This window comes from Neoarius graeffei, chromosome 6, assembly GCF_027579695.1.
Source record: "Neoarius graeffei isolate fNeoGra1 chromosome 6, fNeoGra1.pri, whole genome shotgun sequence".
NCBI lineage: Eukaryota > Metazoa > Chordata > Actinopteri > Siluriformes > Ariidae > Neoarius > Neoarius graeffei.
The window spans coordinates 62315732-62387820 of NC_083574.1; the positions used below are offsets into that span (position 1 = coordinate 62315732).

Here is a 72089-nt window from a genome sequence, read left to right on the forward strand (position 1 = left end):
CACGCCTGTCATCCCCTTAATAGACCTGTCAAATAATGGCTCCGCCTCAGGAGCGAAAGTGGTGGCATATCAGCGAAAAAGACATATGTGGCGAGGTTGCGAATAGTTGCTTCAAGAGAGCGGGGAAAGGGCGTTGAAGCTGTGGTACCAGATTTTATCCGACTTTTTTTTTCTTCCATCAAAACGCCTGATTTAGTGTGCAATGAGTTGTCCCCTCAGTATTAATAGTTTTTTTTTAACTTAGGAAGGATTTTTTTTATTTTTGCATGTATTTTTCTATTTACATCAGTTTAGTATGCTTTAATATTCATGTAAAACAGTGTTTCTAAACAGGCGTCAGTATCTGCTTTTCAGATCCAAAACACACTGTCAGCCAATCGCAACCATAACATGCTGAATGACAAACTTCATTAACTTAAATTAGCCAAACTCTAATGGTTAAAAAATATTTAACATGAGACGTTTTGCTTGTTGTCTATTATTATTATTATTATTATTATTATTATTATTATTATTATTATTATTATTATTATTATTCACAAGTGATTTAAGGTTTCATTACAGGTGTGTGGACGTGATCAATACCGATATCAAAAAATAAGAGCGCATAATCCATTTACTTGGACTTGGATACCATGGACTGTTTTCCCAACTGATAACACAAATAAATGTAACGAGGCCGTTAATGGCAAAGTCAGCGCCAAAAGCAGGTCATAAATCAAACCAAGAGGTTTTAATTTGTTTCATTGGGTCTCTTAATCTCAGTACACAATTCTCGCTTGACTCTATAGGACTACAGTAGAGAGCGGCTTAATGTTCCAAGCACCTTAAATATGAGATTATCCTGTGTCTTCTCCTTTTTCGTTATTCAACCCCCAATACCACCAAATATCAGAACTTGTCCAAATAAATGGTCTTGAGTATATAAACACTATATTAACAGCGGTATATTGAAATACCCATTTTAATCCAAGGCGTGTCACAACATACGAACTACACCTAAAATAAAACGACAGTGTGAGACGGTTGTTAAGAGCAAATTCATTAGGCTGGTCCGGTGTGTGTGTGTGTGTGTGTGTGTGTGTGTGTGTGTGTGTGTGTGTGTGTGTGTGTGTGTGACCGCAGGGTGCTCGCTTTTCGTCAGGTATATCTAATTAGAGCATATTCATAGCTTCTTTTTTTCTTTTCACACCCTTCAGGCGCCCACACAGATTCAGTGAGGCAAAGCATAATTAGAGACACTGTTCCTTTAATTGTGGTCTATGTGGGCAAGTTATAAAAGGTTTTTTTTTTTTTTTTAAATCACCACTGTTTTTGCATTTTGCAAGCTCATTCTCGCTCTCCTCCTATCTCCTATCAGTCCTTTTCTTTCTCTTTTTTAGTTCACTGATCTGAGCTTGAAATGCGAAGACAGCAGTGCTAAGCCTCCAAACGTGCGATTTTTCCAGAAGATCTCTCGAAGCAATCTCAGCCCGCCTGACCCCTGACAGCTGCAGATCTCTTTATTTCTCTCTCTGCTGCCACTTCATTTTGTGGCAAAGCTCTCATATTCACACTTTGCTCGGTCCGGTGTTTGTTATGTGCATACACACGAAATACCCCACAGAGAGAATTAAAAAAAAAAACGTGGTTGCGGTGGTGGATGGGACGAAAGGGGATGGGGTTGGTTTGGTTCTCATCGGTGGCGCTCACTAAATCCGCCATACGCAGTTTCACGTTTTCACCGACCAGTCACCGGTATCAACACATCCCCTCTCTCTCTCTCTCTCTCTCTCACACACACACACACACACACACACACACACCGGGGGTGGGGGGAGTGGTAACGTGACCGAGAGAAATATAATTGGGCTATAATGTTGTTCTGCGTTTTCCGAAAGTTATGTATCTTTATGACTAGGGAATAATTTCACGAAAACGTTCATTAAAAAGCAAAAAGCAGTTAAACAATCGATCCACGATGTCTCTACCGAAAGAGTGAAAACAGAAAATATTTGTTTTAAATGGCGGGAATTTACCAATAAGTTTAAAAGCAACTCTTGCAAAGCAAAAACGGAGCTAAATATTTTGTCGGGAAAAAAATAATAAACGGTTATTTTATCATGATATGTATTATATAAAAATTTTCTGCACAAACGAAGCCTATTTTGTGACACATTTTGTTTGACTGCCACTGCTGTCAAGTTGGATATTCTGATAATTTTTTATTATATTTTTTGTTGATAAAAATTAATGAATAATCAAATATCAGCAAATAGAGATTGAGAGGATATCCACTATCACCCAGTCGCCAGTCCCACTTTCATTACCGAAATTTTTTCATGCCAGCTGTAGATGGGATTCAAAAGGTATATGCATAGAAATGAGGACTATTTTACGAGGCATACGTTGTCCCAACTTCATGTAGAAGATTTTATGTAGCTGCTTGACGCAGTGATCGATAAATTCACCAGTATCTGTTTTGTCTCTGTTAAAGGCGTAACCACAAGGAAGACATTGAATGACAGCTGCTACACTTGAAAAAATCCCTGGCAACGATCAAACGATACATTATTATTATTATTATTATTATTATTATTATTATTATTATTATTATTATTATTATAGAAATTGACCAGAAAGGATTTTTTGTACCGAAATTAGCGGCCTCTGTCTTTTTGACGTAGAACTGCATGCATCTGAATAAAGAAGTACTGAATAAGTAATATTCGTTCATTTTCGAACTCGTTTACGTACTCCGAATTAAGATTTTTTTTTTGAGGTAGGCATGTTAAATAAATACAGTATTTTTTTCACTTATAAATCTTTCGGGAAACGCACCCATATTCCGTTTCTAATGCTCTTTCTTTATCTAATTCTGTCCATCCACGTATATATACATATATATCTATATATACACCTCCTTGCCCAAAGCTTTTTGTTGTCTTCCTGTTTGTAGCCTACGACCTACTGACCTAACTTCGTAACGAACGGCAGAATCTAATCGTAACATTCAAATCTACCTGTCCTGACTGTCAATGCATCACACACTGTATCCGGTTACACACACACACACACACACACACACACACACACACACACACACACACACACACACACACACACACACACACAGAAACAATGACACAAAAGAGAGTGCGATGAAGTGTTTATTGGAAATGTAGCCGGACCCTCCCACTTTGAGGGTGTATATGTTGTCGGACCCTCCCATTCTTGAAATGAGACTAAGGGCTCTGTCACTAGTCTTTATACAAAATGTTTAGCATAATTACATACCAAAGACAGAATCGCCACCTTCAGATTTTATGGGTCACAAAGCATCCACAATTACCACTTTATTGTCCACTGAAGTCCAGTGACAAAGAAAGAAAGAAAAAAAAATCTCATCTGCCTAATCTAAACTCGGGGGAATAAATTTTCATTCTTATAATTAAAAAAAGGGAGATTACTTCCAAACTGACAACTTGTTTACATATAATTGTAAAGTTCAGAGGACTTGCCATGTTTTGAGAGAACGTGAATAGGGACTGCACTCTCAATCTGTCTTTCTAAAGAGAAACTCCAGAAAGGCAGATCCATACGTCATTTGGGTTCACGCCATTGCGACATTGTGGCAAAATATATGTGTAAACGGAGTATGTGCAAAACATAAACCCATATTCACTCTGGGGAACAAAGCTCAACAAAAGGAAATTATAAATATATATCTAGTACTCATGACAAGACAAGCAGTTATGCCGTCGATAGGTGATCATTCAAATAGTAATGCAAAAATGCCTATAAAACATTCTATTGGCACATTTTCACACATGTTTAAGGGAAATATTATTCATGGAATATAAAATATTTGTTTTTGCTTAGAGTTTCAATAACATTCATTAGCAATGTGATAAATTAATTAAAAAAACATTTCGCAAAATATAAGGGGTGTTTAGCATTTCTGTCATTTGATACTCGCCTCACCGCAACTAATGCTTAAACCCCAGATCTGGCTTTGCAGAAAAGAAACAAAGAAACAAACACAAAAATAAAGAACAAGCGGGATAACTAAATATATAAATTCCTCCGAAGAGAGAAGAATGTGGTTGCATCCACATAATAAGTATAAACTGACAGCTTGAAGTATTAGACCTCGAACTGGATCACTATCATTTTGGATTTCATGTGCAGGTGCCAATATGAAAATTCAAAATGAAAAAAAAAAGGTGAAGATGATAATAATAATAATAATAATAATAATAATAATAATTATTATTATTATTATTATTATTATTATTATTATTATGTTTTATAAAGGTGATAAAACGTTTCTTAAAATAGCCTAAATGTACTTCTCTTGATTTCTCTTTGATTTTCATATTAGATTTAGCTAACCACAAAGACTTTTTTTTTTTCAGAAAACTTTTTACCCATCATTTTTAAGGGTTGCAACAGTTCTGGAGGTGTGTGTGTGTGTGTGTGTGTGTGTGTGTGTGTGTGTGTGTGTGTGTGTGTGTGTGTGTACTACTGAGCACCAAATATCTCCACAAGCATAATAAAATCTGACAATTTTCACCTTGTATGGATATTTGGATGGCCCCTCAAGGAAATTGTTGTTGTTGTTGTTGTTGTTGTTGTTGTCGTCGTCGTTTAAAAATAAATAAATACATGAGAAAAAAAATAATTTTCATTACTAAGATTAAGGTTAGGGTTATGTTTAGGTGCAGGCACAACATTAATTAACTACATTAATAATTATGCCAGTGGAAGGTCCTCATAAGGGCTGTGAGGAAAATGAACACTATGATGATGGTGGTGGTGGTGTGTGTGTGTGTGTGTGTGTGTGTGTGTGTGTGTGTGTGTGTGTGTGTGTGTGTGTGTTCAGTCTGCCTCAATTAGATAGGACTTAGTGTAAATTTGGGTGATATAGTGATAAGGATAAGGGTCCATGTTTAAGAGTCATTGTAAAACCGCAAACAATAATCTAAAAGGATTTGGGAGGAACCTACACACATTAAAAGACGTGAAGATCGGATTCAGTAATGATACAGGTATACTTTTGACTGTGGTACAATATAGCGCCATCTCGCTTTTAAACGTAGAATGACACTGGACCTCTATGTCCAGAGAGCTAGGGGCGGGGGGTGAGGCGGGGGGGTCTTTGACAGTATACATGGTAAAATCAGGATACATGGTAAAATCCATTAGCCACTGGTCTTCTTTAATCTAAATTCTCCATCAGTTGTTTCTAAATGTGAGCAAATAAATGGACATTAAAATATTATTTATACCTGTGAAAAACTGCATATATCGAGGACACATTTTATTGGCGTATCATGCATATTTTGAGTCTACATCTCAATCGAGAGAACGGGCTTAACTTTGAGCTTGAATGACTGCATTTAATAATGATCATGAAATACAATTAGAAACAAAAAGTTGTCCTAAGAATCTGTGCCTGGTTTTTAGTGTACCTTTAGAATGCATTATTTCCAAACACAGATTTCTTTGGAAAGTGACTGTTGATGTTGTGGTTGTTGTTGCTGCTGCTGCTGAGAATAAGAATATAGTGGATGTGTTAACAATATTAATGAAATGTGTTGTGTTTTTATAGCGGTTTTAACAAGGGACATTGGTACAAAGCAACTTAGGAATCCGGATACAAAATTTAAATTCGAACTTCATATTTTCCCCAAATGAGCAAATCAGAGGCGACGTTAAATGCTTACATTCTGTTATTTTAACACACACACACACACACACACACACACACACACACACACACACACACACACACACACACACACAGAGAGAGACCCTAAGATGAAGCGTGTGAACGGATTAAATTAGGTCACAGCTGAAATCTCTTCCTCTAAAGTGGAATACACTTCGTGGATAGTGTATGCTGGTAAAATGACGAATTTTCAACTGTTCAGTGCATTAGAAAAACAATAAATAAATAAATAAATAAATAAATAACCAGTGCATTTGTAAACTGAATCATCGTGAATCACCATCGATACTTACATATCACAACCAAAATTTCAGCCAAACAAAGCCTACAGGCTCAGGTAATTCACTTTGCAACTTTCAGAGTATAATTAAATGGTTATACTTCATTGTAGGTAAGAATCGTTGCTCTGTCTGTGGACAGCAATCTTGTGTCCATCATGTAATCCCTAGCGGGCTGTCATTTTCTGTAATATTTTCTTATTTTTCTAATATGCTCACATTACTTAATTTGGGACTCCATTAGGTCCACCACATAAAGGCATGTTATCGACTAGAATAACACTTGCGCACGGGTGTTATGGATCGTCTTTACAAAAGATAACCGACGATTGGACTCCAAGTGAAAGATTCATTCGTTTCAAGAGGTTAGCAAAGTTGCCTGGTCCGTGACTAGCATGACCAAGTGGCTTTTCCTAGTCAGCACAAAGCGCTTCAAAGAAATCTCTAAAAACACTCAAATGTACATACACTGAAACACTCTCACACCCCTACCTCAACTGCAGTTGTCTTTTCTGTATAAAGCATTGTGCCCCTTTTATACGTCTGAACAGTTTTTACGGGATGAACTTTACCATCCCCCCCCCCCTCCGCACACCTCCCTCCCTTTTGCCCATTACTGCTTTTGTTAAAATAAAATAAAAATTATATGCGCATATGCATATATGCATCTGAACTTGAAATAAGTACACGGATGAATTATAGTTAAACGCACATTATTATTATTATTATTATTATTATTATTATTATTATTATTATTATCCAAAATGTACGCCTGGAGGGGAAAAAAAAAACAAAAAACTAGATTCTCCAGGCCTACAATAGATTGTATTAAGCGCGTTCCAACTTATAAGATTTACACTTCTCATAAGATAACTGGTTTCGAATTGTGCGGGAAAAGCAGACTGAGAAATGTGTGTGTGTGTGTGTGTGTGTGTGTGTGTGTGTGTGTGTGTGTGTGTGTAGCAAAGAATCAGTTCTAAAAGGCAAGAACGAACCCATCAGAACTGAAAATGAGCATCTGGTCCTCGGTGCATAATTACTTGCTGTTTGCTGTGGCTATATTAAATAAATAAGCAAGTACGTTGGACACAAACGTGTATAATTAAAAAAGAAGAAAAAAAGAAAAGAAAATTAAAAGTACCTAAATGCTAGTTCCAAGTATCATGTGACGAACTGAAGATGTTTTAGGTGAGACAGGATTAAAAAAAAAAAAGGTTAGTTAGACAAAGTTTGATTTATAGACATACCGGCAAGAAAAAAGCGAGCTGACAATCATCTCATCTCATCTCATTATCTCTAGCCGCTTTATCCTTCTACAGGGTCGCAGGCAAGCTGGAGCCTATCCCAGCTGACTACGGGCGAAAGGCGGGGTACACCCTGGACAAGTCGCCAGGTCATCACAGGAGCTGACAATCAAATAAAAATAAATTAATAAGCAAGACAGATAGATAGATAGATAGATAGATAGATAGATAGATAGATAGATAGATAGATAGATAGATAGATAGATAGATAGATAGATAGATAAACTATACTAAAACAAACACACTCTCAGTGTTATTTCGAACGCTCAAAGCCACTTTAACTCACAACCGCCAGAGTTTACAATTGGATATTGGATACATCATGACTACACATAATAATGATTGTTTTTACTAATGAAAAGTAAAATGTTGTTTGCATGTACCCGGCAATGTCGGGACATTCCTCGATTGTGAAGTGAATGTTAATGCTGTTGTGGAGAAAGTAGCTCGTTGCACGCAGTCTGTTACACTGAGAATTGTTGGTAGTTTTTGTTTAATGCCTGCTGTAGCCGACACTGGCCGACTATATACGTCCAAGCATCTCACCACCCCCCTCAGCCTTTGTGTTGAAGTCGGTTTGAGGTCTCTGGAGGTCCTGCAAGTGACAGTTCTGTGAATAGCGGGTAGATGGCACAATTTTCTAACATTTACAGAGAGGAACGCACCGCGACGAGAGCAGCGAGTATATTTTAAAGCACTTTACTCAAATGAAAAAGATGACTCTGACAGAGAAGTTGAAAGGCACAACTAATTGGAACATTAGGGTTAGTTTTTGTATTAAATTGCCAGTGGAAATCTGTTTATGATTCTTTTTACAAAAAGAAAAAAAAAAGCTGATATGCAGATGTCTATTAGACTACTTCTAATCACACAATTCAACAACTGCTGGTGATCTAAACCGTCGTCTTGTGGCTAAGCTAATAAAAAAAAAAAAAGGACGGTATTGGCCAGATGAAAACAGGACAAAAGTACAGGCTAAACTTTGGGCTAAATGTCCATATCACACCGTTTATAGGATTACGGTAAAACGTTGTAGCCTGTTACTTGGAACATTGTCTATTTTTTTTTCACGCAAGTTACTTTGAGATCGAAAAGTCCTTCACTTTCACGCTTTAAAACTAGTGGCGTCAAATGAACACGACGAAGTCGGTGTGTGTGTGTGTGCGTGCGTGTGTGTGGCTATTGCCTATTATCTCTTTGGGGTGTCACTATGGAAACCAGTTGCAGGCTCTTTCTTCACTGAGCTGAGTTCATCATAAGAATAACATGGCCTTCTGCGTGTCTACATATGACTGCTTTTAATGAAGAGCACATGCAACAAGACTATAAATCAAATGTACTCGCAATAAAACTTTTGTACTAAATGCACTTGCCAGTCGAATGAGAGAGCTTCGGTGATCACGATGGTATGAGAAGACTAAACTTACTGATTGATTACATTCACCTGCGAAGCAAAAAATAAATAGCTAGAATAGGTAAATGATCCAATTTTGAAGGAATTATGCTCTATATTAGTAGTTCCACGCAGTTCTATTGACCCGATATTATTAGTATGGTATTCATAATATTAATCAAATGTTCTACTAGTCTCTGATTCTAAGAGCTTATTTCTAAGGTGCTCAGTGATTGCTAAAAGAAGCGTTTGTAATGAAATTTGCATCAGCTTTTAAGCAAGAAGATGGATATTTAGCAATATGTCTAAAGCGTTTTGTTTGGGGCAGACTCTGCTTAATCAGTGGAGTACAATTTACAAAAGCTAAAGTGCCATTCTTTCTCCAGGAGGAAATAAATACAAGTGACACTGTATGGAGGGAGACCTCATTAGTTCGCTGTCCAGTGCTAATAAACGAGCAGGAGTGCAAATTATAGAGTTCAGTCTCAACACACGGTCTGTCAACTAAAATCAAACCTCAAGCCATGATCTAAATCTCTGCTAACTTTAAGTGCCAGGTCCAGGAAAGCACAAGAAAGAAAGAAAGAAAGAAAGAAAGAAAGAAAGAAAGAAAGAAAGAAAGAAAGAAAGAAAGAAAGAAAGAAAGAAAGAATTATTAAACAATTAAAATACAACAGTTTGTTGCAAGAATAATGTGAAATAAGAGTCATCAAAAGCCCCGAACGTCAAATTCTAAAATTACTACTTATTACTATAGTCTAATAATAATTAGCTGAATATACATGTAGTCTACATGCACTTCCGCTCCCGATCAGTCGGGGATGCTAAGCCACATAACCAACAACCATCAATGGAATCCGATCATCAGCAAATCCGGCCTGCGATCACACGCCGAGTACAAAACTGAATCCCTTAAGGATATAAAATTGCAATAATAAATGGTGTTGGATAATTGTAGTTATTACGTGTTAATTGCTTTCATAGTATTACAGTAATCGAGAACGTCTCACGACAAAACAGTATATTCTTTATATATATATATATATATATATATATATATATATATATATATATATATATATATATATATAAAGATTATTATTATTTTTATTATTATTATTGCTGTTGCTGTAAATGGGTCGATATTTACGCAAAAAATGAACGACGAAGTAAACGTTGCTGAAACTTGCGGATGGAGTGCGTTAAGAAAGTCTGACAGTAAAATCGACATAAAAGTATAAAAATAACGCAACTGTCAGTAAAAATCCAGACTTTTTTTTTTTTTGGGAGGGGGGGCTGAAGATGGTCATTAATTAAGTTTCAAAGATGTTGTTATTTTCTGTGCCAAAAGTTTTGCTGAGACTCATTTGAGATGGAGGGGGTCCTTTTTGTCTCGGCTCCGTGGTTTGGATTAGGTCGATTCGCACAATACCTTACTGATTGAACTAACAGGACGCAAAGTTCAATGGGAGCTTTAAGAGACGGATTCATACAACTTTGTCACCCTTATAGAGAATAAAACTAGGTGTAAATCTCAAACTGGGAAACGAATTCTTAGAAATAAACGGACCGTCGCCCCTTTTTGCTATTTCGCGCACAAAACAGGCGATGGCAGTATTTGACATGTAGCTTACACGCCCATACTCAATGCAGTTAACTATAGCTTACAGATAGAAAAAATATGGCGCCTATATAGTCGGGGAGAAACATAGATTTACCAAAAGTCTTATAATAATGTATGTTATCATTGGGAGATGCATCCAAAGCACAGATAAATGAAAGACTAAATATAAGAGCCTGCATTCCCAACTATTTCTTGTTATGCTTAAAGCTAGGTTTAAATGTCATTTCGATCGCTTGCGTGCCAACATTTGTTTTTCTAACATTGATTTTGTCTCTTACTTTACCACACAGCACACTCTGGAAAACTCATCAGTAATGTAACACACACTTTTGTAAAAATCGCTGATTGACCAGCAGACCAGAAAAGACAAAACATGGCAAGATTTTTGATTTCAAATTCATAAATTATAATTTAATACCAAGAACAAATTTACAGCAGAATGCTTGTTTACAATAAGCTAACACAAACAAACAAGAATTGTTTTCAACTATAAACTTCCACACACACTCACGTATATCACTTGCAATTAATAATAATAATAATAATAATAATAATAATAATAATAATAATAATAATAAAAAGTATCTATACGTTATCAATACCCTGAAGTAATATATTCTTATATATTTATATAAAAAGGTGGGTCAGTTTAAACTGTTCATAATTACAATCATGTAGCATTCTCTGGTCCATATGTGGCATGGGAACAGCCCAGGATAACTGTTCAGTCAACTACACAATATGATCCCTTTTTATCCAACCACAACATGGTGTCTTGTGTGTTGAAGAAAAGCCTCGAGACAAGGACGAAATTGCAAGCTTTCACACTTACACACACATACAAGGCATCTGTTACAGATCGAAAAGGTGCAGGAACACTGAAATCAAAATAGCCACCCCTTTCCAAACCAGCTCACCCTGTTAAGTATTATCCTATTATTGAACGTTTTGTTTTTCTTTTTTCTTCTTCTTAAATACAAGGGCTAGTGTACTGAATGCACAGATTATATCTATACAGTCAAAAACATTTACATTTATATATATCAAAGGTAAAATAGGTTAGCGACCTGTGGCCATGCATTCACAGTCTAAATACATGAAAAAGAAAAACATTTGTCGTAATATGTATGTACAATACAAAAAAATTCAGTGCTACTAGCTAACTCTGCCACTCATTTTTGAAGACATTTGTTTTCCCGAAAAAAATGGCAACCACAGTTTTTTCTTAATCACATATATTTTGTATAAGAAAAAAAGTCCATGAATTGACCTATATATTTACAAGAATACTGCCTCTAGTTATTGTTTCTCCCTCTTTTTCAAGTGAAATACTCAATCATAAGACTGAATTGTAAAATTGTTTCCCACGTTCTTTAGCCTAGGCAAAGGCTACAATAACGTATAAATAACAAATCGTTGATTTCGCTCTTTACAGGCACTTTTAATGCTTTAAGTGTGTTGGGGAGGTTTTTGAGAGCCGTTCTTTGTAATACTACTTAGCTGCTTTTAAAATACAGTGTAATGGGTTACAACAATAGTTCAGCATTTTGACATTTTCGCAAAATGGACGGACTTCGTAAAATTCACTTGAAATATTTGAACAGATGAACTTCAATAGTCAAACCAAGTAATTTGTTCTACACTTTACAGTTTAAACCAAATATTACAGATTACTGAATGTAAGACCAATGGAGTAGATCGCAGAATCAAAACAATCGCAAACAACACTCTCACTCTCTCTGACACACACGCACGCACGCACGCACGCACTCACACACACACACACACACACAAGCGCACAGCTCTATGTCTTATTAGTTTAATAGTTTTCAGGTTTCTGAGAAATACACAGAATAATGGCATTGTAAGACACCCTGGTGTCTTAAACTGGGCTTTTAAGGACTTTTTCTGTCTGTTTATTTGAGTTGAAGTTCATAAGTCCCCATTTTCGTTCATTATAGGGAAAAAGTAAGTGCGCTTTCAACATTTATAAGTTGTACTATATTGCTGTAGATTTAGTTTCATTTCTTAAAGAACGTCTTTACAACTGTTTTAAGTCGTGATGATCAGAAAAGAAACAACCAAAACCAAAAATCCCCACCAACTTCATAGTATAGAATGACACAGGCCGGTTTGGAACCAGAATTAAAAAGAAGGGAGAAGAAAAAAAACGAAAGATACATGGGCACAGGACATAAGAGCCAGCTGGTAAAAAAAGAAACAGACTTTTTAAATTTATTCTCGTTAAATTCCTCCAATTTATCACCTTAAATGCACTTCAGATTTTCCTTTCTCCAGAAGGAATATTAGAATTTTTTTCTGTTTTGTCCCTTTTTTCTTTCTTTTGTTTCAAAAAAGAAAAAAAAGTAAATAACACCCCCGTCCCAGGTAGTTTTCATTCAATGTCTCAAATTTGAAGATTCACAGTCATTTATGAAAAACGTCTCTTTTCCGTTAAAGTAAACTCGTGTAACAGCCGGTTTCTTCTACAAAAAGAAGCGCTAACTAGTGGACCCCCATTTCTGATCCTTCCTTTTGCTTATTGAATGGACATGTATGGCCAGTTAAAACTGCTCCCTGACAGCAACATATCCCGGATGAGGGTTTCAATTGGGGTTTTACCTACCAATCGGACGAAAAATAATTGCTCTATGACCGAAGAGGACACTGTGCGCAGAGAAGGCAGGCGTAGTAATAACTTCCCAAATCGCGTCGGCTGGTTAGGGTACTGGCTCCGCACGTACTCCTCCAGTGCACACTGGGACTTCTCCTGCAAACTTTCGATGTGGGCCACGTCTGACAGACCGCAAGCATCTACAAGTTAAAAAAATAAATAAATTAAAAAAAAAAAAGGACAAAGAAACTGGCATTATATGAACTGAAGCCTACACCGTCTCCACCGAACGGGCATCAATCATTGTACTGCATTACTGTACTAAAATGTCGGGCTCCATATTGTCAGTATGCCAGCGTTATCATTATTCAGCTTTGATATTGCTTTGATATCCTGTGTGTGCATAAAGGGTATCACTGCAGGGGAGAGTCATAAACATACACGCGCATTCAGGCTATCAAACGACGTCATCTGTCAAATTTAGTCTCGCGCTCATAGTTAGCATATTGCCTACCGGGCAACACTGCTTAGAAATCAGTACTAGACTTGCATCAATACAAATGCGATGTATTACATTGTGGAGAATGGAAAATAGGATTGTTGGATTCAATAAATAGACGAATGAACAAGTAAACACTATTACATATCCCCGGTATCGGTTTTCGGGAAGCGTTATAACAACCTAATGACTTAAAAAAAGTTTTACTGTAAAATGCATTATCAAAACTGTCATTCTAATGGCTGTATACGTGAAATAACTATTGTCTAGATGTAAGCTAAGGTTAACGTTTCACTTGCACTGCATGTGGGTCCGACATGACCTATACGTACAATACTTTCCAAAGTAATTTTGAAGCACCATGGTGAATGAAGCTAATTTCAAACTGAAGTCAGAATGTAGCCGAGTCCCAGTCTGTGAGTGTTCACTGTAAAAATGCTATTGGCAAATGACTTCATTAAATCATTATGTAGGCCTGGAACTTCCAGGGCATACATAGGAATAAATGTTCAATTTCATGTTAAAGGTTTACAAAGTGTTTTGATTTCAAACAACTGAAAAAATAATAAAGAGATTTGAGTAACATACTTATTACTTGTTTGACCACTAGCACACACCTTGCACAGCATTAGTAAACAATCCTTCATAAAATACTTAAGGACATATTCGTGAAGTTTTTCCAGAACTGTGAAACCACTCGTGTAACGTTTATAATGCACAAATAACTAAAGGAAGTGAGGGTCATGACCCAGCTCTGGAACGAGTCCAGCATGTGTCACGGATCTCTAGAGCCCCCCTAACAAAAATAAGGAAGAACTGTGAGCCCTTTTACGGCATAGAATGAAATGTGTCTCTTTCCCGCCCGACGCGACGCTGCACAATTGAACTAATCAAGCCGCGTGCATTTATCACAACTTAGAGCAATATATCAATTCGAGCGACCAAACTCACACAGGAAAGTTGTTTAAATGTGTGGAAATAAAGCATTAGGCCTTTTCTTCCTCTTCCTAACAGACTGCTCATCTTCCCTCCCCCACCAAGCGTGACATCATTAATAACTGTCATTCAAATAACTACAAATAATCGAATGTACCCAAAGCCTAAATCATAGGTTAAATCGTTAATATTTAAAAGAGAACTGCCACAACATTAGAGTATATTCTCACATTATACCGCGCTTTAAGCAAACAGCAGTATTTGAAATATTTGCTGGTATGATCGTATGCCACTATTAAAGCACGTACTGTTAGTGATACAATATGTGTTTATGACTGCACAACGCACTTTTTTTTAATTTTACATCCAATATATGTTCTGCAGATCAAGGCCTAACTTACAGTAATTAAACATAATTATAATTCTATTTTCTGATCAGTTAGCACGACTAATGTATATTTTTATTCATTAGCTGTTTTATGAAACGACTGCTGTACATTATTATTTATTAGCTGTTTTATGGAATTTACATAATAAATAATTAAAACCTTAACGTGCAGCTAACGGAGATCCATCTTAGTGAAGTGGTTTGGTGGCCACCTGAAGTGCTAAAATAAATTTACAACCTTTTCTCTTGTATTCACAAATTAACACAGCTCGCACTTCGTTCATTGCAATTTATAACTACTACTACTACTACTACTACTATTAAACAATAATAATAATAATAATAATAATAATAATAATAATAATAATAATATGTACTCAATGAATATAATCTTGTTAAACTTGGAACTTACCCGTGGTGAACAACACGATGGCTTTTAAGCAGCTGTATTCGGCCGAGTCGACATGTAATGCTTTGAGCTTTTCAACTTGCTCCTGGAAGATCCTAATGTGGTCCATGAAGGCGACCACTCTGTCCGCGGACATGGGGGAGGCATGGAGGCCTGCGGCGGCTAGCAGAGGAGCTACATGCAGTGGCATGGAACATTGGGCCGCGTTGAGGACGAACAATTCGCTCCAGGTGAGCCTGAGCAGAGCCACCTGGTCTGTGATCTGCAGGTCGGGGAAGAAGGGAATATTCCTGGCCCACTCCACGGCGCTGAACAGCATGCGTGCCGCCAGTTCGCAAATGTTCTCGATGCCCATGATGTTGTTGGGCTGCATACACTGGCTGCCATAACGCGACGTAGGGTAGGGCTCTGCTCGCAGCAGCAGAGAGATATATCCCGATAGGTAGGAATGGCAGTGCAGCGGGTCCCCGTTCGTCAAGGCGAACTGGCCGTGATGCGGCTGCGTGGGTGGCATCCTGCCCCTCTGGACCGCTGCAAAAAGAGAAACTACAGATATTGATGTTTGAAATTCTATACATCAGTTCCTGACATGGTATGAGCTCGCGTTTCTGTTCCTGTTGTTTGGATGGGCATGCAACTAAACAGCTCAAAACGTCCTAATGCCTAAAGGTTATACTAAAATGAAACGTGCACGTGTTTGCATTAGTAATAATGGCATTGCTCAGTGACACAATTCACATTTTAAAATGTAATTGCGTTGCTTAACTTTACAGAGACAGTATAGCCCCTATAGAATTGACAAAGTTAAACCCAAAGTCTCCAACAATAAAAACACCACTATCGTTCATAAACCACGTCATCAAATTATGCATAAATGTAGGAAATACTGCAGTTGTTATCAGCGAATGTTTGATATTTTAAAACAGAACAACATGAGACTCTGGGAAAATTAAACAAAGAAAGCCACGGATGCTAATTCATAACCTCCTCAGCTAGCGCAAGACTCAATTCAGTCAACAACTAAAACTGAACTGCACTGTTGGGGGACACACACACACACACACACACACACCGAACCAAGCACAAGCGTATCAGCCCCGATCTTAAAAGTTCATATTAATTTTCTGGCTCATGTAGGCGGCCTGCGGTCGACCTTGACACCATAGCCTAATAATAAATGTGTGTGTGTGTGTGTGTGTGTGTGTGTGTGTAATGTTGTCTGTCGGATTTTCTTAAGCGTGCAGTATGTACTGCAGAGGTGTTATTCAAATCCAGATGCATGCCAATGTTTTATTGCTAAACAAAAGCGAAAACCCCAAGTAGGAATGCATAGGCTATAGCACACGTAAGGCATAATTAACGCGTGGAATGTGATTTATTTGAGTATTACTAGCGCCATGTGGCGCATTAACGAAGGCGGTTTCCTTTGCATGGGCTGGTCGGCTTGTCCATGGAAGTCGGAGGGAAAACATGGTTGAGAGAACGTAGCACACACTGGCCCACGGCGCGCGTGCGCGCGCACACACACACACACACACACAAGACAAAAGAATAGAGAAAGAAAATCTTAATACCTTCCCGTCTCATGCCAACTTTGAGGCATTTTTTGAGGCGGCAGTACTGACACTGATTGCGGTGGTGCTGGTCGATGGGACAGTTCCGGTTGGCCCGGCACGTGTATGTGAGGTTGCGCCGCACACTGCGTTTGAAGAAGCTCTTGCAGCCCTCGCATGTGAACTGGCCGTAGTGCTTGCCGCTCGACTTGTCGCCGCACACGACGCACTCGATGTGCTGCTGCTGCTGCTTGTCCGACTGACTCTGCGACGTCTGGTTTGTTGGCGTAGACTGAGCATTGCTATTCGGCGCTCCTTGAACAGGAGTCTGCGGGGTCGGAGGCGCGACCTGCGAGGCCGTGAGGTTCAGCTGGCCCGGCTGAGGGGTCGCTAGGGTTAGTCCACCTTGGGCTTGCGATGAGAGGGCGCCCTGTGTCTCGGCCACATCGTCCTGGGAGCCTCTCCACACTACCATTGCCATATCTAATCAGTCAGCAACTTTGTGTCGTCCGTTTTGTTTTTTTGTTTTTTTGTTTGTTTGTTTGTTTATCTGTGGGTTTTTTTTTTTGGCGCGTCGTGGTGGCCCTGGTTCTAACGCAGCACGACAAGGTTTGTTGATCAGACGAAGAAATAATGCACCCTGCGCTTTTATCCCACTGAAACTCGCGCGCCGACGACAAAGCGGAGCCCGTTTTTGGGACTTGGCAGTGGTTAAAACTGACACGAAGACGAGCCGAATCGCAGTCCTGCTCTTAGAGGCCACATCCAGGGGCGCCCGCAGTCATCCATCCAGGAATACCGCGGAAGAAAAAAGTGAAAAAATAAATACGACGACCAAAGAGGAAGAGTCTGGTACAGGGAAGGGGCCAATGTAACTTCGCGACGTTCAGACGCGCGGAAAATAGAAGAGCTCGTATAGATTACAGAAGCTGGCGAGCGACAAATGAAGTTCCAGTCTTGAACTGTTGTTGAAAACCGACAACTGGACCCAAATTTTGCCGCTACTTCCCTTTTTTTTTCCAAGATGAGGTAGCACTAGCCGCCGCCACGCGCAAAACCAAGCCTGCGTGCTCGAGTCAAATATGAAGTCAACTCTCCAGGCGAGCGGCAGCGATAAGGAAACAAAAAAGAGAGCACAACCTACTGAGCTTCCTTTGCGTGTAGCAGAAATAATCAGAGAAGAGAACGGAGAATCAAAGTGATCAAATATGATAAAAAGAGGGAGGTTAGGAAGTGATTGCGATTTGGAGGCGCTGGGCTGGCAGAATGCTTTCTCTCTGATCAGCTCACCGAGCTCTCTATATAGTGAACTTTGACACGACTGCTGCAACTTAGCACACGTTACCATGGAGATGGGTTGCCATATATGGAAAGTGACTGTGTTTGACTGGTCAGAGCTCACGGACCGCCCCCCCCGAACCCGATTGGCTAGTCGGCACTTGTGCTACTTGGTGCTTTGCCAAAGCAAGGAAAAATGGGTCGAGGAACGACACGGTCCTAAAGAGAGTCCGATCGAATGTAACACAATAGAGCACGCAATTCTTTATCTTTAATGTGGAATAAATCCAAAGATTGCGATAGCGATAATGTTCCACACTTATTCTCTCAGGGGGTTTCTGAGATTTTCAGTTTTTAATGTAATATGTAAATGGTTGGCGGAAACATGAGGCCAATAGACTAAGCATCTAAACATAACACTGCACAAATATAAGATACTGGTAATAGCGCTTTTAATAAAATATGAACCACATTGAATACATGAACACATGTCCTTTTGGATTATATGCCATTGCTAAACTACTGCGAAAAGTGAAAAAAAAAATCAGTTCCATTAGGCATTATCCAGTGTTAGTCTAGCTTACTCCTATCAAGGAACAGCCAATATGTTTGCGCTTCCGCAATGGTAATATTCACTAAAAACATCTATAAAATATTTAAGACAAATTAAGTTCATAAGCATACTGTTGGGATACGTGTGCAATTTACTTATTGCTTAAAAAGGTTCCGTGATCAATACTTGTTACACGAAAAAGATGTCTAAGATAAATTACATTATATTAAACCCACTTGACATTACATGATCTGCGCAGTAGGCGACCATACTAACTGCTCATCCATAACAAAATTTTAAATCTTATTGCACCTCCGCAAGATATGGTCAATATTTATTTATGATGTGCATGATGCATGATGTGCATATTCCTCGAACGCACGCGTATAGCCGACAAATAACTTGCCTTTAGTAGCCAAGCAGCAAGTGTAAGACTGGCCCTGAGTGCTTTCTTAGACGCATACCCTTCATTTTCAACTTATATATTAGAATGATTTATTGGATGATGAAACATAAACATGATATTTTCATAAGGGCGGCATTATTATTATTATTATTATTATTATTATTATTATTATTATTATTATTATTATTATTATTAATAACGTTCTGCAGGAAAAACAAACAAACAAACAATCAACCAAAACCCACTATAGCTGGCGTGGTGTCTTTAAATGATCATCTTGGTGTCGTTCAGTTTCGTGGCCTAATGGTTATACTCAGTTTCAAATAGCCCTTATATGGATGATTTCAGTAAAAAATGCTACACCTGGACACCCCCCACACCACCACCACCACCACCCTCATCAATAACAATAAATTATATAGGCCTTGTATAAAATAAGTATGAAAATATTGTTCGCATTGGACTCAGTTTATTTATGTAGCCTACCTTGTTTATTTATTTATTTTTATATATCCCACGTTATAAAAGTACTAATAAAACAACCTTTTAAATTGAATTACTATACTGCGTTGATGAACTTCAGGAATGGTTTGTCTCCGTTAAATGGAATCGTGATACCTCAACCGCTGATTAAACGGGGAGGCTGAATGTGAGTCATGTGTCAACGGTGAAGACGAGTGTCTTCCATTTGGTTACTCAGGTTGTGTGTGTCATATCAACTTCTAAAAAGCCCCTCGTGGTTGAAGGGTACTTTGTGCATCTCCAGGGGCTGTCAACCATGGGCCCACTGCAAAATTTACAGCTCTAAATCAAAGCATATGCCGCCAATGAGAAAGAAACGCTGAAAACTGGGTGTATGACAGTATCTGGGTGCCCCCTAGCGTATGGATAATTTCTCCTTCAAAATACACTCTTTTTAACGTGCAAGAGCCATCTTAAATAGAAAACGGCGTCTACAGCTGCTCGTCTCTCGCTAATACCAAAAGCGACTTGCGCAAGTTTTTAATCTGACTAATGCTTTTGAGCATCGTTTATAATTTAAACGGACGTGGCAAAGCGACGGGTCTGCGTACACCTTTTTTATTCGGTCATGTTGCAGAAGAAGCAGAATATTCTTTGCTTATTTTGCAGTCAGATTTTTTTTAAAGTGGGCTCTGCACTCTGCGAACCAGAAGTCCTTACGCAAAGCGGACACAAAGGAAACAAATGCAGGAAAAACCCCGATACGTTTTGGAATTTACTGAAAGCCACATTTGGTGAGTGGTTATTATGTAGGCTATGATGAACAGCGAATGCATGCTCTCGTTGTTTTCTTTTCATATACAGAAGAATGCTAAAATAAGACTACTTTTTTTTCTCCAGGCGCGCCACACAACAATTTAAAGAGAAATGCTCGCAAGTGGAGAACCCATATAGCCTAATAATAAAATATTTTCTTACCACATTGTTCATTCAACATTTCGCGACATAATGCACGATGCAATGATGATACGTAATGAAGCCTATCGCTTCATTTAAAAAAAAAATGTTTTACTGTTAGACTATTCAGGATTCGACACCAAAACGGTTTCTGTATGTGACACGTGTTATAAGCAGAACCAGAGAGCGTTATAAGCATGCATAGCCTCTGAAACATACCAAAAGCATATGCTGTCGATTCGTCCTCGCCGTAGTGCATCCTCTCCTAGAGAAAATGAACTTAGTCTTCTTTCTTTCTTTCTTTCTTTCTTTCTTTCTTTCTTTCTTTCTTTCTTTCTTTAGTTTTTGTTTTAACGGTGTATTTGGTAGGGCAGACAATGTTCTCTCCCCCCCCAGACGGAGTAACGCATGAAAAAAACAGGTTCCTCGGTTTATTGAAATAATTAGTGTGTAAAAGAAGAAGGGAAAAAAAAGGCAGAACGTCAAACAAAATCAGCCCAACTTTTCTACGACGCTTTAACTTTGTAAGCCTGTTGTTTAAGACACAGCTACTAATGGGGTTGTCTTTATAGGCAGAGATGTCGAAAGTGTTTTGAAAAAAAGTGACATGATGGTCCTTTGCGTGTTTTTCTTTTGTACAGAAGGTAGAACGCCACTTGCTTTGTGTAGGCTGAGGGACTGTGAGAGGGAGGGGGAGATGCAGCCAGGAGAGACACCTGTCTGTTTATGGGGACATTCTTACTCTATCTATGGCCAAGTTCAACGATACCAGACTAAACTTTAGCACATCAATGAAAACACCTTATGCGCATGTAAAGGGATACAAGACTGAGAATCGGCTAACAAAAGTGCTCGTCCCCCCAAAAGTTTAAATATTTTAAATATGTAGACTTTTTTGAAGGCCTTCCAAATGTGATTTTCAAGGCACACTGTAATGAAGCCGCATCCCAATTCGTGCGAGTACACTTAACCGTGTAAACCTCACTTCGTAAGCAGTAATCTTCACCCGCAGGAAGCATTCCTCTGGTAAACCAATATTGATTAGGATGAGACCCAAAGATGGTGTCACACTAAATATTTACTGATCACACACACAAATGGCGGGGGTCTGTAACGATTTGTCGTAGAGCACAGGGAAATTAGTGAATCCCTTTATGAGTGGACCGGAGGAGCGGTGTGTGTGTGTGTGTGAGAGAGAGAGAGAGAGAGAGAGGGAGAGAGAGAGGTGCGTAGAAAACTCGCTCTGGTCGGAGTGAGCAGAGTTAAAGGGGATCGATAGGTATTGAAGAAGATTTTTAATCGCTTTTTCGAGGAGAATGAGCAAAAGAAAAATACGCGTAGCCTAAGTTATGTACAAACAAGTTACCTATTTTTAACTGCAAACAAACTAAATCGAATTAACATATCCAATATTTATGCAAGGATCGAATAATATATTATATATCTTATATCACGTATCCTGAAAATGGGAGTACTTATTTTAAATGCTACTGCTAATATAGCTTATTAAACGGATTTCCGGGCTCTATGGAGCTTGGTGGCTCCTGCGTCTTATTTATACCAGTTTGAACTCTCCTGTTAAGCAATGTGTAAAGTTTTACCTTCATGTACTCTTTCTGTTCCACCGAGTACTTTCGACTGGGAGATAGAGGGATTGTGACCTGCGGGTCAGCGAAAGTCCGACCAAATTAACTCTGTACGGAGCGAAGGTTAACCAGGTTAATCTACATGAAGAGGCTGATTAAGTTAGATGACGTAAAGTCACAAAAAGGAAGAATTACAGCCTCGCCGCTGAAATGGTATCTGAACTCTCTGATCCGTGTTTCTAACCACAAAAATATTTCCAGCATCCTCAGATCTGACAGTTAATAGGTAACAGGTTTTAATTAAACCACTTATTATTAGTTCGAACCCAAACGACAACGATGTGATAATTATTATGGCACTTTGATGTAGTTCAACCTAATAATAATATAGCCTATTACATAATTATTTAATCTGTTTAAATAAGCAAATATTTCAAAAACATTCCTCCAAAACGGTAGCTCGTTTTTCTTTAATGTTAACACAGATCTTTGCAACTCTATGATAACCTGTGCAACCATGTGATGTGTTATAAGGGTCAGTGTGACAGTCTAGTGGCCAAGGTACTTGTCATTATATGCAAGCAAAATATTGCAGGGAATATCCCATTTTAGTATGGCAATGGAATTAGTAATGTTATGAATTTCATTAGTAATGAAATTAGTCTGTTTAACACATCTGAAAGAATGTATCAGTCATGCTCAGTAAGCAGCCTTTACATTTCAGAGTTGATGCAAGGAGTACAATTAGCCTTTATTTTTGCTGCAAAAAGTAATATTGATGATGGTGATTAGGTTCACATTATCTACAAAATATAGTCAAATATCTCATAGTATCTCACAAATCACTAATGGATAGCTTGCGAATCACTGCCTCCTTGGGTGTATTCGCTTTACTTATGGACATGTTACTGTTTAACCGGAAGGTTATCTGCTATGAGGCTTCTATATGTAGCTATTATTGTTAAAACAAACAAACAAACAAACAAACAAACAAACAAACAAACAAACAAATAGGACACTGATAGAGGCTATGTATTAACTCCACACGTCCATCAAGAAAACAAGTTATACCATATACAGTATACCGGTAATAAGGCCCAGTATGGCGGGAGTGGATGAAACCTCTTAAACAGTAACCCACCCATAAATAAGGTGAATGCACCCAAGGAGGCAGGGACAATTGCATTGGTCAACATCATATCTTGCATGCTATTGGTTCATGAATTTTGATAGGGTCATATCATTAAAATCTGCGTAAGAGTGCACAGAAATCTGTGAGCAGAAGCTTCGCGAGCGCATAAAAGTAGTCTGAGTGCGAGCAGGGGCGATTTGAGAGAGAGAGAGAGAGAGAGAGAGAGAGCACTTTTTTGAGTAGGAGCAGTGCAAATTTGCATTCCAAATTATTAGGCTTTTTTTTTTTAAATGTGACCTTTATGGAATATAAAAATATAAAACTCTTCACAGCTCTACAGGATTTCATTGTGTGTAATTATTTATAAATCTCAGTTTACTCTTCAAGAGAAATGAGATAGGATCATTATTGTTTAGTATTATTATGTAGAGAAGTTTGGTCCAGTGCCTAACATGTAAATAAATAAAAATATGAATAAAAACCAAAACAAACAAACAAACAAACAAAAACACCTTAATTGCCTGGAGAATTCAAAGGCCTTTCTAATGGCACAAGTAGCGTCTCTATATTCTACTCTTGTAAATGATGCATAAAGCATCATCTTGCTTGCAATTTATTACATGCTTCTTCACAGTAAAAGAGCTGCTTAGCACGGTAAACCCTGCCTCTGGTTTTGTATTTTAGTACAGTCATATACTGTATTACATTATGTTACAGACACCACACAACTGTCTTCATTGGCATGGGACATTATGAAAGTTTGAAAAGTTCAGTTTTCTTTTGAATGTATTTTGATAACATTGCATGGGTGACTACTAGAAAAGATAGAGTGGCAAGTATTTGAAATTATGATCCCAGTCATGTTACATTTCAGATATTAGTTATAGATTAATTATTAGTTTGAATTCATCTTCATTATTTTTGTCATCTTTACCACTGCTATTAGTTACACTTAACAACAGATTTACTATAAACTGTGCACATTAGAAAGTTTTATGTTTTAATTGTGCAATAAATATAAATAGGTATCTCGATTAAATCTATGGTAGTCTACATTTGTAACAGTCTTAATACCATCATGATAATGTGTTAAGTCAGATGCAATTTGTCATTTTCCACTTCTTAAAAAAAGAATTAAAGAAAGATATTTGATGACAACCAAAGAATAATACATATAATTATGATTTCCAGTAATTTGACAATGACTGTGTCTGTATCAATGTGTTGTTGTATTCAGTTAATATTCTGAATTATGTTTTGGTGTATCTGTAGTTGTACAAATTATGTATAATATGGAGTAGTATTATATTGTTGTAACTCACAGTTAGTGTTGGTTGGAGCTATACATGAATTGTATATATAATGTACATATGCATAACCTATTGTGAAATATTTCATAAAACATTATGTAAAACACAGTTCCCATTATCTGCATTTGTTCAACTGATCAGCATTTTGTAAGTAATCATTTAGATTAAAAGTACTTTACTGCATGCTATTATATGTATGGCATCTTAAGCATATGTACAAGAGTGTTTTGCATTAGTCTTGTTTATGACTGAGAAAGATTGTGAATAATTGAACTTCTATTTCAATTTGCTGTGCAGTGTGTTTTAAAGCAGTATTTGCTCATCGTGAAAGGGACTGAAGTCAGTTATGAACAAGTCTGTAGTATGCTTAGCAGTGAAGGATGTGACAATATGAATGGCATTTGGTCATGTATTACCACCTGTGCTTATTCATCTACTGAATAGAATGCTTTTTACTTGAAGCAAAGTGTTCTGCATGAGTAATATGCATAACTTAGAAGCTACAAAGAGAATGCACATGCAAATGAAAACAGTAATTCTAGCTTTTTTTTCCACATCAAACCTTTAGTAAAAGACTGAAATAAGACATTTATATTTTGTATGTTTGTTTAACCTCACCTTGTGTAATGGAAGTTGCAAATAACATGAAACAACACTGATTATAGTACTTTCTGCCTCGTATTGTAATGCTCAGATTCATCTTTTTGTATAGTACCCAATGACAGTTGCACATTATAAACACGTAATTTATGTATTGGCAGTTGATGTTGTGATTATTGCATTGCCATTCATACATTGAGCCTTTGTTCCTGCATTAAAGCCTCTCAATCAAATAAAATGTATGTCAATATTATTATTTTTATTATTCCTGTGAAGTTGACTTTTGCATTTGTTTGCATTTTTAGAGATCAAAAGAAACCGATAGTATTTATTTATAAAGTATGAAGTTTCAGGAGCAGTTAAGCCCTGCACATACAGTAAGATAGATATGGATGCATTAATAAACTGTGTATAAACTTAGGAATAGAGTCTATTCATGCAAACCATTATGGGCAATTTCAGGTTCATAGATTTTTTTTTATAACCATTTCCTAACTTATGAAGGTCAACAAACTTCTCCCTCATTTGGTTTGTGTTCTCTTATCTTTCTCATGTTGATAGATGACGAAGGGAATTTGGCCTCTGTGTCACCTCATATTTGTACTCATATTTGTTAATCAGGAAGTCATGAATTATAGCTTGAAAGTTTCTACACACTCCAATCAAATAAAAAAAATATGCAATTTAAACCTGAAACATGCTTCAGTTACATTGTGTTCACTATAATTTCCATGGATGCCAATAATAGTGGCACATGTGTTTTTGTTGAAAATAATTATTTCTTGATGAGAGATTTGTTTTTCTCTGAATAAATTTAGAGAAATTTATTCTCTGAATAAATTAGATTTTTCTCATTTTTTTTCAGTGTGAGATGAAGCTATTTCACCAACAGGTGGAATTTTTCTAGTTCTTTTTGCTAATCTTTACAAGGGGTTCAATAATCATGGAGGGTACTGTATGTTCTGTGTTTATGTCAGGAATCAGTATGGAGGAGGTGGAAAGACTGCTGCAGGTGCTGATGAAGATTCAGGAAAGATACTAAACATAATAAGCAAACATATCATGAGAATGACAGTTTGTGGGAATTATATGGATTTGGTAATTTATAAACAGCGGAAGCAGTTTTTGGATCAGGTAGGTTTGATTCTAATGCACCACTGCACTGTCTTGTTCACCTCTAAATGGAAAGTGTTATTTTAGAAAAAAAAAAAAAACTATTGAAACTAATTGCTCTAATTAATCATAGGTTCCAGTACTGCATTATGACTGAATGTCAAAATAGATCTAAATCTGAAAATATATCATGTTTATGAGAAATAAATAAAATAGAGTAGTCATATTCCATCAGAAGTTGTTGCACATTTTGTTACAAGTCTTTAAATGCATATGATTGAAAGTCAACCACACAGGGATAAATTACAGACACAACAATGTGTAGTATTCATTAACAGTCGTTAATGTATAACATGCCAGGGACAAAGTGTGTGAGATTATCTGACTTAATGTTCTCACACTGCTGTTAGTAATCTGCTGTCTAATTGTATATATTTTATGATACTGTAACATACAAGGAAGCAAAACATATTCATTTAAAATCTAACACAATCGTAGTTGATCAAACAAAAGCATGCTGCTGTTCCATATTGGAGAACTGATTCTAAACAGTACTGCCTAATGAGTGTACACTCGTTTGTGCTCTTTTTCTACTTTATAAATATACAAAATATCACACATACAACAAATCTTCTCCATCTAATAAAATGTTTAGGATGTTAAGATTCTATAACTCTCCTCATTCTTCTAGAATAATAGTTGAAATAGAAAAAAAGGCAATTATTGTTACAAATTATTGTAATAATACTTTAATGATGATTTAACTGCATGAAAATTATATATATATATATATATATATATATATATATATATATATATATATATATATATATATATATATACACACACAGTGGTGCCTGAAAGTTTGTGAACCCTTTAGAATTTTCTATATTTCTGCATAAATATGACCTAAAACATCATCAGATTTTTGCACGAGTCCTAAAAGTAGATAAAGAGAACCCAGTTAAACAAATGAGACAAAAATATTATACTTGATCATTTATTTATTGAGGAAAATGATCCAATATTACATATCTGTGAGTGGCAAAAGTATGTGAACCTCTAGGATGAGCAGTTAATTTGAAGGTGAAATTAGAGTCAGGTGTTTTCAATCAATGGGATGACAATCAGGTGTGAGTGGGCACCCTGTTTTATTTAAAGAACAGGGATCTATCAAAGTCTCATCTTCACAACACATGTTTGTGGAAGTATATCATGGCACGAACAAAGGAGATTTCTTAGGACCTCAGAAAAAGCACTGTTGATGCTTATCAGGCTGGAAAAGGTTACAAAACCATCTCTAAAGAGTTTGAACTCCACCAATCCACAGTCAGACAGATTGTGTACAAATGGAGGAAATTCAAGACCATTGTTACCCTCTCCAGGAGTGGTCGACCAACAAAGATCACTCTAAGAGCAAGGCGTGTAATAGTCGGCGAGGTCATAAAGGACCCCAGGGTAACTTCTAAGCAACTGAAGGCCTCTCTCACATTGGCTAATGTTAATGTTCATGAGTCCACCATCAGGAGAACACTGAACAACAATGGTGTGCATGGCAGGGTTGCAAGGAGAAAGTCGCTGCTCTCCAAAAAGAACATTGCTGCTCGTCTGCAGTTTGCTAAAGATCATGTGGACAAGCCAGAAGGCTATTGGAAAAATGTTTTGTGGACGGATGAGACCAAAATAGAACTTTTTGGTTTAAATGATAAGCGTTATGTTTGGAGAAAGGAAAACGCTGCATTCCAGCATAAGAACCTTATCCCATCTGTGAAACATGGTGGTGGTAGTATCATGGTTTGGGCCTGTTTTGCTGCATCTGGGCCAGGACGGCTTGCCATCATTGATGGAACAATGAATTCTGAATTATACCAGCGAATTCTAAAGGAAAATGTCAGGACATCTGTCCATGAACTGAATCTCAAGAGAAGGTGGGTCATGCAGCAAGACAACGACCCTAAGCACACAAGTCGTTCTACCAAAGAATGGTGAAAGAAGAATAAAGTTAATGTTTTGGAATGGCCAAGTCAAAGTCCTGACCTTAAGCCAATGGAAATGTTGTGGAAGGACCTGAAGCAAGCAGTTCATGTGAGAAAAAACACCAATATCCCAGAGTTGAAGCTGTTCTGTATGGAGGAATGGGCTAAAATTCCTCCAAGCTGGTGTGCAGGACTGATCAACAGTTACCGGAAACGTTTAGTTGCAGTTATTGCTGCACAAGGGGGTCACACCAGATACTGAAAGCAAAGGTTCACATACTTTTGCCACTCACAGATATGTAATATTGTATCATTTTCCTCAATAAATAAATGACCAAGTACAATATTTTGGTCTCATTTGTTTAACTGGGTTCTCTTTATCTACTTTTAGGACTTGTGTGAAAATCTGATGATGTTTTAGGTCATATTAATGCAGAAATATAGAAAATTCTAAAGGGTTCACAAACTTTCAAGCGCCGCCGTATATATATATATATATATATATATATATATATATATATATATATATATATATATATATATATATATATACTGTACATATCTCCTTGACTTGCAAGTGACGTCAAAAGCTAAATAGAAACCCGGACGTCAGCCATATTGGTGAATATACAATGCGGGGTCAAGCGACATTCCATACAAAATATAGTCACACGTGCGCAACTCTCTTTGTTTTTCCACTGCTTTAAACATTCTTTTAGCTATTCCATATCTTTGTGCTGTATATAGTTGTGGTCACAACAGTACCCGTGACTGTGGCACTTTCCGATTTATTAGAATTCTGTCCATGATTCAGAAAGAGGGCGAGGAAACTCTGAGGCTTAGTAAGGAGAGGAGACGAGCATAGCCGAACAACATCGGCAGGGCTGTTCTAACAGAGGCTAAAACCAAAACAGCTAGTGTTTGCAGTAATCATTTTATTTCAGATGAGATTCAAAAGCTTTCTCAATAATATCATGGAATAATTTTATTTCGTGTTGCTAGAATTTTGCTATAAAATGAGTGTTCTCTTGTTGTGGTTCACTCGGTCATTGTTATAATATTAACATGTGTATTACCATTTTGCTGTGAGAAGTGCCAGCAAAATTATATGATAGAAACAATCCAGACTGGACACCCACTCAGAAAATGGGCTATGTTTTGTCGAAGGTCGGACTTGATTGTTTGGCAGCCAAACCAGATAGAACGCGATATCTGGGTACTCAATGGTTGGTAGAAGCATCTTATCTTCAGAAAAGTTTGACTTTTTTAAATAATATGGGTCAAAACCACACGTATATATCTAATCTTTGTATCGAATCTTCACTCGACCATTCAAATAGTGGTAATACTGAGAAAATTCAACACTGTTTACAGACGCTTTCAGCGGCTGCCATCCTAGTTGCTTTGTATACCCACCATCATGGTGGACACTCATGACATAACACATTTCGATCACGTGGTTACAAGTCATCTATCTATCTACAGTGGTACTTGAAAGTTTGTGAACCCTTTAGAATTTTCTATATTTCTGCATAAATATGACCTAAAACTTCATCAGATTTTCACACAAGTCCTAAAAGTAGATAAAGAGAACCCAATTAAACAAATGAGGCAAAAATATTATACTTGGTCATTTATTTTCATGAGGAAAATTATCCAATATTACATATCTGTGAGTGGCAAAAGTATGTGAACCTTTGCTTTCAGTATCTGGTGTGACCCCCTTGTGCAGCAATAACTGCAACTAAACGTTTGCGGTAACTGTTGATCAGTCCTGCACACTGGCTTGGAGGAATTTTAGCCCATTCCTCTGTACAGAACAGCTTCAACTCTGGGATGTTGGTGGGTTTCCTCACATGAACTGCTCGCTTCAGGTCCTTCCACAATATTTTGATTGGATTAAGGTCAGGATTTTGACTTGGCCATTCCAAAACATTAACTTTATTCTTCTTTAACCATTCTTTGGTAGAACGACTTGTGTGCTTAGGGTCATTGTCTTGCTGCATGACCCACCTTCTCTTGAGATGGACAGATGTCCTGAGATTTTCCTTTAGAATTCGCTGCTATAATTCAGAATTCATTGTTCCAGCAATGATGGCAAGCTGTCCTGGCCCAGATGCAGCAAAACAGGCCCAAACCATGATACTACCACCACCATGTTTCACAGATGGGATAAGGTTCTTATGCTGGAATGCAGTGTTTTTCCTTTCTCCAAACATAACACTTCTCATTTAAACCAAAAAGTTCTATTTTGGTCTCATCTGTCCACAAAACATTTTCAGTAGCCTTCTCGCTTGTCCACGTGATCTTTAGCAAACTACAGATGAGCAGCAATGTTATTTTTGGAGAGCAGTGACTTTCTCCTTGCAACCCTGCCATGCACACCATTGTTGTTCAGTGTTCTCCTGATGGTGGACTCATGAACATTAACATTAGCCAATGTGAGAGAGGCCTTCAGTTGCTTAGAAGTTACCCTGGGGTCCTTTGTGACCTCGCCAACTATTACACGCCTTGCTCTTGGAGTGATCTTTGTTGGTCGACCACTCCTGGGGAGGGTAACAATGGTCTTGAATTTCCTCCATTTGTTCACAATGTGTCTGACTGTGGATGGGTGGAGTCCAAACTCTTTAGAGATGGTTTTGTAACCTTTTCCAGCCTGATGAGCATCAACAACGCTTTTTCTGAGGTCCTAAGAAATCTCCTTTGTTCGTGGCATGATACACTTCCACAAACATCTGTTGTGAAGATCACACTTTGATAGATCCCTGTTCTTTAAATAAAACAGGGTGCCCACTCACACCTGATTGTCATCCCACTGATTGAAAAACACCTGACTCTAATTTCACCTTCAAATTAACTGCTAATCCTAGAGGTTCACATACTTTTGCCACTCACAGATATGTAATATTGGATCATTTTCCTCAATAAGTAAATGACCAAGTATAATATTTTTGTCTCATTTGTTTAAGTGGGTTCTCTTTATCTACTTTTAGGACTTGTGTGGAAATCTGATGATGTTTTCGGTCATATTTATGCAGAAATATAGAAAATTCTAAAGGGTTCACAAACTTTCAAGCACAACTGTGTATATATATATATATATATATATATATATATATATTTAAATATATATATATATATATATATATATATATATATATATATATATATATATATATATTAGTGTCTTGCAAAAGTATTCATCCCCCTTGGTGTTTGTCCTGTTTTGTCACATTACAAGCTGGAATTAAAGTGGATTTTTGGGGGGTTTGCACTATTTGATTTACACAACATCCCTACCACTTTAAAGGTGCAATTTTTTTTATTGTGACACAAACAATAATTAAGATGAAAAATCAGAAATCTGGAGTGTGCATAGGTATTCATCCCCTTTTTATATGAAATCCCTCAATAAGAGCTGGTCCAATGCATAAGTCACATAATTAGTTGATTAAGATCCACCTGTATACAATCAAAGTGTCACATGATCTGTCACATGATGTCTGTATAAATCAACCTGTTCTGAAAGGACGCTGACTCTGCAACACTAGTAAGTAAGCAACATGAAAACCAAGGAGCATTCCAAACAGGTCAGAGACAAAATTGTGAAAAAGTATGGATCAGGGTTGGGTTACAAAAAAAAAAAAAAATCCCACACTTTGAATATCCCATGGGGCACCATTAAATCCATTACAGCAAAATGGAAACAATATGGCACCACTGATGAGGGCCGCCGTATGTCTTGACAGACAATAGCATAGCACCACCGAAAAGTTAAAATATTAAAATGTTGTGTGCAGTGTATGAGAAAAAAAAACACAAGGCAGAAGAACTGGTTTTCGACCTGCAAGAATCTCTTCTGTGCTGCCAACGCTCAAGACGATGCTGTTCGCAAACCTTGGCTCCCAGACTTAAAGCCTTTCTCCATTTACCCCGATCTTCTGCGACTACTTCCCAAGATGTAGATGGGATTTGAAACTCTTTCAAGTTGCGCTTGCAGATGTCCTTGAACCTTAGTAGGGGTCTGCCTTTGCCCCTAGCACCAGTCAACAGCTCGCCATACAAGAGATCTTTGGGTATCCTTCCATCTTCCATATGGTGAATATGTCCTAGCCAATGGAGGCAATGATGTGCAAGGATGGAATGGAGTGTCTTGCTCTTTGTTCTCTACAGGACCTCTTGGTTGGGCATCTTATCCCTCCATGTCACTCCGAGAATTCACCGCAAGCAGCGCATGTGGAATGTGTTGAACCCGTTTTCTTGCTCTGCATACATAGGCCAGCTCTCAGATCCATATAGAAGGATACTGAGAACACAGGCATTGTATACCTTTACTTTTGTGCTGGTTGTGAGCAGGCAGTTCTCCCAGACTCATTCTGAGAGGCGGGCCAGTGTTGTTGAAGCCTTTCCAATGCTCTTGGCTATTTCTCGGTCGAGGGACAGGTTATCAGAGATGGTAGAGCCCAGGTAAGTAAATTCGCTGACCACATCAAGGAGAGTGCTGTCTATGGTGATACTTGGTTCTGTGTTGCATCTTGGGTTCTGCACCAATACTTGGGTCTTCTTCAGACTGATGGTAAGGCCAAATTCTTTGCATGCTTTGGAGGAAAGGTCCACCAGCCTTTACAAGCCTTCCTCAGACTGTGCTATGAGGGCGGCATCATCGGCAAACAGAAGCTCTCTGATCAATACTTGCTGTACTTTGGTCTTGGCTCTCAACCGCAAAATATTGAAAAGGCTGCCATCAGATCTGGTGTGGATGTAGATACCTTCATCAGTTGAGTGGAAAGCATGTTGTAGAAGGAGTGAGAAGAAGATACCAAAGAGAGTTGGTGCAAGAACACAACCTTGCTTTACTCCGCTTTTGATGGGAAAGGGATCAGAAAGGGATCAGTCATAGAAGATCCTTGCCTTCAAGTCATCGTGGAACGACTTGATGATCTTCAGTAGGGTTGGAGGACAGCCAATTCTTTCAAGGAGCACAAATAACCCTTCATGGCTTACAAAGTCAAAGGCCTTGGTCAGGTCAATGAACGCGAGGTAGAGTGGTATGTTCTGCTCCCGGCTCTTTTCTTGTAACTGTCTGAGGGAAAAAATCATGTCGACAGTGGAAAGATGTGCTCTGAATCCACACTGCGACTTGGGGTACACCCTGTCTGCTAGGATTTGGAGGCATTTCAGGGCTACTCTTGCAAACACTTTCCCAATGATTGACAACAGGGATATGCCTCTGTAATTGTTGCAGTCGGAACACTCGCCTTTGTTTTTGTACAGAGTGATTATTTTGGTGTTGCGTAGGTCTTGTGGGATGCGAACTTCCTTCCAGCATTGGATTAGCAGTTGGTGGAGGTGTTTGATTAGTGATGAGTTTTTTCCAGCTCTGATGACTTCAGGTGGTATGCCATCACTGCCTGGGGCCTTACCCATGGAGAGAGAGTCAATGGCTTTGAGCAGCTCCCTCTCTGCTGGAACTTGGTCAAGCTCAGACATAGTTGGGAAGGATTCCAGAGATTCTATGGCTTCTCTTGTCACCTGATTCTCGGTGCTGTATAGTGCTTCATAGTGCTGAACCCATTGCTCAAGCTGCTTGGTCTTGTCTGTGATGCGCTTACCACTGAGAGACTTCAGTGGAGCAGTCTTGTTGGAAGTTGGGCCAAATGCTGTCTTGATACCCTTGAACAGCTTTTTTAGGTTGCCTGTGTCTGAGGATATCTGGATCTTCTCTGCAAGGGATGACCAATAGTCATTGGCACACATTCTGGCAATGTGTTGAGCATTGTTTCTAGCCACTTTGAAGGTGTCAAGGGAGGAGGGTGATGGGTGTGCTTTGTGGTGCAGAAAGGCTTTGCGTTTGGCTTCCAGGAATGGAGCAAGGACTTCGTAGCTCTTTTCAAACCAATCCTCTTGTTTGTGTTTCTTCTTGCCAAAGCATTCCATTGCAGTTTTGTAAGTAGCATTTTGGATGAACTCCCACATCTTTAAGCTATCATCGGAGGGCAGTTTAGCAGGGCAGATTCCAGGGAGATCTTGAATTCCTTGCAGAGCTGTTGGTTCTTCACTCTTGCTACATTGATTTTGGGGGTCATCTTCTGCCTTGTGTTGTGGAATGGCTTTGGGCATAAACAGAGGACAGAGCACACTAAGCTATGGTCTGTGTTGCAGTCTGCACTGTGGTATGAGCGGGTGTTGTGCACAGTGTTCAGCTGGGTCTTCATGGTGATTATCAGGTCAAGCTGAAGCCAATGCCCTGATTGAGGGTGGCACCAGGGCACATGTTGGTGTTGTTTGTTGCAGAAGAAGGTGTTCATCACACAAAGCTAGTACTATGTGCACATCTCAAGTAATCTCTGACCGTTGTCATTGATGGCACCAACACCAAATTTGCCTATGGTAGGGCTCCAGGTTTCATATTTGGCCCCTATGCATGCATTGAAGTCACCAAGGATGAAGATTCCTTCTGATGCAAGCGAGGTGGAAATTAGCCTAGATAGGTCTTCATAGAAGCAATCTTTGTCATCATCCTCAGAGCCTAGAGTTGGAGCATAGTCAGAAATAAGGGTCAAGTTGCCTGTGGTACATGACAGATGGAGAGAGAGAATGCGTTCAGTGCCCAGTTGGTGGAATGACTGATGGCTGATGACTGTTCTTCACAGCAAAGTCGATACCATGAATTCTAGGCTCGCTGGGGTCTTTACCTTTCCAAAAGAAGGTGTAGTCCTTCTCTTGCACAGTGCTGTCTGAAGGGAGTCATGTCTCTTGAAGACCAGCAATATCTACGTTGAACCTGGACAGCTTGTGGTTGATGATTGCAGTTTTCCTTAAGTCCGTAAGCAGGTCAGGGTCGTCGACAAAACCTGGTTCGTATGTTCCAGGTGGCAATCCGTAGCTTCTCATGGTGTGTGTGTGTGTGGTGCATGGAGGCAACCTGCTTGTCAGGATGGATCCTTAAGCTCTATGCACCCAGCAGAGCAGGCAGGTTGTGGCGGATCAGCACCCTATTAGCCAGTGAGATATGGTGGTCTCTCCCACCATCGGGGATGGCCTGTGGTGCCTGCAGTTACGCCAGCCACTGCTGGCTTATAACCGATAACTGTCATCCCCCATGTTGTTTTGCTGGAGACGGACAGCACTGGAATGACCTCTCCAGGGTGCAGCCTGGGCAAGGTTAAGGAGAGACTGGGTTGCCCATACTCCAGACTCCTCCACTTGGCATCCTCAGTATAGTCTAAAGGAGTGCACACATGACATCTGGCACTGATTTTGCTGCAGGATCTGCCAAAAAGCCAGCAGAATCTACAGCACCACTACAAACTTGACAAGAGAAGGCCACCCACCAAAACTCACAGACCGAGCAAGGAGCATGCAACAAAGACACCAAAGATAACACTGAAGGAGCTGCAAATATTCACAGTGGAGATGGAAGTATCTGTCCATAGAACCACTTTAAGCTATACACTCCACAGAGCAGGGCTTTATGGAAGAGTAGCCAGAAAAAAAGCCATTGCTTTAAAAAAAAAGCAAAAGAAAAAGAAAACACATTTAGAGTTTGCCCAACAGCATGTGGCAGACTCCCCAAACACATGGAAGAAGACTCTCTGGTCAGATGAGACTAAAATTGAACTTTTTGGCCATCATGGGAAATGCCATGTGTTGCGCAAACCCAACACTTCCCATCACCCTGAGAACACCATTCCTACAGTGAAGCATAGTGGTGGCAAAATAATGCTGTGGGGGTCTTTTTCATCTGCAGGGACAGGAAAGCTGGTCAGGATTGAAGGAAAGATGGATAGCACAAAATACAGGAAAATTCTGGAGGAAAACCTGTTTGAGTAGGCCAAAGGTTTGAGACTGGGACAAAGGTTCACATTCCAGCAGGACAATGACCCTAAACATACTGCAAAAAGCTACACTGGAGTGGTTTAAAGGGAAACATTTAAATGTCTTGGAATCATCTAATCAAAGCCCAGACCTCAATCCAATTAAGAATCTGTGGCATAACTTGAAGATTGCTGTACACCAGCGCAAGCCATCTAACTTGAAGGAGTTGGAGCAGTTTTGCCTTGAGGAATGGGCAACAATCCCAGTGGCTAGATGTGCTAAGCTAATAGAGACATACTCCTAGAGACTTGCAGCTGATAATTGTAGCAAAAGGTACCTTTACAAAGTATTGACTTTGGGGGTGAATATCTATGCACACTCCAGATTTCTGTATTTTCATCTTAATTATTGTTTGTGTCATAAAATAAAATGTACCTTTAAAGTAGTAGGCATGTTGTGCAAATCAAATGGTGCTAACCCCCCAAAAATCCATTTTAATTCCAGCTTGTATCATGAGAAAACAGGACAAGCAAACACCAAGGTGGATGAATACTTTTGCAAGACACTGCATATATGTACTCAATAGCCATAACATTTAAAACATTGACAGGTAAAGTGAATTGATTATATTGTTACGATGACACCTGTCAAGGGGTGGGGTATATTACACAGAAAGAGAACAGTCAGTTCTCAAAGTTGATGTTTTGGAAGCAGGAAAAATGGGCAAGTGCAAGGATCTGAGCGACTTTGACAAGTGCCAAATTGTGATGGTTAGATGACTGGGTCTGAGCATCTCCAAAATGGCACATTTTGTGGGGTGTTCCCATTATGCAGTGGTTATGACCTACCAAAAGTGGTCCAAGAAAGGACAACTGGTGAATTGGTGACAGGTTCATGGGTGTGAAAGGCTTATTGATTCACATAGGGCATGACGGCTCACCAACATGGTCCCTATGTGCACAACAGCACTTACAACTCAAGATAAAAGCGCTTTTCACGAGTGCTTTTATAGCGCTATATAATAGCTACAGGTGTAACCACTTTCAGCACTCAAACTTTGCACTTGTGTAACGCTTTTGTAGCAGTCAGATATAGCGCTTTCATCACAGTAAATCTAGCACTTCTGCAGCACTTCTATAGCATTTCTATTGCGCTTACATAGCTATTTTATAGCACTTATATAGTTCTTATATCTCACTTATGTAGCGCTTATATGCTATTGTATATGGTATTTATACATTCTTCATTGCATCTGCTTTTAATGAAATAGAACTCAAAGGCATGGAATAAGTTTATAAATGTTTTATTTCTTAACAACATAACATAAAACATACCCAACTTTCATTCCATTCATAAAACAGCATCGTCAGTTTTGGGGGTTCACACTGAATATCTTGGGATAAACACATCAATTTCCAAAATAAATATCAAGTATGCAGGTATCCTCCAAAGGCTGAGCAGTATGGCCAAAAAGGAAACTTCAGTGTCATTGATCATCATCATCATCATTTATTGTCTCTATGTGCCCATCAGCAGTTACATTCTGAGGAACCACCGTCTTGAGCCTCTTCATTTTTGCTCTAGCTGAACGTAGCGTGTCCATGATGGCCATGTGGACGACTTTATCTAAATTGACCCTCTCCATCAGGAAGGCCAGTTTGACTGCTTCTGAAAAGTAATGCCCATGATTAATATTGCCATCTTATAAATCTTTAACACTTATATAAAAAGTCATCAAATCATATGACAGGAATATGAAAAATAAGGTCTGGTAACATTAAACATTGATGAATGATCTCATTATCTCTAGCCACTTTATCCTGTTCTACAGGGTCACAGGCAAGCTGGAGCCTATCCCAGCTGACTACGGGCGAAAGGCAGGGTACACCCTGGACAAGTTGCCAGGTCATCACAGGGCTGACACATAGACACAGACAACCATTCACACCTATGGTCAATTTAGAGTCACCAGTTAACCTAACCTGCCCTGCCTGCCTGCCTTTGGGGGAAACTGGAGCACCTGGAGGAAACCCACGCGGACAACATGCAAACTCCACACAGAAAGGCCCTCGCCGGCCACAGGGCTCGAACCCGGACCTTCTTGCTGTGAGGCAACAGCGCTAACCACTACACCACCATGCCGCCCTTGATGAATGATACCTTTTTTTTTTTTTTACACTCACCTGCATTAGCAAAGTTAAATTGCCAAGTCTTCATTAGGTAATGGATTTACCCCAAAATGAAAAATTTAACAGGCTGATGCAACCTTATGTTTTCCCATCTCAAATCCTTGGACTGTTCTAAGATCTGCATTACCTTTAATTTGGTTAGTTGCCAATCGTTGCCTCATTGTTAAGGATTTAAAATCCTTGAAATACCACTGAGAATAAAACACGTGACACATGCATGCCATCGCCATTTTGTTTTCGATTCGGACAAGCTAGCAAGCTCCTCTCTGATTGGATGCATTTCTGGAGTCATTAGTGCCTTAAATGGGTGCACAGCAAAATCTACAACACACTGACTTTTGTATGAATCTGGTTTTCCTTAGACTTACATGAAATTTAATTTAATTATAGTAACTAAATAAATATGAACCTATGCCTCCATTCTCTGGTCTCTCGTGAGATTACACCGTAAGGTGGCAGCACTGCCAATAAATTCGGCTCACAGGCCCAGCTGTTTCTGTCCCATAACCATATGACTTATGTCATAATGAAAATAAAGTAATAGGTATTAGGGTGTTCTAGAAAAAGAAAAAAAAAAGCTTGTCCAGACTTGGTGCACATTAAATCAACTATCTCGTCCGTTAGTCCTTGGTCATCACTGATTTCAGCCACCTCGTGTCATATTTGCCATTGCTTCAAAGCAAAGCCAAAAGGCATAACCTCAACATAAAGTGATATAAATTTTTTAAAATTAGTTAATTCAAACTGATATTAACACCTGACCTATTCCTCTAAGGGCCTAAGGATGAGAATTTCACTTTTATCTGCTTTACAATAATTAAAATGGATGTAAATGGGCCCACTTACCTCAAAAAGTGTAGGGCCTAGGCCTAACGATGGTTTGCAGCTTAGGCTTGGCTCTATGTGGTGATCCGTCCAACTGCAAGAACACTTTTCTGCTCTTCAAGAACACTACTGCACTATCCAAACACACTTTTCTGCTCTACAAGAACACTGCTGCACCATGCAAGAACACTGACGTGAATGGCAAGTTCAAGGATGAGGCTGGGTGTAATCGGCCATATCGTTAATCCCCCGAGGTTAACCCCTCCTCCCTGGGGGTGGGTGGCATAGCTTGATGAATGACTCAGCACACCTGCCGACATGTCACTCATACGTTTATGGCATGAGTGACTTTAAACAAGGAGGCAGTTCTTAAGTATTATGAACACCCCGGGACACAATATAGTGAGTCGCTTCAGTCGGATGAATATTTGTCGAGCATATTTTCATGACAAGAGGGTGCCAGTTTTAAGGAAATACCCCTGCAAGTTACCTTTACCAAAAATAGTTGTAAAAGTGCTCCGCAAATGCAGAACAATAGCGCATCCAAGAACAAGTTAGCACCCGGCCTAAGCACTTCCTGGACGTTTTATGCCTACTGTGGATATTTATAAAGGAGCAACACATAGAATCTGATAAAACCTCCCTGTTATAGAGTTGTCAGGAGTGGCGAGCTGAGGTGACGTGAGGACCCAAGAGCAGACTCAGAAAACAGGCAGTGTAAAGAGAAAACTTCTTTAATGAAGTAGATGGCAGAAAGGCAAAAAGGTACAGTAGGACTCAGGCAAAAATAGGTAGTCAAAAAACAGGCCAGGAGGTCAAAAAACACAGAAGAGCAAATAGACACGATTAGGGACAAAAAACAGGACATAAAAATATTCACAAAAACTGTTGAACAAAGGGACACGGGAAATCCAGGCAGAGGTAGCGAAAGACACAATCCAAAAGAACAGGCAGGCAAAAACAGGGACAAAAAACTGGACAGAAAAACAAGGAGAAATTCAGGCAGGGGGAATCAAGAAGACACAATACCAAAGAGCTGTATCGAGGCGAGGAAAGTGTACAAGAGACAGTCTGGTAAATGGAGTAGCTCCAAACAATTCTTAAAAAGCCCTGGCTGATGGGAGAGGAGTGGTAGCAGGTGTGGGAGTGCCACTTCAGGAAATGGCCTTCAGCAAGGCAGGACTGAATTCCTGTCCTGGATCCGACCTGGAAGTCCCATAATCTAAGGCATGCATGGACTGGACTGTGACAAGAGGCATGCATACATGTAAATTAGTATTTTGTAGGCTTATAGGCTACATTTAGAAAAGTAAATGTTGGAGGTCAATACCATGGGCATAGCGTTAAGATAGTGATTTTATAAATCACTATGAGAGCACTTTATTTTCATGTAAATTTTGCACTGAAAATCAATAATTGTATATTTGAGGTCAAAAATATTTTGTAGGATAATATCAAAAGAATTAATGCATGATTAGGTCTTTAAATTGCACATGTAATAAAATAGTAAAAAAAAGTCAGATATAGTGCTACAAGTGCTATATCAGAAGCAGTTTCATAGCGCATTTAAATACAGTGATAAGCACTTTCATAATTCAGAAATATAACAGTTAAATAGGATTCTAATATGTATGAATAATTGCTAAAAATAGGAATAATCAAAAAAATAAGTTGACGGCTTGAAACTCATGCAAAGCATGCTAAATAATCAGGAAATGCATTGTTTACTACATTATTTATGAGATGTATGATTGAGTGTCAGTCCAGTGCTACTCGCATAACACTTGTATAACACTCAGTGACTGCTGTGCATGGGCGATTGCTCTAAGACAACGAGGGAGGCTCAGCCTCCTCTAAAAATTCTGGATCTGAAATAGCAATGTTATAAGTTATAACATTGCTATTTCAGATCCAGAATCATAGAAATATGTGGCAGATCACAGAATCCAGGGACACATGTCGGCCCGGGGGCATTTTGAGTTATTGACAGATTCAGAAAGTACAGTTTCTAAGCTTTCCAATGATGCCTTCCATGTGGAGATTTGACAATATTTGAAGAATGTGTGGCCTTTTGAAAGTGTATACTTCTTAAAACAGGAAAGGGAGAAAATCGCCCTCAAAGTTTTCCATCTCAGCTACTCTGGGTGTAGGGCGGGCACATAATGGTGCTCATTTGCATGACATTAAGGAAAGCCCTACCCCCTACGAGCTAGCACGATACTACTTTCATGTAAACAAAGATCACCACGTCAATTTTCCTTCCATGCAAAGTATGCCCAACACAATTATGAAGTACAAAAATACGTCCTAAAGTATACTTTAACGTTTTGTGGTTGAAAATTTACTCACACCGTAAGAAAGAAAGATAGCACGATGATGACACAACTAACACAACACTAGTTTCATGTAAAGCCTCGGTCACAACCGGCCGTACAGTACGTGCTCCTACGGCCGGTCTACACGCAAAAAACGCAAGAAACACACGGAGAGCGCGCATGAAACGCACGAGAGCGCGCGTGTGATGTGCTGATTTTCGAGCCGCAGACCGGCCACAGAGGTTCTTTGTCATGTCAAACAAACTCTACAGGCGCTTACGTTTTTTTTCAGGTTGCAAGACAAACTTACGGCCAACACGTGTCTTTCTCCGTGAACAAAAAAACCCCGCAGCGATTTGGGAAACGCCAAAAATCACACGGCCAAAAAATCATACGTTCGGTTGTGACCTAGGCTTAACCAAACCACAACACTCTCCGTTACATTCAAAAATAACCACACAGCCTTAGATTAATAAACTTACCCCATCAGAAAGAGAAACGGCGCCTTGCACACACCAATGCCTCCGATGGAATGTAATCCTAAGAACGGTCCGTGTATCATCCAATCATTCAAGTATTCCATTCAATCTGGAAAACGAGGTTGCTTTTTTTTTGCTAGAAATGGTGATCTCCGATGTAAATACCGAGTGTCTGTTTGCTTCGCGGTGTTTGCTCCTCTGCGCTCTGTTTAGCTTCCTCATTCCATAGTGAAATCACACGCCTGTATGCAGGTTAAGTAGCCATGTGCTCAGCCCGCATCATACAGCTGATTCGCGGAAAAAAAAACCAAATGACTTAAATCTTCATGTGAATGGCCCACATGGTAATTTACCCACACCCCCCAGCAGGCTACAGTTCTGACAAAAACGAGACAATTTGCAACAAAAAATGTATGCTTTTCCAACAAAACAATCTATTATCTGAAATACTGATTGCATTCTTCAAGATCTCAACTTGCACATGATGGAAAAAAAACAAAAATCACAAATTTCGAAAAAAAATGCTTCTTTTGCGATTATTTCGGATTCGTTTCGGCCGACATGTGTCCCTGGATTCGGTGAGCGGTCACATATATGTGCTCAACACAACTACAGTGCGAAATCATTCCGTTATAACTTTCCCCAGTTCGCCTAATGCGCGCGTGAGTTTTTCCCCCTCGTGACAGCGCGATGCAGCCCAGCCTCAGTGCACTTCAATGGCATTTGGGAGCTATGCGCTTTTCAATCTCAAAATGCAAGACGGTTATTGGACAAATACTGCGAAAACGCCCGCCCACGGAGTCCCACGGACTCCCAGCCTCAGTGGACTTCAATGGCATTTGGGAGCGATGCGCTTTTCAATCTCAAAATGCAAGACGGTTATTGGACAAATACTGCGAAAATGCCTGCCTACGGACTCCGAGCCTCACAGTGGGAGGGACATGGCAGTTTCCGCGAGGAGACTGGTGATTGGTGAAAGCGGCCGGATATTTTCTTTGATTGACAGCTTGTTTCAACTATAGACAGGCAGCAGTGAATCTCAGTTCAGTCCCATGCGGATTCGCAAGTGCTGTGGTGTATTGTAAGAGATCAGTTTACATTTTGATTTCATTCATTACATACGGTTTCTACCAGCTTTTTTAGTTTGTATATATTTTCATTGTAAATAAAGTGTAAATATAGTGTTGTCAAATTTGCTATCTTAGTTCCAGAAATTTTGTTTATTTGAGTGACTGAACTTGAACTTGAGGGGGCTAGTCAGCTAGCAAGAAAGCTGCGCACGGATGCCAAGCATTGCTGATTTAATTTTGGCGAAGCCATTTGCCAGTCTTCCTTTCGAGGAAAAAATTAAAATTAAAGAGCAGGGTAGACCAACGCCTCAAATTGACTTGGTGAAAAAGGTAGGGAATAATACTCGTTCCTTTCAGTTCTCCTGGTATGAGAAAGTGAATTGGCTAACAGTAAGTGACCCACGTCAACAACAGTAAATAGGCTACTTTAGTAATATGTCATGGATGGACCAAAAATATAGAATCTATTTAAAATGTTTATGCTGAGTATATTATATTGGAATATATATTTTTCTGGATATGAATTAAACACAGCTACAATTTGGAAAACATTTTTAAACAAAAACACAGCCGAGAACATTTCACACTACAGACCTGGATTAAAAGTGAAGGGTTATCAAAATTGTCAATAAAACATTTCTCAGTCAAAATAATTAAAATATAGGGAAAGTGTCATTGAATGAAATGTGTGGCACCCAGCTCCATTTTTGGCTCCCCAAGGTCAGTGCTTGTGCCTATTCCAGAACACTCTGCTGTTACTGCTGAGGTTCCTGACAAAGAGCTGCTTTCAATAATGATCAATTTTTAAACAACATGCCACATGCCAATTTTAAAATATAAAATGTTAAAATATACCCCCCAACACCACCATCATGTATATTGGACAGTAGGCTAATGGGCCAAAAGAACCTGTTATTTCACAGTTTGTGACCCTGCCAACAATCAGCCAGATCAGAGGCAAGAGTATGGGCAAAATTGATGTGTTTTTTCTTTTTTCTTTTAAAATCTGGAAATATCGTAACCGACCAGCCTCTCCTGTTTGAAAGACTACCAGCCGCCACTGCTGCTGTGCGACTGCCAGAGAAGTGCTGAGGCATGCTGTTTGCACTTCTGTGATGGTCAGGAGCAGTTATATCGCGGTCGGCCATGTAACCTGTGCACATGGGGGTCCAATCACACAGAACAACAACTGGAGCACAAACTGCTAAAAAAGTTAATGCTGGCACCTTTCTGTTTTATCCAGCATTAATTTTTTCAGCAGTTTGTGCTATAGTAGTTATTCTGGGGGATTGGACCATGTGGGCGAGCTTTTGTGCCCAACACCCTGTCACCTGTTTACTGGTTGACCTTCATTGGACCACTTTTAGTAGGTTGGGCAAAACACTTTTTGTAGGACCACTGCATACTGGGAACGCCCCACAAGATGCACCATTTTGGAGATACTTAGATCCATTCATCTAGCCATCAGAATTTGGCTTTTGTCAACATCATTCAGGTCAACTTCGAGAATTGATTGTTTTCTTGCTGCCTATTATATCCCATCCCTTGACAGGTGCCATTGTAACAACATAATCAATGTAATTCACTTTACCTGTCAGGACAACTGTGAGCTATTGGGAAAAGCTGGGTTTGTCCCTGCCACAGGACACTTCTTAGGCCGGATAGTATTATGTATGTGCTAAACCCCCCCCCAGCACATACACAAACTTGATGTAAAAAAACAACAACAGTACTTGCAGCTTTCATATTTCTTTTTGGCAGTGGTAACAAAAGTTAAGATGATATGTACCACTTAAGCTGAAAACATCTGTGTGAAGTGTGTAGCCTACCCAGTGTTGAGAGTGACTGTTTCACAGTGTGTATTAAACGCTCTGTTGTTCCATTGACAGTTGGTTTGTTTAATTAATTAATCAATCAATCAATCAATCAACCAATTAATTAATTAATTAATTGGTTAATTAATTTATATATGAATACATTTAAATACATTTAAATAAATGGAAAAATAAATAGGCATATCAATAAATAAATAAATAAAAAAATAGGTATAGAAAGAATAAACATACTGCTTGCATGTGACAGGCATTAAATGGTATGTTAACAACAATAACAACAACAACAACAACAACAACAAATCGTTGTTTTCATTTTTGCTTTAAAGAACTATTGGTCAATCACTGGTGATCAAAACATCTCGCCAAAGGACTACAGTTGAAAATTAGCCTGCTGGCTTACACTGGCACATCTATGGAAATGTTGGTTAATGTGTGCTGTCCTTATAAATAAATAAATGAAATGCAACAACAGCAACAACAACAACAACAAAAACAATAAAAAAGAGAATATTCTGTTTACTTAACTCACTTGTGATATATAATTTTCACCAATCGAAGATAAACTTCATATCTTCACACAGTTGTGTAATGTTCTTTATATTATATAGACAGATCCACAAAAATAAAACACACAAGTTAACCAAAATAATTTTAATTTTGAACTGGTTTGCCATTTTAACAATGTGCATGAAGTCAGCAGAGAAACACTGGGAGTGATGTCAGTGGAGTGAAATATTGGAAATTATTGTCCATATAGCACACTTTTCCCATGGAATAAAAACATGTATTCTGTTCCATTCTAGAAGCCTTTATTTGTCACACATACACTCAAGCACAGACTGAAGCACACAGTGAAATTTAACCTCTGCATTTAACCCATCTAAAGCAGAGAACACACACATGTGCACACATACCCAGAGCAGTGGGAAGCTATGCTACAGCACCTGGTGAGCAGTTGTGAGTTAGGTGCCCTTGCTCAAGGACACTTCAGCCCAACCTCAGGCCATGGCTGCCCCATGTTAAGCTAGCTGCATGTCTTTGAACTGTGGGGGAAACCGGAGCACCCGGAGGTAACCCACACAGACACGAGGAGAACATGCAAACTCCACACAGAAAGGCCCCTGTTGGCTGCTGGGCTTGAACCAAGAATCTTCTTGCTGAGGCAAAAATGCTAACCACTACACCATGGGTTTCTAGCATGTGTCATTCCTTTGGTTTGATAGCATGCAATATTGTTTGCATATTACTTATCCTAAGTGTATTACAGTGGTGCTTGAAAGTTTGTGAACCCTTTAGAATTTTCTATATTTCTGCATAAATATGACCTAAAACATCATCAGATTTTCACACAAGTCCTAAAAGTAGATAAAGAGACCCCAGTTAAACAAATGAGACAAAAATATTATACTTGTTCATTTATTTATTGAGGAAAATGATCCAATATTACATATCTGTGAGTGGCAAAAGTATGTGAACCTCTAGGATGAGCAGTTAATTTGAAGGCAAAATTAGAGTTAGGTGTTTTCAATCAATGGTATGACAATCAGGTGTGAGTGGGCACCCTGTTTTATTTAAAGAACAGGGATCTATCAAAGTCTGATCTTCACAACACATGTTTGTGGAAGTGTATCATGGCATGAACAAAGGAGATTTCTAAGGACCTCAGAGAAAGTGTTGTTGATGCTCATCAAGCTGGAAAAGGTTACAAAACCATCTCTAAAGAGTTTGGACTCCACCAATCCACAGTCAGACAGATTGTGTACAAATGGAGGAAATTCAAGACCATTCTTACCCTCCCCAGGAGTGGTTGATCAACAAAGATCACTCCAAGAGCAAGGCGTGTAATAGTCAGCAAGGCCACAAAGGACCCAAGGGTAACTTCTAAGCAACTGAAGGCCTCTCTCACATTGGCTAATGTTAATGTTCATGAGTCCACCCATCAGGAGAACACTGAACAACAATGGTGTGCATGGCAGGGTTGCAAGGAGAGAGCCACTGCTCTCCAAAAACAACATTGCTGCTTCTCTGCAGTTTGCTAAAGATCACGTGGACAAGCCAGACGGCTATTGGAAAAATGTTTTGTGGAAGGATGAGACCAAAATAGAACTTTCAGGTTTAAATGAGAAGCGTTATGTTTGGAGAAAGGAAAACACTGCATTCCAGCATAAGAACCTTATCCCATCTGTGAAACATGGTGGTGGTAGTATCATGGTTTGGGCCTGTTTTGCTGCATCTGGGCCAGGACGGCTTGCCATCATTGATGGAACAATGAATTCTGAATTATACCAGCGAATTCTAAAGGAAAATGTCAGGACATCTGTCCATGAACTGAATCTCAAGAGAAGGTGGGTCATGCAGCAAGACAACGACCCTAAGCACACAAGTCGTTCTACCAAAGAATGGTGAAAGAAGAATAAAGTTAATGACTTGGCCATTCCAAAACAAAGTCCTGACCTTAATCCAATGGAAATGTTGTGGAAGGACCTGAAGCGAGCAGTTCATGTGAGGAAACCCACCAACATTCCAGAGTTGAAGCTGTTCTGTATGGAGGGATGGGCTAAAATTCCTCCAAGCCGGTGTGCAGGACTGATCAACAGTTACCGCAAACGTTTAGTTGCAGTTATTGCTGCACAAGGGGGTCACACCAGATACTGAAAGCAAAGGGTCACATACTTTTGCCACTCACAGATATGTAATATTGGATCATTTTCCTCAATAAATAAATGACCAAGTATAATATTTTTGTCTCATTTGTTTAACTAGGTTCTCTTTATCTACTTTTAGGACTTGTGTGAAAATCTGATGATGTTTTAGGTCATATTTATGCAGAAATATAGAAAATTCTAAAGGGTTCACAAACTTTCAAGCACCACTGTATGCCACTCTACCCAATGGAGAATGACCGTTCAATATGGTTTACAATATTGCATGTTGTCAAGACAACATGGCGTCATACGTCAGAGCTGATGCAAATGAGAAAATTTTCTGCTGCACATGGACAGAAGCATTTTTTTGTTCACTGGGAAAAAGAAAGACAAGGCTAATCCAATGCTAGGCTTAGCTATGCTATAATTAGGCACTAAATAAATAAACTGAAAACTGAAACTGAAGACACATTGCACACCCGAAAGGCTACCAAAACTTCATTAGATATTCTTCACACATATTGACAAGCAGTGGCAAGCCATTACTATTAAAGCTGGGACTTCAGCCAAAACCTAGCCAGACACAACAAAAAAGGAACAGGGCAAATGATTTTGCAAGGGATTAGCAGCAGGCTGCCAGGTAGCTCCATTGTGTGTAGTTGCCGATGTTGATTTTAAAAGTAACTAAGTAAATTACATAGGGAAATTAACACTTAAGTCTGAGTGAAAAATACTGTGGCGAGCATGCATGGAAGAAGAGTCTGGATACAGACATTTTAGTTTCTCAGTCATTAGCCTGTGTTACTTTCTCTCAGTAGCAGTGCCTTGACCACTTTATTAGCATTTGCTAACACTACTGATGAATGCTACACCAGGTGGAAGGTTACTTCACTGCTGTGCTGATGGTGCCAGCTCATGGTTAAGCTAGTGTTGGCCTTTGAGAAGGCCAAGGATGATACATTTTTGGCCCCTCTCACTATAAATCAAAATCTGATTGGTTAATTATTCTGTCACTGCCTACATAAACATACACTGCCATTGCCTTCTGTCCCAGCAATGAAGTCCTAACCAATGAGCGAGCCAGCTCTAAACCCTTCTTTGCCTAGAGACAACAGACAAAAAAAATCTCATTAGATCACTCTATTTTAACCCCTTCAGTGCCCTTGGACAAGTCACTTATGTCAAGAAATCTTGTACGCTACTTGTCATAAACACCTCCTTTTATGTACCTTACATGGCACATTACTTTTATTTCACAGTAGCCTGTTACTGCGAGTTGGCTTAGTGATTAGTGTGGCTGCCTCTCAAGGAGGAGGTTGTGAGTTCTATTCATGGTTGGGTCATATCAAAGACCATCATAAAAATGGTACCCAGTTACTGTACATGGACCCTTGGTGTACATTGAGCTTTCAAGTACTAGTAATTCAGGTTCTGATTGACAAGACCCTTTGTCTTGTTTTTGATTACTAAAGTTATTTTTACTCTACAAGAGTGTTTTTGTGATTTTTCTATACAAATATTAAAAATATAAAGTTCTGAACAAGTTAGAGAAAGATTATCAAAATATCCCAATTTTGACCTATTTTTGTCCGATATGCTTGGCGCATTACAATTAATTTTGGGTGGCAGCCAAGGGGTTAATGTTTTCAGGACAGTAACCCTTTTATTTCTGAAGCAAATTTGATAGAAAATGAGGCCAAATTAGAATTGGCAGATAATAATTATAATGAAATTATGAAAGAATGAAAGCAAATAAGAATGAAAGAAATTAAATATAACATTTGAAATACTGATACGTTTGGGCCTTCTCTGAAGGCCAAGAAGGCCCTGATGGTTCCCCTCTGTTTACAAGAGAAAAACATGCCAACAGAAATCGAAAAACTGGAAAAGAAGAAGCTTAAATTTGTCACATGCACACTCAAGCACAGTGCAATTTGTCCTCTGCATTTAACCCATCTGAAGCAATGAACACTCACATGAGCAATGAGCTCACACACATACCCAGAGCAGTGGACAGCTATGCTACAGCACCCAGGGAACAGCTGGAGGTTAGGTGCCTTGCTCAAGGGCACTTCAGCCCAAGGCCATCTCATGTTAACCTAACTGCATGTCTTTGAACTGTGGGGGAAACTAGAGCACCCAGAGGAAACCCATGCAGAGCATGCAAACTCCACACTGGGCTTGAACCCAGAACCTTCTTGCTGTGAGGAAACAGTGTTAACCACTACACCACCGTGCCACCCCTGAGAAAGTGTGTGTAGTATAATAATAATAATGGCTTTTTTCTGTGTTAGATATAGTCCATTTAGTTAGCGTGATATTGAACTCATCTTCGACTCATTCAATATCATGAGAAACATGAGAAGATAAACTTCATATCTTCAAACCAACATGTAATGTTCTTTTTATTATATCAATATATTCACAAACAAAAAGTACCCAAATGTATCAAAACAAATCATCCATTTTGTCACAAGTGACATATGGAGAAGTATGTCATGGTTTTAGATCTCCATCTCCTGGATGTGGCTTGTATGAAAAATATGAGTGGCGTATTTCCCAGTAAAACACTCATGTCCATATAATAATAATAATAATAATAATAATAATATCCATCCGTTATCTGTAACCACTTGTCCTATGCAGGGTCACGGGCAAGCTGGAGCCTACCACAACTGGCTATGGGCGAGAGGCGGGGTACACCCTGGACAAGTTGCCAGATCATCGCAGGGCTGACACATAGATACAAACAACCATCCACACTCACATTCACACCTACGGTCAATTTAGTGCCACCAATTAGCCTAACCTGCATGTCTTTGGACTGTAGGGGAAACCGGAGCACCCGGAGGAAAGCCACGCAGACACGGGGAGAACATGCAAACTCCACTCAGCGAGGCTCGAACCTAGAACCTTCTTGCTGTAAGCAACAGTGCTAATCACTACACCACCGTGCCACAATAATAATAATAATAATAATAATCATCATCATCATCCATCTCTATCATTTCTGTCTAGGCCTATGCTCTTGGCTGAACACACAAGGATATTTGTAGACTTTAGTATTTTACTGCATTTTACAGAGTGAAATTTGTTTGTATACAAGTCTGTATACTTGTATAGTTCTGCACAAATTTTCATAATTCAAAAGCACAACCAGAGATGGGCAAAGATACATGAAAATGTATTTTAAAATAAGACATTAGATACCTTCATTGCTAGCGTATCAAAATAAAGTCTGAAATCCTTCAGCTATGCCATGTATCAAAATAAGCTACTGTATTTTTGTTTTTTAAAAAGACTAAAAATACTTTTCCAAGGGCGCATGAAATCACTTTGCTAACCTTTTGTCTATCGACCTATTTTATCTAACCCGTCACCAACGCACTGACTCAGCTGATTAAGTGGACCATGTTTGAGAGCCACCACTTTTCTCTGTCTATTGAGGCATGCCATAAATCTGACATATGCAACCAGTCAACAGATCAAATAGTCTGACCTGCCTGTCACACCCCAGATCTTCCTATATCTCTGTGATCACCCACATGAAAGTTAGTTTTAAAGTAGCTAACAGTTTAATGTTTAACTAACAGTTTATTAATGGCTCATAATTGTATCATCATTTCATTACTTGGTGTTTAGTAATGAAGGGCCTACTTTGCATCAGCAACATAGACTCAATAACACAAGTCATTTATAAGCAGAAAACTGATAGGACCTTTATCCATAGTAATGAGTTTCTAATTAATTGATTGATTGTTTGCTTAATTAATTGATTGAGTGATTGGTTGAATAATCATTTGGTTGTTAACCATAAATATAATAATGAATTATGTGTTAGGCAGTCATTCATGCAATGGTAAGCAAATGCATGATCCTACTAAACTGCTATTTCAACTATGGTACAATCTTTCAGTAATTAATTAATTAGTTGTCAATCACTGGACACCTATTTTTAATTGAAAACAAACATTCTAAACTTAGTCAACAATTATTAAATGATCAATATGTTTTGATTTTAAACATAACCAAAAATGGAATCAGAATGACATTGCAGCACAACATTGTTAATGACAATGAGGCACAAAACAAGTGTGCATTTAGTAAGTTACACCATCTAGTGCCATTATAAAGTAAAGTTGTCCAACAAATCTAAAACCCGATATATAACCCGATATATATATATATATATATATATATATATATATATATATATATATATATATATATATATTTTTTTTTTTCCCCTGATAAAACCAAGATAATCTTAACATAGGCTGAAAGTAGCAAGCTAATGTTAACTGTGAGGGCTGCTACTCAGGTCAAAATTCCAACAACTGGTGAAAGATTTAGCCTACACTGAAAAAAATGGCCTGTTAAATTAATACAAAAAAATCTTGTACATTGGTTGCACTTATTAAAATCATATCCACTAAGCCCAATTAAGTCATGTTCTGTTTGACGAACATGACTTAATTGGTCTTAGTGGATATGATTTTAATAAGTGCAACCGATGTACAAGATTTTTTTGTGTTAATTTAACAGGCCATTTTTTTCAGTGTAGGGTACTAAAATGAACACCAAAACTTAACAGGAATTGTTAATAATTGTTGCAATTTATGCAAAAAATTGATGGAAAGCTGGCAACCTCCATGCCTCCCACCTTGTGCTGGACCAATTTTCATGCTGATCTCAAAAAGCCTGGGGAAATTACTGAGTAGGCACCATTCAGAGATTGCATGCATCATTTTGCATTTTTATGATGTCATCACATAAATGTCTCACAGAAAGCATTTTACAGTTTTCTTAAGCTACAAAAATACAAAACAAAGTGTTTGGATACAAAATATGAAGTAATTTTCATCAACCCTATAAAACACAAATTGTCACATCTTATTTTGTATTTAAAATAGGTATTAAAATACATGTATCATAATTACTGCCCATCCCTGAGCACAACCAATAATAGGTTTTGCTTTTCTTCCATCATTGAGAGCACACTGAAGAAGGAGACAAAGCACAACATAGACCAATACACAAACAAGTGGGCACAAGCACACAACACAAGTAGGGGCACAAACAATTGAGACAGCCTGACAAATTTGACAGATTTAATGAGTTTTGAGTTGTTGTGGTATTTATTTAAAAAAAAAAAGCGAAGAAAATTCAGCTAATCCAAGGAAGCTTGTATAGTCTCAGCAGTAAAAACACCCATTGTCAAATATGATTGGGGTCAATTACCCAGACAGAATGTATAATGTTTTTCCAAGTATCCACTGAAGGGAATCAGGCTAGGGTGAACCTACAGTATGTTGCTGCCCTGACATGATCATGTGGCTGACTCTCCAGGACTTCAGTCAAGATATTTGCTTTTGCACAGTTGCTCCAGGTTTATATGTAACAGGAACAAGGTGAAGTACAATAATGAATGAATGAACCCTTTATTATCACTAGTCACAAGTACCAGCGAAATTGACCATCAACCTGTCCTTACATACACACAAGGGGGAGTAACAGGACAGGAAGACAGGGATGAAAAGAAAAATACAGAGTACGTGAGGAGAGGGGTGGAGAAAAAAAGCAACCCCCACACTATGCTCCTGTGAGGAGTACAGTGTGGGAACATTAAAAAAAAACCTCAGCACATAAGCACAAAATAACACAAGTACACTTTACAACATGAAAACTCAGGACTTGAGGGGGGAAGGGGGGCAATCAGGGATGGGGTAAAGGGGGGAAGGGGTGGGGAGAGGGGAGGAGGTAGAGGTAACCCAGGGTAAGCAAGCAGCTGTCCGCTCCTGCAGCCATGATGGCGCTGGTCACGCACCCGCTTGTCACACTGGGGGTGAAGCAGTGACCGCGGGAAGAGGGGGGAGGAATATGAGAGTCTAACAGCAGTGACCTCTGGGGGGAATTGTTTTCCCAGCAACGGCCTTGGCCAAGGCCAGTGCTGTCTAAGGGAGCTGAAAGCAGATAAGATCGGGCTTGTTTGGGTCGAGCAGATGCGTTCCTTTACACGACTACTCTGATTGTCCATACTGGCCTCTCAAATCCATTTTCCTCTGCAAAGCCGAAAGCTTCTCCTAATGTTATCCATGTTGCGGTTCAAGTTCTGAATAGCCACAGTCTGAGTGCCGACAGCTCTGCCCACCGCTTCAATCATGTTGGGCAGCTTTATGGGGCTTTGAACAGCTGTCACCATTTTCTGATTTCCTCGATTAACCAGGGCAATTCCTAATCCAATCAGCAAAAGTCCTGTAATCATGGTTCTGAATAGGTAGATGTCTTCAATGTCCTCCACAGAAAGAACCGCCAGGCACACGACCCTCCACGCATCCCTCATGTAGCCAGCTGCGAACGTTGCGGCAGGACAGGCTGGTTCCCCCGAACCCAGGTTTCTCATTGAGAAGATTGTGTCAATTTCATGAAGAGACCAGTTTATCAATTCCATGGTTTTTAGTTTAGAGAGCAGTGCAGACAGAGTCTCTTGAAAGTATAGACACTAGACAGACGAGACAGCAGAAGCAGAAGCAGGAAAGATAAGGGAAGGGAGAGACAGAGAATGCGACTGCCTTCCGCGAGAGCATGGAGAAGAAGAACTTAATAAGGATGGGTACATTAATCAACCAAGTGTGGGATTTCCAATTACAGTAACTCACAATGAAGAATGAACAATTTAAAGAAGGATGTGCATTACATTACAGGCATTTAGCAGACACTCTTATCTAGAGCGATGTATAGTGCTGCTTGAAAGTTTGTGAACCCTTTACGTAGAATTTTCTATATTTCTGCATAAATATGACCTAAAACATCATCAGATTTTCACACAAGTCCTAAAAGTAGATAAAGAGAACCCAATTAAACAAATAACACAAAAATATTATACTTGGTCATTTATTTATTGAGGACAATGAGCCAATATTACATATCTGTGAGTGGCAAAAGTATGTGAACATTTGCTTTCAGTGTCTGGTGTGACTCCCTTGTGCAGCAATAACTGCAACTAAATGTTTTTGGTAACTGTTGATCAGTCCTGAACACTGGCTTGGATGAATTTTTGTCCATTCTTCCGTACAGAACAGCTTCAACTCTGGGATGTTGGTGGGTTTCCTCACATGAACTGCTCGCTTCAGGTCCTTCTACAACATTTTGATTGGATAAAGGTCAGGACATTGACTTGGCCATTCCAAAACATTAACTTTATTCTTCTTTCACCAATCTTTGGTAGAACAACTTGTGTGCTTAGGGTCATTGTCTTGTTGCATGACCCACCTTCTCTTGAAATTCAGTTCATGGACAGATGACCTGACATTTTCCTTTAGAATTCGCTGGTATAAATCAGAAATCATTGTTCCATCAACTATGTCAAGCCGTCCTGGCCCATATGCAGCAAAACAGGCCCAAACCATGATACTGCCACCACCATGTTTCACAGATGAGATAAGGTTCTTATGCTGGAATGCAGTGTTTTCCTTTCTCCAAACATAACACTTCTCATTTAAACCAAAAAGTTCTATTTTGGTCTCATCCGTCCACAAAACATTTTTCCAACATCCTTCTGGCTTGTCCACATGATCTTTAGCAAACTGCAGATGAGTAACAATGCTCTTTTTGGAGAGCAGTGGCTTTCTCCTTGCAACCCTGCCATGCACACCATTGTTGTTCAGTGTTCTCCTGATGGTGGACTCATGAACATTAACATTAGCCAATGTGAGACAGGTCCTCAGTTGCTTAGAAGTTATCCTGGGGTCCTTTGTGACCTCGCCAACTATTACACACCTTGCTCTTGGAGTGATCTTTGTTGGTCGACCACTCATGGGGAGGGTAACAATGGTCTTGAATTTCCTCCATTTATACACAATCTGTCTGACTGTGGATTGGTAGAGTCCAAACTCTTTAGAGATGGTTTTGTAACCTTTTCCAGCCTGATGAGCATCAACAACGCTTTTTCTGAGGTCCTCAGAAATTTCCTTAGTTCGTGCCATGATACACTTCCACAAACATCTGTTGATAAGATCACACTTTGATAGATCCCTGTTCTTTAAATAAAACAGGATGCCCACTCATACCTGATTGTCATCCCATTGATTGAAAACACCTGACTCTAATTTCACCTTCAAATTAACTGCTAATCCTAGAGGTTCACATACTTTTGCCACTCACAGATATGTAATATTGGATCATTTTCCTCAATAAATAAATGACCAAGTATAATTTTTTGTCTCATTTGTTTAACTGGATTCTCTTTTTCTACTTTTAGGACTTGTGTGAAAATCTGATGATGTTTTAGGTCATATTTATGCAGAAATATAGAAAATTCTAAAGGGTTCACAAACTTTCAAGCCCCACTGTACAACATACCCAGAGCAGTCTGGGGAGCAGTTGGGGTTAGGTGCTTTGCTCAAGGGCACTTCAGACATTCTTGCTCATCCAAGGAATTGAAGGAGCAGTCTTTTTGTCCCAAAGCTGCTTCTCTAACCATTAGGCCATGGCTTCCCCATACATTAAGTAGGAGCTTGTTTTGCAAGTGTTTCCCCAAAGCCTTCAGTAAAAGAGGTTTATTAAATGGGTTGTAAGTAATTCTTTGTTGACCGTGCCTGGCCCAAATCTGGGTTGATAGTCAATCAACTGACCAATCATGAGATGATCGTCAAACAAACAATTGATTCATCGTCCAGAGGCAAAATTAATCAATACAACAGTGATGTAAACAGCATAAACAGACATACGTAAATAGACAGTATTTATAAATAGTTGACAAGAGAAGTGAGTGCAATCAACAGTTTACAACAGAAATAATATTTGTTTGGAAGAGCTACATGGAAAATATGGGAATATCTTGACATTGACTTGTATTAATCTTAACTTGAATAAATCATGCCTGATGCATTAGTGTGGTGGATAACACAGTTGTCACATAAATTCAGGATTTTGTGTTTGACCTGGGGTGGCTGTGTACAGTTGAATTTTATTCCGGGGTATTGATGATACATGATCAAGTTACAATATGTTGACTAAACAAAAACAAACTGGATTAAGGCAAATAAATTAATTCATGTGGATCCAATTTACAAAATAAAGCAAATTCAGTGACTTCTTTCAGTGTATAAAATAGGACCAAATTATGTATTAGTGCATCTCAAACAATAAGAATATTGTGAAAAAGTTCATTCTTTTGTAACGCAATTAAAAAAAGGTAACCTTTCATGTATTCCAAATGTATTACATGTAAAGTGAAATATTCCAAGCCTTTTTTGTTTTAATTTTGATGATTATGGCTTATAGATCATGAAAATCAGAAATCCAGTATCTCAAATTATTAGAATATTACATAAGCTCAATCAAAAAAGGATTTACAAGACAGAAATGTCCAACTTCTAAAAAATATTTTCATTTATATGCTCAATACTTGGTTGGGGCTTCTTTACAGTACCATGGATTACTGCATCAATGCGGCATGGCATGGAGGCAATCAGCATGTGGCACTGTTGAGGTGGTATTGAAGCCCAGGTTGTTTTGACAGTGGCCTTCAGCTCATCTGTATTTTTGGGTCAGTTGTTTCTCATCTTCCTCTTGACAAAACCCCATAGATTCTCAAACGGGTTCAGGTCAGGCGAGTTGGCTGGCCAATGAAACACTGTAATATCATGGTTAGCAAACCATTTGGTAGTAGTTTTGGCACTGTGGGCAGGTGCTAAGTCCTGCTGGAAAAGGAAATCAGCATCTCCATAAAGTTTGTCAGCAGATGGAAGCATGAAGTGCTCTAAAATCTCCTGGTAGATGCTGCTGTAACAACTCTTGGACTTGTGGGGAGACAGAAGAACTGGAAACAGTCTTCAGAACAGGTGAGTTCTTTTATTGTAGCACACTTTTCAGTGACAGCCCAGCACGTACACATGCACACACATGGGGTGAGGCTGCTCTCTCTCTCTCTCTCATTCCTGACTGCCTGAAAGACACACAGAGACACAGGTTAATAGACAGCCAGTAATTTGACACAGATGCACCTCATCACATGCTACCTGCTGGTTCAACCTGCCTCCTCGCCATTCACAGCCGACGCTCAACCACGCCCCCACTACCACAGCTGCATTGACTTTGGACTTGATAAAACACAGTGGACCGACACCAGCAGATGCCATGGCACCACAAATCATCACAGACTGCGGAAACTTCACACTGGACTTCAAACACCTTGGATTCAGTGCCTCTCCACTCTTTCTCCAGACTCGAGGTCCTTGATTTCCAAATGAAATGCAAAATTTACTTTAATCTGAAAAGAGGACTTTGGACCACTGAGCAACAGTCCAGTTCTTTCTCTCCTTAGCCCAGGTAAGACGCCTCTGATGTTGTCTCTGGTTCAGGAGTGGCTTGATATTAGGAATGCGACAGTTGTTGCCCCTTTACTGAAGACATCTGTGCATGGTGGCTCTTGATACACTGAAAACAGCCTCAGTCCACTCCTTGTGAAGCTCTCCCAAGTTCCTGAATTGACTTTTCTTGACAATTCTCTCAAGGCTGTGGCATTGAAATACATGATACATGGCATTTCTAGTGTTTTACTCAAACTAGAAATTAAATACTTTGATTTAAATATTTTGAGATTCTTTTTTGCGCTGGAGGCCATAATTATCAAAATTTAAATAGAAAAATGCTTGAAACATTTTAGTTTCCATGTAATGAGTCCATGATATATTAAATTTTCCCTTTCTTAAATAATTGATGGAAAATATTGAACTTTATCACAATTTTCTAATTGTTTGAGATGCACGAGTATAAAAGCTACTCCTTAAAAGTGAATTGAATTTACTTGAATGAATTGTGTATATCAGTTCCACACAAATTAAATATTTTATTTCAGCATTAATTTATCTTTTAAGGTCTTTACTTATGCAGCACAACAAGCAAAAATGATGAGAATGTGCAAAAAATTTTTTTTGATAAATTTAACACAACATGAATATTTGCATTCAAAGTGATGTGATTATGCAAGTTTTCTACAAAAATAATCACGTGATGATGGAGTTGACAAGTGATGATGAGCTGGTGATTATTCTTTTACAAAAAAACGAGGGTGTAGAAGCTGCCTGGATGTGGGTGGAGCACAGAAGTACGGCAGGCTGTTGTTAGCATTTAGATACACTTTTTTTTATTATGCTTTTCAGCACACCACTTTCCTAACTGGGACAGTCACACACACACACACACACACACACACACACACACACACACACACACACACACACACCATTGTGTTCTAGTCCCAGGCCACCACTCCTCTGCTCTCTCACTCCTTTTATGCAGTGCTGTCACTGCAAGAAACACACAGGCACACATTAATTGACAACAGGTGTAGTGATTTAGCCACTCACCTTCCCCGACTCTGCCCTCCATTCACAAACCAATGCTCGGCCACACGCCTGCTGCCACATACCCCCACCGCCTGACTCAGGCCGGGGAGCCATCCGGCCTGCAGCAGACTCCCCCACGATGGGACAGGAAGACCTCCACCACCATCTGTGCCCCTGGCTTGTGGACCACCTCAAATTTGAATGGCTGGAGGGCAAGATACCAACGAGTGATCCATGTGTTGGCATCCTTCATGTGGTGGAGCCACTGGAGGGGCGCGTGGTCCCAACAGAGGATGAAAGGGCATCCAAGCAGGTAGTACTGGAGGGTGAGGACTGCCCACTTGATAGCCAGGCACTCTTTCTCTATTGTGCTGTACTTGCTTTCATGCATTGACAACTTCTGGCTAATCTACAGCACAGGGCATTCCTCCCCCTCCACCTTCTGGGACAGAACGGCCCCCAGCCCCCTGTCCGATGAGTCTGTCTGTAAAATAAAGGGGAGAGAAAAGTCAGGGGAGTGTAAAAGTGGTCCCACACACAGTGCAGCCTTTATCCTAGAGAAAGCCTGTTGGCATTGCTCTGTCCACTGGACCGGATCTGGTGCTCCCTTTTTAGTGAGATCAGTCAGCAGGCTGGTGACATCTGAATAATTAGGTATGAATCTATGATAGTAGCCAGCCAGCCCCATCAACTGTCTCACCCCCTTTTTGGTCTTGGGCCTCAGGCAGGCCGCAATCACTGCAGTCTTGTTAATTTGGGGACACACCTGCCCATGACCCAAGTGGAGACCCAGATACCGTACTTCCACCTGCCCAATTGCACACTTTTTCGGATTAGCTGTGAGACCCGCACGCCTCAGCGGCTTTAGGATGGCCCTAAGGTGTTCGAGGTGCCACGGCCAATCATTGCTATAGATGATGATATTGTCTAGGTATGCGGCCGTGGAGGCTGCATGAGGGCGGAGAACCCTGTCCATGAGCCGCTGGAACTTCACGGGAGCCCCAAACAACCCAAAAGGAAGTGTGACAAATTGGTGTAACCCAAACAGTGTGGAAAAGGCCGTTTTCTCTCAGGATAGAGGAGTCAAGGGGATCTGCCAATATCCCTTCATCAAATCCAGTGTTGAGTAAAAACAAGCAGTGCCTAATTGATCGAGCAGTTTGTCAATGCGAGGCATTGGGTATGCGTCAAATTTAGACACCACATTGACCTTTCTATAGTCCACACAGAACCAGACCGACCCATCAGTCTTGGGAACCAGGACCACTGGGCTGCTCCAGTCACTGTGGGACTCCTCGATTATGCCCATTTTGAGCCTGGCCTTGAGTTCATCACATTTTTCTTGTGCTTGGGCAGGCGGTAAGGGTGGCTGCGCACCACCACCCCTGGGGGCTTCTCAATATGGTGTTCTATGAGGTGGGTGCGGCTGGGCAGGGGCGAAAACACATCGGAAAATTCCTTCTGCAACTGGGCCACCTCTGTGATTTGGGCTGGTGAGAGGTGGTCTCCACAAGGGACTGGAGTGGTTGGAGATGTCAATTTTTTTTGTACCTCTGGCCCCAGCTCCACCTTCTCTGGGACTACCAACACCAATGCCACGGGGACCTCCTCATTCCAATGTTTTAACAGATTGAGGTGGTAAATTTGCAATGCCCCACCCTTGTCCATTCGCCTCACCTCATATTTGATTTTCCACAGACTCGCTGTGTGACCTCGAAGGGTCCTTGCCACTTGGCGATTAATTTGGAGCTCAACGTGGGCAATAATACGAGCACTTTGTCTCCTGGTGTGAACTCTCTAAGGTGCGTGCCTGTCATATAGTTGGACTTGACGTTCTTGCGCCTACCGCAAATTTTCCTGGGTTAAGTGAATGTGTGGAGTTTTGCGCACAGATTGAGAATGTATTGAATTTCCTTCTTACTAGGCAAAGGTCCCGCCTCCCAATTTTCACATATCATGTCCAAAATGCCATGCGGCTTATGCCCATATAATAATTTGAATGGTGAAAAACCTGTGGAGGCTTGCGGGACCTTTCAAACTGCAAATAACAGGGGCTCGAGCCATTTATCCCAATTACGTGCATCCTCACTTATGAACTTCCAAATTATGTTTTTGAGTGTTTGATTAAAACGCTCCACTAAGCCACCTGTTTGTGGGTGATAGACACTGGTGCGGATAGACTTAATCCCCAATAACCCATACAGTTCATGTAGTGTATGTGATATAAATGCAGTGCCTTGGTCTGTCAAGATTTCTTTTGGAATCCTGACCCAGGAGATAATACAGAAGAGCACTTCCACAATACTGTGTGCTGAGATATTGCAGAGAGGCACTGCTTCCAGATATCATGTTGCATAGTTCACCAAAACTAAAATAAAGCGATATCCCTGTGCTGACCGATCTAATGGCCCGATGAGATCCATCCCAATTCTTTCAAAAGGGGTCTCAATCAAAGGGAGAAGGTGCAAAGGCACTTTTGGAGTCACCACGCGATTTACTAATTGGCATTTGCAGCACACCGCACACCACTGACGGACATCCCTGCGAATCCCTGGCAAATAGAACCGGGCTATTGTTCAGGCTAGTGTTTTATCCTGCCCTAAGTGTCCGGTCATGGGATTAAAGTGAGCCACATGGAATATGAGTTCCCTATGGCTCTTTGGGATTAATACCTGTGTTATGTTTTTGCCAGTCTGAGTGTCCTGCGTCACTTGGTATAACTTACCCTTAATAATAGCAAAGTGTAGGAAGGCCAGCATCGCATTTGGCTGGAGAATTTGAACATTGATTACTCTCACTTGGTCAAATGCATGCCGCAGAGTCTCATCTCGTGACTGCTCTAACGGGAAATCCTCAAGGGAATCCCCGAGAGAGGGAAGAGGGGCAGGGTGCTCCTCGCTCCATGTATTGCCCTGACATGGTGCTGACATAGACGGCTCTGTGACAGCTTCTCCAGCCAATGCTAGTCTGGGATCTTCCCGAAACATATTACTGCAGGACCCACTTCCTACTATGTGTTCCATTAACTCTTTAAATCCTGGCCAATCAGTTCCCAAAATCAGTAAGTGGGTGAGACGAGGATTAACCAGTAAGTGGGTGAGACGAGGATTAACAGCCACCTTTACACTATGCTTTTCTCCCAGAAATAGAATGTGGATGGACACTTAAGGGTACTTGTGAACATCCCTGTGCACACACGATACCTTCACCACTTGTGCTTTCCCCAATGCCTCACCTTGCACCAGGCTTTGGTGGATTGAGGTCTGGTTACAGCCGGAATCCACCAAGGCCTGATATGTATCCCCTTGTCCACTTACCGGTATGTGATACACTCCATCCCAATCGAGGGTGGTTTCTGGCTCATCGGGGACCCGGACCACCACGCCCACCTCCATCGTGGATCACTGATTTTGGAGATGTCCTGGCTCCCCATAGTGCCAGCACACCGGCCCAAGCTCTTCCTCTGCACTGGTGTTACAGACATCACTCACTTGGGGGGGAGAAGACACAGGCAACGAAGGGGGAAATGAGAGGACACCACAGGTGCATCAGGCCAGCTGGGGGGGAGCCAGCCCCTGCCTCTGTGGTGGGGGAACAGGGAGAGGGAGAGAGAGAGGAATGAGGAGAAGGGGAAGCATGTCTTCCTCCCATCGGAACTGCTGCCATGTGGTCCTCTGCCAGCTCGATGGCTTGGTCCAGTGGCGCTGGGTGAGGACACTGGACTCACTCTGCCGTCCCTTCCGGAAGTTGTGCAATGAACTGTTCCAGCATCACCATGTTGATAATTCCCTCGGTGTTGCAGTCGTCTGCCCCCAGCCACTGCCAGCAGACATCCCGGAGTTGTTGACCAAATGCAAATGGCGGGCTGACCTCCTCCAAGCGCAGCACGCAGAAGCGCTGATGCTGTTGTTCTGGGGAGCGGCTGACATGCTGGAGAATGGCTCTCTTTAAGTCTGCATATATGAGCCAGCTGTTGGGGGGGAGCTGCAGCATGGCGAGCTGCGCCTTGCCAGTCAGCAGGGGAAGCAGGCGCACTGCTTGACAGGCCAACCCCACGCCACAGCTGCTTGCTCAAAGAGCGTGAGGAAGGCTTCTGGATAGTCATGCAGACCCATCTTTGTTAGGGTGAGGTGGGGAGGGTCCACTGCAGTGGCAGTCAAGGACCCCACCGACACAAGCAGGTGCCAGAACGCCTGGTGGTCTTCTTGTTGGGCCAGCATCAAGGCTTTGAAGCGTGGTTACTGCTCTTTTTGGAAGGTGATCAGCGCTTGATGCTGGTTTTGCTGTGCCATGGCGAGGGCATGAATGAGGTCTTTGAAGGGCAAGGACTCCATGGAGAGGCCCCCTTCTGTACTCCTGGGTTTCGGCACCACTGTAGAAGCTGCCCAGATGTGGGTGGAGCACAGAAGTATGGCAGGCTGTTGTTAGCATTTAGATACACTTTTTTATTATTCTTTTCAGCACACCACTTTCCCAACTGGGACAGTCACACACACACACACACACACACACACACACACACACACACACACACACACACACACAGTCATGTTCTAGTCCCAGTCCACCACTCCTCTGCTGTCTCACTCCTTTTATGCAGCGCTGTCACTGCACGAAATACACAGACACACATTAATTGACAACAGGTGTAGCGATTTGGCCACTCATCTTCCCTGACTCTGCCCTCCATTCACAAACCGACACTTGGCCATGCCCCCGCTGCCACAGAGGGATTTTGGGTACTTCCTATCCTTAGAAGTAGGTGAGAAAGCAGTGAGTTTCACTGCTTGGTACAGTAGTTGCTGAAACTGATAGCAAGCTTCACCACATCACAAAGTAGGCTGTAGACCATGGATTGTACACAATCTTTTTCATTGCTGAGCTTCTCTCCTATTGACAAACAGCACTGGATTTTAAGACACAAAGTGAATGAAAGACTCTGCCATGCCTGCAGCAATGTGATGATGTTATCACAACCTGTGCCCTGATTGGTTTAATGCATTCCTTTGGCAGAATAATTATTAGAAAAATCGAACCTGTTGTGAAAAAAATAAACTTTGCTTTTAATGGACATTTGCCTTTGATGTGAATGGGTTTATTTATGGGATAGTTATGCAAAAAAAAATTATATATTGTCTGCCAAAAAGTTGGAATCACAAATCGCATTGTATGGAAAAGCTCTTTACACTGAATGAATTGATTTTACATGAACAGTTTTAAATGCAGCTTATTTTGTTATTGTACCACTAACATCATTAGTATAAACAATGTTTAACTCCACTGTGGTGGTGGCCCAAGTAAACCCCTGCCTCTCCCATATGCAGCTCCTCACACTGCTACTCCGATGCTGCTAAAGGGATCAGTGCCATTTCAGCATCTCCGTTTTGGACCTTTACAGTCAGTGTGGCCATGGGGCAGAGTTGGTCAAATGCATACACATGACATCATTTAAGTGGCACCTCTCTACCCTCCCCAAAAAACCAGGGAAATACCGATAGGTGCTGTCACCAGTTCAGGTTAGTTCATGCTGAAGACATGCTGGCTGAACACTCTTTCTCTCTCTGGATCATGACACCATTGATGAAGAAGAGTTTCTGCCACTAGTGAGAGCTCTCATGGCTCACCTCCAACACTCCAGCTATAGCCTGTGATACCTTGGAAGACCCACCTGCTCACCTTATGGCCAGTCTGTGACACAGCACCCAGACATCTCACCTCTCCAGCCATTGTTCTGCACCACTCTAGGCCTGGAGCTTCTGCCCCCCACTGGTAGCATTGAAAGAGCCATTCACCCCATTCCCCTCTTTTCACAAATTAAAAAAAATGAGAACTTGGTTTTCCCACATCCTCTGATCCCTGTGTCTGTATTCACCTGCTTCAGTGTGAGCTGCTACAGTGGTGGAGAATGCGGGCAAGAACACAGCACTCACACTGACCCTCCACATGGACACCTTGTTGTAGCACTTCCTTGAATCTAGCCTACTCAGGAGCCCAAGAGATGCTGCAACAAAGGGTCACAGCTTTTCCTTTTCCCAGTCAACTTCTGGATCCTTGACAGGAGGTCCTCCATCTGCTCCTGAAATTAACACCTGCCAACAGGGTTGAAGTATTCCTGGCCCCCCTACACTCCGAGCAGATGCTCCTTTGCTGAAGTGAGTCCCTCCAAATAGTAGGGGGGGCAGGGCCTGGGACAATTCCTTTTCTGGCCAACCATCCTGGATAGCCATCTGCTTGAAGGTCTACAGGAATGCTTCAACCCTGTGTGCTGGTGTTAATTTTGGGAGCAGATGGAGGGCCTCCTGTCGAGGATCCGGAAGTTGACTGGGGATCCTCATACAATGTGGGTTCTCCTCCTGCCAAGATGCTGCACAGCTTTTATTACTGGATGTACCAAACCCAGCTCAGTCCTTGCAACCAAATGGATTTTCAGCTGAGGATGACAAAGTTGTGGCTGCAACCAGATTAATATTTGGCAGTCCAGGTCACAGAGCAGGTTGCAGTAGAAAGATTCTTTTGGGCTCTTCCCCCTGCTGAGTGCTTAACCACTGGGAGGAGGGCTCCCCAGACCCCTGCTCAGTTGGTTGAAGCCTTTGAGCATGCCCCCACTATGTAGTAGCTCAGCTAACCCAATGCTGCAAAAAGCAACCAGCATTCACCTCAGCCTCAATGCTCCCCTGTTTGGGCCAGCCCAAAGTCCAGAAAATGCAAGCCACAACCAGCCCTGCTCCCATCTCCACTGGAAGAGCCCATGCCCAATGCTCCTGAAAAAACTTTGCTCCAGTCCGAAAGCCCTGGCTTACTGGCATCCACACATCACAGGTCCTCCAGCTTCCGTACAGGTGGAGGAGTTCCCTGTACAAGTCCTCCTCAACTCAGGGAGTACTATCACCCTAGCATGACCCTCCATCCTACCTGATGCTCTTGGGCCTAGCGATACAGTGAAGGCCACCTATTGATTGATTTTATTTAGTAAAAGAATGCACAAAATACATATAGTGTACATTAAGATACACAGATAACACAAGAAAGTGTACAACACTTATTTCCATTGTGGTCTGACAAGAATCAAATGGCAAAAAAGGTGTAAATATTAAATACATAATAATATTATGTAGACAACAGTATACTAAAATAATAATTAAAAAATAATAATGAAATGAAATTTAAATAATAATAGTAATAACCATAATAATAATAATAATAATAATAATAATAATAATAATAATAATAATAATAAATAACTTAATGTGTATTAATAATGACAATAATAACAATAATTAATAATAATAAGTTATAAAAATAATAATAGTAAATATAATAATGATAAATTTGAACAAAGTTACGCAGTAAAGCTCATCTCATCTCATTATCTCTAGCCGCTTTATCCTGTTCTACAGGGTCGCAGGCAAGCTGGAGCCTATCCCAGCTGACTATGGGCGAAAGGCGGGGTACACCCTGGACAAGTCGCCAGGTCATCACAGGGCTGACACATAGACACAGACAACCATTCACACTCACATTCACACCTACGGTCATTTTAGAGTCACCAGTTAACCTAACCAGCATGTCTTTGGACTGTGGGGGAAACCGGAGCACCCGGAGGAAACCCACGCAGACACGGGGAGAACATGCAAACTCCGCACAGAAAGGCCCTCGCCGGCCATGGGGCTCGAACACGGACCTTCTTGCTGTGAGGCGACAGTGCTAACCACTACACCACCGTGCTGCCCCTACGCAGTAAATATAAGCACAAAATAAACCAATAAATTAACAAATTTATATGGTAGAAAAAACAAATGAGACTAAGACATAATAAAATGATTTTTGTGACTGTTGATAAAGTTAATCAAATAAAAAACTCTTTACCCTATTTTTGAAAGCACCTTTAGACTCAATAGACTGAATGTGACTAGGTAACTCATTCCAGGCAATGGTACCAGTGTACTTAAGTGAGGAATACCTGAAAGACTTTACTGAGGGAACAAACAGGGACAGAGATCCAGAATGGGTGTTGTGGCAGGAATTATGAATACTAAAGGAAGATGTTAGATACTGAGGAGCATTATCATATACAATGTTATGGATAGTGTTAAGTTTAAGTTGTTTTACATGGAGATCCACTGGTCACCAATTGACCTGCCTGAACTCAGCATACCCTATATGAGTTCTAGGGGAAACACTCAGAAGAAAATGAATAACTTTATTCTGAGTAACTTGAAGATGATTCCTTTGTCTCTTGGTAAGGCCAGAGTACTAAGAGGTGCTGGCATAATCAAAATGGCATTGAATCAGAGCTGATGTCATAAGTTTCTTGGTTTCTCTATCAAAATTTCTGACCTGTCTATGTAGAAGCTTCAGTTGGGTGTTGGATTTCTTTATGACATTGTCAGCTATTTGGCTCCCACTCAGCAACTGGTCAAGTTCAGTGCCCAAGTACTTAACACAGGATTTACTGGTAATTTTGTGACCATTGCAGGTGATGTCTAACGACTCATTACCATTGAGTCTACGTTTAAAGCCAAAAAGGATTGATTCAGTCTTGCCAAGATGCAGAGATAGCTTATTTTCAATTAGCCGCTCTTGGACTGATTCAAGTTCCAATGATAAATGCTCCTGTATATCAGCAGTATTTTTGCCAGCTATCAAAAGAGCAGAATTGTCTGCATACAGCAGAAGATTGCACTTTACTGCTGCAGGCATGTCGTTTACATAAATCAGAAATAGTAAGGGTCCTAATATGGAACTCTGGGGAACACCACAGACCACATCTCCAGGTGAGGAGGTGACGCCACCAAAGTCCACACACTAATGCCTATTCGTTAAGTAGGCACTAAATCAGACTACAGCAGAGTTCAGAAGCCCAATGGCTTCCAGTTTTTTGAGCAGAATACTATGCTGACAGTGTCAAAGGCCTTTTGTAGCTCTAGCAATACCATACCTGTGAAATTGCCTTTCTCTTGCTCTAACTTAATATAGTCCATTAAGTGAGCTAAGCAGGTATCTGTGGAGTGAAAGGACCAGAAACCTGACTGCTGCTCATATAAGAGCTTGTGGTCTGCGAGATACTGATTGAGTTGCTCATATACAGCTTTCTCAATCACTTTACTAATAATGTTGAGAATCGAGACAGGATGATAGATAGTTACCAGCTTCAGTTTTACTCTGCTTAAAACAGATGTTATTATCAATTTTCAGTGCTATGCTGTCAGGATTTGATTTACTCTTGTTTGACATGCCAAGGCTTTTTAAAATCTTCCAAAGTTGTTTCAGATTATTTTTGTTTTCCTCCACCTTGTTTACATAAAACTCAGACTTTGCCTTCTTCTTCTTCTTCTTTTTTTTTACCTGTGCAGAGTTTCTGAGCAACACATACTTTTTATACCAGTCACTTGATTTTGTTCTGTTAAATTGTTTCAAAGCTTGATTTCTTTCATAGATAAGATGGAGGATATCACCTGTCATCCAGGGGGCCAAATCATGTTTTACACGCATTTCCCTGAGTGGAGCAATTTCTTCTATGCAGGCCAAAAACTTTGTTTTAAAATTGTACCATGCCTCATCAATGTCTTCACTTTTCAATACATCAGACCAATTAACAGACAGTTGTTTACAGTTTAGCGTTTAACAGTTTAGCGTTAAACAATTCTTTGGTATAGTTTTTTAATAACCTAAGTTTCAGAGTATTATGCTTGTTAAAAAGTTTTTTTGAGCTTATGAGTGCAGTATATCAACATGTATTCTGAGAAACCATTTTCAATAACACTGTATTGACTGATTTTGTGTGGGTCAGATACCATAATGAGATCCAATATTGTTGAGCTTGTGTTCATGACCCTAGTTGGACTACAAATAAGTTGGTGGAGATCAAACATGGACATAAACTGTTTTAATTGAACACAGAGTTGGTTACTATTGGAGTGAATGTAATAATAATCTGTGTTAAAGTCACCCAGTATGATACACTCAGATTCAGAAAAATTTAAGCATTTACCACAAGTGTCCTCAAGCAAACTGTAGAAATCACTATCTGTTGGTGGTCGATAGCATACTCTGATGAGAATGAACTTAGTCTTTGGTAAGTATAGCTCAATCCAGTTGGTTTCAGAAGTATCCTGAATGCTTCAAGGGCTGAATATCAAACATGAACGTACATAAACACAGACACCACTACCTGTGTGACACCTGTCATGTCTCTGGATCTGGTAACCAGGAATACTGACCTCAGAATCTGAGACAGAGTCATTGAGCCAGGTCTCTGTAACTCCGATGACTGCAGGATGACATCGCAAAGCAATGACTTGAAGTTCATCCAGTTTGGGGAGGAGGCTCCGGCTGTTGACATGGATGAAGTGAAAGCCCTTTGCAATGAAGCAGTCAAAGTCCAAGTCAACTGGTTGTGTCGGCTGGATCCGTGGAATGTCATCTAGTGCAGGATCAGTAGGATCGAGAACAGGGACACACACTGGTGGAATGGATGTAGTGTTATCAGATTCTTACTTATGGCACCGTGGACAGCTCCATGGGTCGCTACTCTCTGCAAGTTTGTTGTAGGTGGGTAGGTCAATGTTGATGCAGCGACAGCGCACCCACAGATTGCACTCATCACACTGGACAGCCCTCTGGTTCGATTGCATTGCTTTCCCACACTTATTATAGGGGAACTTGATTGGGCCAAGGTTAGGATGCAAATCACCAGCCAGAAGAATCAGGATAAGCACAAGGTAAGAGTTCGCTCTTACCCGACGCCATATTTGTTGTTGATAGCAGTGGCCTTAACCTTTGACAATCGATTGGCATCATTGGAAACCAAGTTCAACAGTGTCCATCTACAAGTCCATGATACAATCAATCTAGCATCGAACTTGTTCATAATCCAGAATTTGAAAAAAATCTATATATCTTGAGATATTGTTAAGTAGCACACAGTTTTGGGATTTCAGGAAAAAAACACCAAAAGTGGGGGCGGCACAGTGGTGTAGTGGTTAGCGCTGTCGCCTCACAGCAAGAAGGTCCTGGGTTCGAGCCCCGGGGCCGGCGAGGGCCTTTCTGTGTGGAGTTTGCATGTTCTCCCCGTGTCCGCGTGGGTTTCCTCCGGGTGCTCCGGTTTCCCCCACAGTCCAAAGACATGCAGGTTAGGTTAACTGGTGACTCTAAATTGACCATAGGTGTGAATGTGAGTGTGAATGGTTGTCTGTGTCTATGTGTCAGCCCTGTGATGACCTGGCGACTTGTCCAGGGTGTACCCCGCCTTTCGCCCGTAGTCAGCTGGGATAGGCTCCAGCTTGCCTGCGACCCTGTAGAAGGATAAAGCGGCTAGAGATAATGAGATGAGATGAGATGAAACACCAAAAGTTAATGAAAATGTCAGAGCTATCAGAATTCCTGTCATACCCACCATTTTGTCCCACTTTAATAAGAGCAAACTGATGATGTGGTACCATGCAGGAGGGTGTGTCCTGTCAGTTCTCATATCTGGCAAAAATACACCTCTGGCTGAGAATGCATGGGGACACACAAGAGGTGGCCACCACTAACCTTCAGGTCAGTGATGAGTGAGGTGAGTGGGCTTTAACCACTGCAGTGGCTCTTGACCTCCCTGTTACTCTCCTCTTAGGTCAGGACTGGCCTGGCTTTCTGAACGAGCTGCCTGTCATAGAGAAGAAGAGGCAACAGTGGTCATCCCTGAGGTCTGGAACCTGCACCAAGCAGCAGCAGTGTGACATGTGCCTGGCTGGCTAACCTGAGGGCAACAGCAGAAGAGCCACTGCAGGTGAGTCCCACATCACCTCTAACCCACTCTCGTGTGTATCAGCAGGTGACCAGGGAATGGAACTGTGAGTAGGAGCAGAAAGATGATGAGCTGCTGAAACACTGTTGGTCACAGGTGCATGTCAGGGCAAAGACCAGCAACCTGGGGAGCTCCTCCTGGCCTCCTAATTATTCTTCTACCAGGAGATTCTGTACTGCCACACTGAGCTTCAGGGCAAGCCCACAGACCTGCTAGTGGTCCCACAGTTGAAGGTCAATGTAGTTATGCATGTAGCTCATACTCATTCTCTGGGTGGCCACCTAGCATGGCAAAACACCACAGAGCAAATCCAGGATTGCTTCCTCTGCCCAGGAATGAACTCTGAGGCCCAGAATGTTTTCCAGTGCTGCCCTCAGTGCCAGTATAATTATGCCAAAGAAGCCAGCTCCAGTGCTGCTCATGCCTCTGCCCATCATAGGAGTCACCTTCAAAAGAGTGGAGATGGATACAGTGGGTCCCCTCCCAAAGTTCATCCAGGACCACAAAAATATACTGGTCATAGTGGACTATGCCACACACTACCCTGAGGCAGTCTCACTATGAAAGGCCACCTCTAAAAACATTGCCAGGGAACTGGTACTACTGTTCTCCCATGTGGGGCTACCCAGTAACCTCCTCACTGACCAAGATACATCCTTCATCTCAAAGCTAATGGCAGATATGTGTTGGTTGTTGTGAGTCAAGCAGATCCACACCTCAGTTTACCATCTCCAGACTGATGAGCTGGTAGAAAGTTTCAATCAGATCCTGAAAAGGATGCTGTAGCATATGGTGGATGTGGATGAGGATGGCAGGAACTGGGACCATTTCCTGTATGTCTTGCTTGCAGTGCATGAGGCCCCTCAGGCTTCCACTGGTTTTACACAGTTCGAGCTACTGTTCAAGAGGAGACCTCAGGGCTTGCTGGATATGATGAAGGAGGTGTGGGAAGAACAACCATCCTCCCTTCAGAGCTACCATCAAGCATGTCCATGAGATGCAGGAGTGCATTGAAAAGGTTGCCCCCATCATCCACTAGCATATGCTCGTAGCCCAAGTTGAGCAGAACAGGGTGCACAAGCACCCTGCCCAACCTTGAAAGTTCCAGCCAGGAAATTGCATCCTCCTGCTTCTCCTCTCAACAAACTGCAGGTTCTTCACTCAATGGCAGGGTCCTTTCACTGTGGCAGAACAGGTCAGTCTTGTCAACTATCACCTGCATCAACTGAATAAGAGTAACTCTTAATCTTACCATGTCAACCTGCTGAAATGATGGATAGAGCCCCTGTCACTGCTGTCAAAACATGCTTCTGTCTCCTCAGATCCACCAGGGCATACCTTGGTCCAGTGTGGTGAAGACCTCATGGCTCATCAGCTGCAGAAGATAGGGAAGCTCCTAGATCAGTTCAACAATGTATTTTCAATAGAACCAGGTCAGACCCACCTGATCCAGCATGACATCCAAACCCATCCCCAGGGTCATCAGCAAACAGTGCCCTTACCACGTCCCAGGGGCATGTTGTTATGCTACCAACAAGAAAGTGGCATGAATGCTGCAAGACAGAATCATCAAGGAGTCCACCAGTCCAAGGTCCAAATGTACTGTTGCAGTGCCCAAGGCAGATGGTATGCTGAGACTTTGCAATTATTTCAGGAAACTCAGTGACATCTCTGATTTCGATTGCTACAT

The 72089-nt window shown here is 40.4% G+C and overlaps 1 protein-coding gene across 2 annotated transcripts; it reads right to left on the reverse strand.

Annotated features, from left to right (window-relative positions):
* Nucleotides 1-10820: 10820 nt before the first annotated feature.
* nr2f2 (nuclear receptor subfamily 2, group F, member 2) lies at nucleotides 10821-20659 on the reverse strand. Of its 2 annotated transcripts, none has more exons than XM_060923980.1 (3): nucleotides 20587-20659; nucleotides 15162-15689; nucleotides 10821-13126 (listed from the first exon to the last, which is right to left on the reverse strand). In XM_060923980.1, exons 1-3 carry the CDS (start codon nucleotides 20624-20626, stop codon nucleotides 12852-12854), a joined length of 843 nt encoding a protein of 280 aa, XP_060779963.1. In that variant the 5' UTR covers nucleotides 20627-20659; the 3' UTR covers nucleotides 10821-12851. The 2 variants fall into 2 exon arrangements, with proteins under 2 accessions (XP_060779963.1, XP_060779962.1); XM_060923979.1 differs by lacking the exon at nucleotides 20587-20659 and adding an exon at nucleotides 16733-17974.
* Nucleotides 20660-72089: the final 51430 nt, after the last annotated feature.

Excerpts from the sequence above, each read along its gene's own strand:
- nr2f2 (XM_060923979.1), bottom strand. The coding sequence starts at position 17,192 with ATGGCAATGGTAGTGTGGAGAGGCTCCCAGGACGATGTGGCCGAGACA. Across the intron at positions 15,690-16,732 it reads AGTTGGCATGAGACGGGAAG|CGGTCCAGAGGGGCAGGATG; the intron begins GTATTAAGATTT and ends CTCTTTTTGCAG. Across the intron at positions 13,127-15,161 it reads CATCGTGTTGTTCACCACGG|ATGCTTGCGGTCTGTCAGAC; the intron begins GTAAGTTCCAAG and ends TTTAACTTGTAG.